This window comes from Sander lucioperca, chromosome 17 (assembly GCF_008315115.2).
Source record: "Sander lucioperca isolate FBNREF2018 chromosome 17, SLUC_FBN_1.2, whole genome shotgun sequence".
Classification (NCBI taxonomy): Eukaryota; Metazoa; Chordata; class Actinopteri; order Perciformes; family Percidae; genus Sander; species Sander lucioperca.
In genome coordinates, this window is record NC_050189.1 from 3,211,320 (window position 1) to 3,271,516 (window position 60,197).

Sequence of the window (60,197 nt, forward strand, 5' to 3'; positions counted from 1 at the left end):
AGTTAGACATTACAGACATTACAGTTAGACATTACAGACATTACAGTTAGACATTACAGACATTACAGTTAGACATTACAGCCATTACAGTTAGACATTACAGACATTGCAGTTAGACATTACAGACATTACAGTTAGACATTACAGCCATTACAGTTAGACATTACAGACATTGCAGTTAGACATTACAGACATTACAGTTGGACATTACAGACATTGCAGTTAGACATTACAGACATTACAGTTAGACATTACAGGCATTACAGTTAGACATTACAGACATTACAGTTAGACATTACAGACATTACAGTTAGACATTACAGACATTACAGTTAGACATTACAGGCATTACAGTTAGACATTACAGACATTACAGTTAGACATTACAGACATTACAGTTAGACATTACAGTTAGACATTACAGACATTACAGTTAGACATTACAGACATTACAGTTAGACATTACAGACATTGCAGTTAGACATTACAGACATTACAGTTAGACATTACAGACATTGCAGTTAGACATTACAGACATTACAGTTAGACATTACAGCATTGCAGTTAGACATTACAGACATTACAGTTAGACATTACAGACATTACAGTTAGACATTACAGACATTACAGTTAGACATTACAGGCATTACAGTTAGACATTACAGACATTGCAGTTAGACATTACAGACATTACAGTTAGACATTACAGACATTACAGTTAGACATTACAGACATTGCAGTTAGACATTACAGGCATTACAGTTAGACATTACAGTTAGACATTACAGACATTACAGTTAGACATTACAGACATTACAGTTAGACATTACAGTTAGACATTACAGACATTACAGTTAGACATTACAGGCATTACAGTTAGACATTACAGACATTACAGTTAGACATTACAGACATTACAGTTAGACATTACAGACATTGCAGTTAGACATTACAGACATTACAGTTAGACATTACAGACATTACAGTTAGACATTACAGACATTGCAGTTAGACATTACAGACATTACAGTTAGACATTACACTTAGACATTACAGACATTGCAGTTAGACATTACAGACATTACAGTTAGACATTACAGACATTACAGTTAGACATTACAGACATTACAGTTAGACATTACAGACATTGCAGTTAGACATTACAGACATTACAGTTAGACATTACAGGCATTACAGTTAGACATTACAGACATTACAGTTAGACATTACAGACATTACAGTTAGACATTACAGACATTACAGTTAGACATTACAGACATTACAGTTAGACATTACAGACATTACAGTTAGACATTACAGACATTACAGTTAGACATTACAGACATTGCAGTTAGACATTACAGACATTACAGTTAGACATTACAGACATTACAGTTAGACATTACAGTTAGACATTACAGACATTACAGTTAGACATTACAGACATTACAGTTAGACATTACAGACATTACAGTTAGACATTACAGCTATTACAGTTAGACATTACAGTTAGACATTACAGACATTGCAGTTAGACATTACAGGCATTACAGTTAGACATTACAGTTAGACATTACAGACATTACAGTTAGACATTACAGACATTACAGTTAGACATTACAGACATTACAGTTAGACATTACAGACATTGCAGTTAGACATTACAGACATTACAGTTAGACATTACAGTCATTACAGTTAGACATTACAGCCATTACAGTTAGACATTACAGCCATTACAGTTAGACATTACAGCATTACAGTTAGACATTACAGACATTGCAGTTAGACATTACAGCATTACAGTTAGACATTACAGTTAGACATTACAGACATTACAGTTAGACATTACAGACATTACAGTTAGACATTACAGACATTACAGTTAGACATTACAGACATTACAGTTAGACATTACAGACATTGCAGTTAGACATTACAGCATTACAGTTAGACATTACAGTTAGACATTACAGACATTACAGTTAGACATTACAGCATTACAGTTAGACATTACAGCCATTACAGTTAGACATTACAGACATTGCAGTTAGACATTACAGACATTACAGTTAGACATTACAGACATTACAGTTAGACATTACAGACATTTCAGTTAGACATTACAGAATTGCAGTTAGACATTACAGACATTACAGTTAGACATTACAGACATTCAGTTAGACATTACAGACATTACAGTTAGACATTACAGGCATTACAGTTAGACATTACAGACATTGCAGTTAGACATTACAGACATTACAGTTAGACATTACAGACATTACAGATAGACATTACAGCCATTACAGTTAGACATTACAAGGATTACAGTTAGACATTACAGACATTGCAGTTAGACATTACAGGCATTACAGTTAGACATTACAGTTAGACATAACAGACATTACAGTTAGACATTACAGACATTGCAGTTAGACATTACAGGCATTACAGTTAGACATTACAGTTAGACATTACAGACATTACAGTTAGACATTACAGCATTACAGTTAGACATTACAGACATTACAGTTAGACATTACAGACATTGCAGTTAGACATTACAGACATTACAGTTAGACATTACAGACATTGCAGTTAGACATTACAGGCATTACAGTTAGACATTACAGTTAGACATTACAGACATTACAGTTAGACATTACAGACATTACAGTTAGACATTACAGACATTACAGTTAGACATTACAGGCATTACAGTTAGACATTACAGACATTGCAGTTAGACATTACAGACATTACAGTTAGACATTACAGTTAGACATTACAGACATTGCAGTTAGACATTACAGACATTACAGTTAGACATTACAGACATTACAGTTAGACATTACAGACATTGCAGTTAGACATTACAGACATTACAGTTAGACATTACAGACATTGCAGTTAGACATTACAGACATTACAGTTAGACATTACAGCCATTGCAGTTAGACATTACAGGCATTACAGTTAGACATTACAGACATTGCAGTTAGACATTACAGACATTACAGTTAGACATTACAGACATTCAGTTAGACATTACAGACATTGCAGTTAGACATTACAGACATTACAGTTAGACATTACAGTTAGACATTACAGCATTACAGTTAGACATTACAGACATTACAGATAGACATTACAGCCATTACAGTTAGACATTACAGACATTACAGTTAGACATTACAGACATTGCAGTTAGACATTACAGGCATTACAGTTAGACATTACAGTTAGACATAACAGACATTACAGTTAGACATTACAGACATTGCAGTTAGACATTACAGACATTACAGTTAGACATTACAGTTAGACATTACAGACATTACAGTTAGACATTACAGACATTACAGTTAGACATTACAGGCATTACAGTTAGACATTACAGACATTGCAGTTAGACATTACAGACATTACAGTTAGACATTACAGACATTGCAGTTAGACATTACAGACATTACAGTTAGACATTACAGTTAGACATTACAGACATTACAGTTAGACATTACAGCCATTACAGTTAGACATTACAGACATTACAGTTAGACATTACAGACATTACAGTTAGACATTACAGACATTGCAGTTAGACATTACAGGCATTACAGTTAGACATTACAGTTAGACATTACAGACATTACAGTTAGACATTACAGACATTACAGTTAGACATTACAGACATTACAGTTAGACATTACAGCATTACAGTTAGACATTACAGACATTACAGTTAGACATTACAGCATTACAGTTAGACATTACAGCATTGCAGTTAGACATTACAGACATTACAGTTAGACATTACAGCCATTACAGTTAGACATTACAGCATTACAGTTAGACATTACAGACATTACAGTTAGACATTACAGACATTGCAGTTAGACATTACAGACATTACAGTTAGACATTACAGACATTACAGTTAGACATTACAGACATTACAGTTAGACATTACAGACATTACAGTTAGACATTACAGACATTACAGTTAGACATTACAGTTAGTCATTACAGTTAGACATTACAGTTAGACATTACAGACATTGCAGTTAGACATTACAGACATTACAGTTAGACATTACAGTTAGACATTACAGACATTGCAGTTAGACATTACAGCATTACAGTTAGACATTACAGCATTGCAGTTAGACATTACAGACATTACAGTTAGACAGCATTACAGTTAGACATTAGAGACATTGCAGTTAGACATTACAGACATTGCAGTTAGACATTACAGACATTACAGTCAGACATTACAGTTAGACATTACAGACATTACAGTTAGACATTACAGCCATTACAGTTAGACATTACAGACATTACAGTTAGACATTACAGACATTACAGTTAGACATTACAGACATTACAGTTAGACATTACAGACATTGCAGTTAGACATTACAGACATTACAGTTAGACATTACAGACATTACAGTTAGACATTACAGCCATTACAGTTAGACATTACAGACATTGCAGTTAGACATTACAGACATTACAGTTAGACATTACAGTTAGACATTACAGACATTACAGTTAGACATTACAGCCATTACAGTTAGACATTACAGCCATTACAGTTAGACATTACAGACATTACAGTTAGACATTACAGACATTGCAGTTAGACATTACAGACATTACAGTTAGACATTACAGTTAGACATTACAGTTAGACATTACAGACATTGCAGTTAGACATTACAGACATTACAGTTAGACATTACAGACATTACAGTTAGACATTACAGACATTACAGTTAGACATTACAGGCATTACAGTTAGACATTACAGACATTGCAGTTAGACATTACAGACATTACAGTTAGACATTACAGTTAGACATTACAGTTAGACATTACAGACATTGCAGTTAGACATTACAGACATTACAGTTAGACATTACAGTTAGACATTACAGACATTGCAGTTAGACATTACAGGCATTACAGTTAGACATTACAGACATTGCAGTTAGACATTACAGACATTACAGTTAGACATTACAGCATTGCAGTTAGACATTACAGACATTACAGTTAGACATTACAGACATTACAGTTAGACATTACAGACATTACAGTTAGACATTACAGACATTACAGTTAGACATTACAGACATTACAGTCAGACATTACAGTTAGACATTACAGACATTACAGTTAGACATTACAGCCATTACAGTTGGACATTACAGACATTACAGTTAGACATTACAGACATTACAGTTAGACATTACAGACATTGCAGTTAGACATTACAGACATTACAGTTAGACATTACAGCATTACAGTTAGACATTACAGACATTACAGTTAGACATTACAGCCATTGCAGTTAGACATTACAGGCATTACAGTTAGACATTACAGACATTGCAGTTAGACATTACAGACATTACAGTTAGACATTACAGACATTGCAGTTAGACATTACAGACATTACAGTTAGACAGCATTGCAGTTAGACATTACAGACATTGCAGTTAGACATTACAGACATTACAGTTAGACATTACAGTTAGACATTACAGACATTACAGTTAGACATTACAGCCATTACAGTTAGACATTACAGCCATTACAGTTAGACATTACAGACATTACAGTTAGACATTACAGACATTACAGTTAGACATTACAGACATTACAGTTAGACATTACAGACATTACAGTTAGACATTACAGACATTACAGTTAGACATTACAGACATTACAGTTAGACATTACAGACATTGCAGTTAGACATTACAGGCATTACAGTTAGACATTACAGTTAGACATTACAGACATTGCAGTTAGACATTACAGACATTACAGTTAGACATTACAGGCATTACAGTTAGACATTACAGACATTACAGTTAGACATTACAGACATTACAGTTAGACATTACAGACATTGCAGTTAGACATTACAGCCATTACAGTTAGACATTACATGCATTACAGTTAGACATTACAGACATTACAGTTAGACATTACAGTTAGACATTACAGCCATTACAGTTAGACATTACAGACATTACAGTTAGACATTACAGACATTACAGTTAGACATTACAGACATTGCAGTTAGACATTACAGACATTACAGTTAGACATTACAGACATTACAGTTAGACATTACAGACATTACAGTTAGACATTACAGACATTACAGTTAGACATTACAGCCATTACAGTTAGACATTACAGACATTACAGTTAGACATTACAGCCATTACAGTTAGACATTACAGACATTACAGTTAGACATTACAGACATTGCAGTTAGACATTACAGCCATTACAGTTAGACATTACAGGCATTACAGTTAGACATTACAGACATTGCAGTTAGACATTACAGACATTACAGTTAGACATTACAGTTAGACATTACAGACATTACAGTTAGACATTACAGACATTACAGTTAGACATTACAGACATTACAGTTAGACATTACAGACATTACAGTTAGACATTACAGCCATTGCAGTTAGACATTACAGACATTACAGTTAGACATTACAGACATTACAGTTAGACATTACAGACATTGCAGTTAGACATTACAGGCATTACAGTTAGACATTACAGTTAGACATAACAGACATTACAGTTAGACATTACAGCCATTACAGTTAGACATTACAGCATTACAGTTAGACATTACAGCCATTACAGTTAGACATTACAGACATTACAGTTAGACATTACAGACATTACAGTTAGACATTACAGCCATTACAGTTAGACATTACAGGCATTACAGTTAGACATTACAGACATTGCAGTTAGACATTACAGACATTACAGTTAGACATTACAGACATTACAGTTAGACATTACAGACATTACAGTTAGACATTACAGACATTGCAGTTAGACATTACAGACATTGCAGTTAGACATTACAGGCATTACAGTTAGACATTACAGACATTACAGTTAGACATTACAGCATTACAGTTAGACATTACGACATTGCAGTTAGACATTACAGACATTGCAGTTAGACATTACAGCCATTACAGTTAGACATTACAGCATNGAAGGAGTTCCTTCTAGAACCAACCTGGTATACAAACTGTGGACCCAAAGACGGACAGCGCCAGGGCTCTCTCTTCTCTGAAATTAAATTTACATCTGGCCACTTGGGGGTGGCAGTGGCTCAGAGGTAGAGTGGGGTCAGCCTTCAACCATAAGGTAGCTCCTCCGGCGACATGTCACTAAACCCCCAAGTTGGCTGTCCACTGATTCTACAGTAATGCCTAGGATGGGTCAAAGGTGCACTATGAATTCCTGCATGGTCACTTCTGTTGACGTTCCAAGTAAATTTCAAACAAAACAGAGCAAGCTCGCCAATCCCCCCCATGTTTCCGTAAAGGCCTTTTTATGCATCTGCGTAGAATCGACGGCGTACCCCCGCAGACCCCTCTGCATCTATGCCGTAGCCTGATGTGCACCTCTAGAAAAATGTAACTACACGTTGCAGCGACACACGTCGCTTGGCCGTGGCTTGGTAGCGTTGCATTTCCCCTGCCTCATTTCCTGGTTCTCCTTCTCCATAAACAACATGAAATCAAGGAGAGGGCTAACTTTTCCTGCTAAAGATTTCCCACCTTGGTCAGAAAACACAGGGGAGACACTTTGTTTCTCTCACTATGACTCTAGAGTCTGTACTCGCTCCGAAGCTAATCGCCGCCACTCTCTCACTTCTCCCTCGCTCTGCTACACACACACACACACACACATACACACACACACACACATGCCGGCACGACGCACACACCAGCGCACGAGTATAAACATTAGGCCATTTATGTAGGCTACGGTGAAAGCTCTGCGTGGAGCCTGCCTGTTAGTCTCTTCTCGGTATACAGGTTTAAGTCTTATGTAGCTGGTGTCGGCTGTATTGTATATTCTGCACACTCCACCGAAGGTAGATGGTTCACCTGTTGAACTGAATAAACTAAATCAAATATATTGCATGCCTACAATCTGTTCTCTATACTCTAGGTCTACGGAGTCCCTTCAAGCCCACTTCAATGCTTCAAACACCAGTGCCCACTACCATACCCACCCCAAGACCTGTTTCAGTGCAACCTGCTAACTGGCCTCCTTGTTATGTACATCAAAGTATCCATCAAAGTAGCTTTCTAAAGAATAAAAAGGTCAGTACTTAATTAAATTTTCAAAAAAATTTGAAATTTAAGATGTCTTTTCCTAAACCTTTTTAATTCTCTTCACAGGAGCCGGAAGAGCTCTACAATCCAAAGTACACACCATATTTTAAGACATGGTGTTTTAATTGTAATCAATAAATTGGTCTTAAAATAATGCATGGCTTGTGTTATTATACTTGAACCAACTCTGCATGAAGGACAAACCCACTTGTTCTACTTTGAGTAGCTGATATCACGTTGGAAGATGAGTGTTTTGGATCTGATACAGCAGCTCTACTTTGATGCAGAGCTAGATCTAAGTAAAGTCTGTTTAAAGAGCCCCTCTTATACTCATTTTCATTGTTATATTTGTACTCTTGGTGTCTACTAGAATAGGTTTACATGCTTTAATGTTACATTGTTTCTAATACCTGCATCCCAGTCTGCTGATTGGTCAGCTGGCCCACTCTGTTGTGATTAGTAAACCAAATTTAAACAAGCCACTGGACGGGCTCTAAATTTGCGCTGTGCGCTAGGTTGTCCTATTCCCAACTATATTTGTTGTGCTTGCTGCCGGGCTCAGCGCAAATTTACGTCATACATGCGCCAATATTTGAATGCACGTCATGTCTGCGTCCGGTGTTTACATCGGACGTGCAGTAGGCTACATGCGACATTGTGGATACACAGTAGTGATTTGGTGGAGACGATGTTTCTGTCTTTGAAACAAAAGAAAGCCTTGGAACTTGCCCTGGTTGTGAGGAGAAGACGAAGGAAGGCAGCAGGGTGTGGGTGCACGAGACCCTCAGGTCCAGAGAGGGGAGCAATTTGACAGTCTGCTGACGAGAGTAGGGCCTACGATTTCCCGGATGCAACAACATTCCGAAAGCCCATTTCTACAACGGAGCGTCTGGCTATTTGTCTGTCCCTGACGTGTGGCTCTTTTTTGTCTCCTCTCCTTATGTACCTGTCCCTTAGGTTCTTCCACCTTTTCTTACACTCTTCCTCTAAATAGATGAAGACGTGTGGATTATTTTCATTTCTAAATAAAATGTTGCATTTCAACACCATGTGTCATTGCATGTTTATATACTTAAGAGGTCTGCAGTCATTTCAGTTGGGTATAATAAAGCTAAGATATGAGCCTACATTCATACATGCATCATTCATTCTCTGGAAAACACTTTGTTTAATGCATATGTGCAATTAATTCCTCCAAAATTGGAGCTTACACACTTGGAAATGGGTAGTTATTCTGTGTAAAGGCCATATACCTACCTATATATCTATATGTGAACTTCAATGAAAATGAACATGACTTGTGTCAATCAGTCCAAACATATTTTACATCATATAAACATACAAATACAATATTATTATTGTGTAATAACAACCGAGTGTAAATTGTAATTTCCCCATTGGGGATCAATAAAGAGTATAAATTATAATTTTTTTTTATAAAAAATACAAATATATCCTACAAATACCTGTATGGAGCTGTATAATCAACTTGGTATTTGGTTTTCGCAGCTCACAACAGTAGGCTACAGTTCTTCGCAGTTGCTTTGGCGTATTTCTCAGATCAGAGATGACAATAATGTGTAACTTTGTCACATAGGGAATAGTGCTCCCTTTCCTGTGCATTGTTCATTAGACTATACTTACAGAGTGAACTGTTAAATATGGACAACAACACAAAGCAGACAGTCAGTTTGATTCATTGTTACTTGCTTTGGACATAAACAAAAGATTTCCAGAAAGATACACGATTTTTCAGGTCAGTCACTATGCGGTGCAGTTTACACCAATTGTTTTAAGAAATGCACTCACTGTTGTGCAAATGCAATTATGATTTGACAAATGCACCAAAGTAACTGAGAAAAAATGTAACATAGGATTGTATTTCAGTGGAAACATATATGTTGATTTCACATAGCTAAAACCAACCTGAATGATTTAAATTAAGAGGCTACAATAACCTACACAGCTGGCATGCTTATTATGGTGAAATATGCTTCCACAGCATAGTTTTGCGTCCGAGGTCTCTGTACGAGCTCAAAGTTGTGTCGTAGCCTATACAGCTCTGGGAGATCGCTGGCGGCCAAAATCAACCTCTCGTCCATGTTCCGTTTGTGGATCCACGTGTGTTCGGTGTTTACTTTTTTTCTTTTTATTCAGACACGTCACAGCGCACCGCGGCCGCTCTTGCGCATGCCGCGGTCAAAGTTGAACCATGTTGAACTTTGACCGCGGCACGCGCAAGAGCGGCCAGCCGCAAAATGCCGCTTGCGCTGCGCTTTGCTCAGCGCAGCGGCAGACCAATTCTTTTGCGCGCATGCCATTGACAATAATGGGTTTCATAGCGCAGCGCTGCCGTTTGTGCGTACAATGTGAATGGCCCTTCAGGCAGCACAAATTAAAAACTGGGCTGGCTTTCTCAATGACATCAATTGAGGAATTTCAAATGGGAATGTAGGTGAGGCATTTTCAGGCAGTTGAAAAAAAGTGCTGGCTGTGGGAGAGAGAGCTCCATTTGCAGTTTTTTTGTTGTTGTTTTTTGATTAAACTATTACATACACAACTCAACACACTTAATGACGGGGACAAAGCATAATAGGGGCTCTTTAACTTGGACAAATGGGAGTTGGAGGAATAAGGACAGTCTGGTGTCATTGAACGATAAAAGAAGCCAGGTCCCTTTTCTCATTACAAACCACCATAACTCCACAATTCTTTTGAAAACTGTCGACTAATAAATCCTAACAAACTGAAGCCTCCACATGTTTTTTTGAGCAATTCCTTTGACATTAAACAGCAGATAGTCATGTAACAACCACACTGCAAATCCTTAGCCTTGCTCAATAAATGTGAGGCCTTACCTGAAGGACATACTTTGACAAACTAAGCCTACATCAAGTCCTTGTTTTTAAGTGTTGGTCCCATCCATCCATCTTCTTCCGCTTATCCGGTAACGGGTCGCGGGGGTAGCAGCTCCAGCAGGGGACCCCAAACTTCCCTTTCCCGAGCCACATTAACCAGCTCCGACTGGGGGATCCCGAGGCGTTCCCAGGCCAGGTTGGAGATATAATCCCTCCACCTAGTCCTGGGTCTTCCCCGAGGCCTCCTCCCAGCTGGACGTGCCTGGAAAACCTCCCTAGGGAGGCGCCCAGGGGGCATCCTTACCAGATGCCCGAACCACCTCAACTGGCTCCTTTCGACGCGAAGGAGCAGCGGCTCTACTCCGAGCTCCTCACGGATGACTGAGCTTCTCACCCTATCTCTAAGGGAGACGCCAGCCACCCTCCTGAGGAAACCCATTTCGGCCGCTTGTACCCTGGATCTCGTTCTTTCGGCCATGACCCAGCCTTCATGACCATAGGTGAGGGTAGGAACGAAAACTGAGCGGTAGATTGAGAGCTTTGCCTTCTGGCTCAGCTCTCTTTTCGTCACAACGGTGCGATAAATTGAGTGTAATACCGCACCCGCTGCGCCGATTCTCCGACCAATCTCCCGCTCCATTGTTCCCTCACTCGCGAACAAGACTCCAAGGTACTTGAACTCCTTCACTTGGGGTAAAGACTCATTCCCTACCTGGAGAAGGCACTCCATCGGTTTCCTGCTGAGAACCATGGCCTCAGATATAGAGGTGCTGATCCTCATCCCAGCCGCTTCACACTCGGCTGCGAACCGATCCAGTGAGTGCTGAAGGTCACAGGCCGACGATGCCATCAGGACCACATCATCTGCAAAAAGCAGCGATGAGATCCCCAGCTCACCAAACTGCAACCCCTCTCAACCCCGACTACGCCTCGATATCCTGTCCATAAATACTACAAACAGGATTGGTGACAAAGCGCAGCCCTGGCGGAGGCCAACTCTCACCTGAAACGAGTCCGACTTACTGCCGAGAACCCGGACACAGCTCTCGCTTTGGTCGTACAGAGATTGGATGGCCCTGAGAAGGGACCCCCTCACCCCATACTCCCGCAGCACCTCCCACAGTGTCTCCCGGGGGACCCGGTCATACGCCTTCTCCAGATCCACAAAGCACATGTAGACCGGTTGGGCATACTCCCAGGCTCCCTCCAGGATCCTTGCGAGAGTAAAGATCTGGTCCGTTGTTCCACGACCAGGACGGAATCCGCATTGTTCCTCTTCAACCTGAGGTTCGACTATCGACCGAACCCTCCTTTCCAGCACCTTGGAGTAGACTTTACCGGGGAGGCTGAGAAGTGTGATACCCCTGTAATTGGCACACACCCTCTGGTCCCCCTTTTTGAAAAGGGGAACCACCACCCCGGTCTGCCGCTCCTTAGGCACCGTCCCCGACTTCCACGCAATGTTGAAGAGGCGTGTCAACCAAGACAACCCCTCCACACCCAGAGCTTTAAGCATTTCTGGACGGATCTCATCAATCCCTGGGGCTTTGCCACTGTGGAGTTGTTTAACTACCTCAGCAACTTCCACCAGGGAAATTGACGACAATCCCCCATCATCCTCCAGCTCTGCCTCTACCATAGAGGGCGTATTAGTCGGATTTAGGAGTTCCTCAAAGTGCTCCTTCCACCGCCCTATTACCTCCTCAGTTGAGGTCAGCAGCGTCCCATCCTTACTGTACACAGCTTGGATGGTTCCCCGCTTCCCCCTCCTGAGGTGGCGAACGGTTTTCCAGAAGCACCTTGGTGCCGACCGAAAGTCCTTCTCCATGTCTTCTCCGAACTTCTCCCACACCCGCTGCTTTGCCTCTTTCACGGCAGAGGCTGCAGCCCTTCGGGCCCTTCGGTACCTTGCAACTGCCTCCGGAGTCCCCTGGGATAACATATCCCAGAAAGACTCCTTCTTCAGTCGGACGGCTTCCCTGACCACCGGTGTCCACCACGGTGTTCGTGGGTTGCCGCCCCTTGAGGCACCTAAGACCCTAAGACCACATCTCCCCGCCGCAGCTTCAGCAATGGAAACTTTGAACATTGTCCACTCGGGTTCAATGCCCCCAGCCTCCACAGGGATGCACGAAAAGCTCCGCCGGAGGTGTGAGTTGAAAGTCTGTCGGACAGGGGCCTCCTCCAGACGTTCCCAGTTCACCCGCACTACCCGTTTGGGTTTACCAGGTCTGTCCAGAGTCTTCCCCCACCCTCTGACCCAACTCACCACCAGATGGTGATCAGTTGACAGCTCTGCCCCTCTCTTCACCCGAGTGTCCAAAACATACGGCCTCAGATCAGATGAAACGATTATAAAATCGATCATTGACCTTTGGCCTAGGGTGCTCTGGTACCAAGTACACTTATGAGCATCCCTATGTTCGAACATGGTGTTCGTTATAGACAATCCATGACTAGCACAGAAGTCCAACAACAAACAACCACTCTGGTTTAGATCAGGGAGGCCGTTCCTCCCAATCACGCCTCTCCATGTGTCTCCATCATTGCCCACGTGCGCGTTGAAGTCCCCCAGCAGAACTATGGAGTCCCCTACTGGAGCCCCATACAGGACTCCATTCAAGGTCTCCAAGAAGGCCGAATACTCCGAGCTCTTGTTTGGTGCATACGCACAAACAACAGTCAGAGTTTTCCCCCCCACAACCCGCAGGCGTAGGGAGGCGACCCTCTCGTCCACCGGGGTAAACTCCAACGTAGCGGCGCTCAGCCGGGGGCTTGTGAGTATCCCCACACCCGCCCGGCGCCTCACACCCTGGGCAACTCCGGAGAAGAAAAGAGTCCAACCCCTATCCAGGAGTATGGTTCCAGAACCGAGACTGTGCGTAGAGGTAAGCCCCACCAGATCCAACTGGTAGCGCTCCACCTCCCGCACAAGTTCCGGTTCCTTCCCCCACAGAGAGGTGACGTTCCACGTCCCCAGAGCCAGCGTCTGCTGCCCGGGTCTGGTCCGTCGAGGCCCCTGACCTTCACTGCCACCCATGTGGCAGCGCACCCGACCCCAGCGGTTCCTCCCACAGGTGGTGGGCCCATGGGTTGGAGAGAGAGGTGCCACGTAGCTTTTTCGGGCTGTGCCCGGCCGGGCTCCGTGGCAAACCCGGCCACCAGGCGCTCGCTGACGGGCCCTCCATCTGGGCCTGGCTCCAGACGGGGGCCCCGGGCTTCCTCCGGGCAGGGTCACATCATCTCTACCTCGTTTTTTCACAGGGTTTTTGAACCATTCTTTGTCTGGCCCCTCAGCTGAGACCACTTTGCCTTGGGAGACCCTACCAGGAGCACAAAGCTCCAGACAACACAGCCCTCAGGTTCATAGGGACACACAAACCTCTCCACCACGATAAGGTGATGGTTCCTGGAGAAGCGATGGTTCCCGGAGAGAGTGTTGGTCCCACTATTTTATATTTTAAATAGCTCTCTGTCCCCTGGCTGTTTCTTTATGCCTGAAGCAAAAAGTAGGGCATCCATTGCTCAGGAAACCTAGCCTTGACCCTCTGGACTTACTAAATTACAAATTTTAGTGAGGGAAGGTTTACAAGTTATTTCTTAATGATCTTTTACTCATAGCTAATGCTTGCAATTGTTCAATTTTAATTATTTATTTGAGCTCTGCATTTGACAGTTGAATTCTATTGGATTGTTTTAAAGTGTGTTGGCATCATGGACACTGTAGTCATTGGCGATGCCTCCTCTTCTGTGCCCCCACTGCCCTGTGGTGTTACCCAAGGCTCCATCCTTGTTCAGTGTATACATGCTGCCATTGGGACATATAAACACAAAATCCAGTACCATTGTTATACAATGCAAAATGCATGCAAATGTCTCCCTTACAGTGAAGTAGGCAACACTCATCAGTTATCTTGTCTGTCAGCAATAAAGTGCTGAATGTCCCAAAAGCTTCTCCAGCTATATGAAAAATTAAAATGATTTTCTTTGGTCCCCCAAAGTCAATCCCTATTGTAAAAAAACATATTGACTCCAGGTCTACAAATGTTAAACCAGCAGTTGAAATATTTCACAGTGGCCATCTATTTGAAAAACATTACTAAAGTAATTCAATCATGTTATCAGATGAGGAGCATCTCAAAAATAGTCATTCATGCTCAGATTATTGCAATTCATTGTATTCAGGCTTAAACCAAAAAATAATCTCAAGCCTTCAGCTTGTACAAAATACAGCTGCTGAGCTTTTAACATACTAAAAGACAAGATCATATCAGCCCTGTTTTAGCCTCTCCTCAATGGTTACCAGTAAATTCGGTTTAAGATTTTACAGATTACTTTTTAAAGCACTTTATGAAGATAACTCGCATTAATTAACATTTGTTAAATGTGCCAGTGTTTGCCAGCTGGCTAATTGTCAACTCTAGTCCGTTGGCAAGAGGTTTTGAGACCACACTTTATGGTTCAGCTCCTAGTTACATTGCAGCTACCCTAAGAGCTGAAGCGCAGCCTCAGATAGGGCTCTGCTGACTGTTCCTGAGGCCTGGCTCAAAACTAAAGATGTGCATGCTTTGCATTCAGGACCCCTTATTTGAGGATCTGAGACGTCCAGAATCTTAAAAAAAACACCTCTCATAACAAAATCTTTATATTATGAAAGCATTTTTCCAACATGTCTTTAATGTTATTACTAATGTTATTACTTTATTTCCATTTTACTTTTATTGCATTGTTGGGATTGTCAGTGTGTCTGAAATGTCTTTTAACCAGGTAAAGCACTTTCTGTAACTTTATACAGCACTCAAGTTCTCATTCATTTCAGTCTCAAACCCTCAGGCTGGGTCCAACCTAGCAGCTCAAGGATCCTGCTCTATATCAAGTTCGCAACACATCGTATGGTTCTTTGAGCTACTTTTAGTTATTTGTCACTTTCATGTTGTCTCAATAACCAGTCAGGAGCATTTAACATACAAGTTTATTGAGCTTTACATTTAAAACCCATGCAATCACAATCCAAATTATGGCGTCACTTTAGTTTCGGATGACCCTCTGGCTCCTGTTGAAAGAGCGAGAGTTAAACAGAATGACAAAAGACAAATTAACCAAATTTCAGATAAGCAAGACACGCACCTCTTGAGGCATCGTTTAGAAAGCATGATGCGGTCGTTGAGACCTCGTTTAGAAAGTCGGACACTTTCTTTGAAAGATCGTTTAGAAAGCTGGATACTTTCTTTGAGACATCGTTTAGAATGCTGGATCCTTCCTTTGAGACATCGTTTGGAAAGCCGGATACATTGATGTACTGAGCAGAAGGCCGGAAAGCAGGTCGCATTGAAAGACATCTTCGGGTGCATCTGGTAGCAGACTCTGGTGTTTGAAGTATTGTAGCGGGCTTAATGGATCCTTTCTTTGAGACACCGTTTGGAAAGCCGGATACTTTGATGTACTGAGCAGAAGGCCAGAAAGCAGGTCGCATTGAAAGACATCTTCGGGTGCATCTGGTAGCGGACTCTGGTGTTTGAAGCACTGTAGTGGGCTTAATGGATACTTTCTCTAAGACATTGTTTGGAAAGCCAGATGCGTTCCCTGGAAATCCAGATATGTTCCCTGGAAATCCAGATACGTTCTTCGTGACATTGTTTGGAAAGCCAGATACGTTCCCTGGAAAGCCAGATATGTTCTTCGTGACATTGTTTGGAAAGCCAGATACGTTCCCTGGAAAGCCAGATACGTTCTTCGTGACATTGTTTGGAAAGCCAGATACGTTCCCTGGAAAGCCGGATATGTTCTTCATGACATTGTTTGGAAAGCCAGATACGTTCCCTGGAAATCCAGATACGTTCTTCGTGACATTGTCTGGAAAGCCAGATACGTTCCCTGGAAAGCTAGATATGTTCCCTGGAAAGCCAGATACATTCTTCGTGACATTGTTTGGAAAGCCGGATACATTCTTCGTGACATTGTTTGGAAAGCCGGATACATTCTTCGTGACATTGTTTGGAAAGACAGATATGTTCCCTGGAAAGCCAGATACGTTCCCTGGAAAGCCAGATACGTTCCCTGGAAATCCAGATACGTTCTTCGTGACATTGTTTGGAAAGCCAGATATGTTCCCTGGAAAGCCAGATATGTTCCCTGGAAAGCCAGATATGTTCCCTGGAAAGCCAGATATGTTCCCTGGAAAGCCAGATATGTTCCCTGGAAAGCCAGATATGTTCTTCGTGACATTGTTTGGAAAGCCGGATACATTCTTCGTGACATTGTTTGGAAAGACCGATACATTCCCTGGAAAGCCAGATACGTTCTTCGTGACATTGTTTGGAACGCTGGATACTTGGATATACTGAGCAGAAGGCCGGTAAGCAGGTTGAACTGAAACACCTCTTTGAGTGGACAATGGTGTTTGAAGCACTGTAGTGGGCTTAATGGTGGGACTCAGTAGACCTAGAGTATAGAGACCAAACAGATGTTGGCATCTGATATATTAAGGATGTGTTTTTTCAGTTCAACAGGTAAACCACCAACCTTGAGTGGAGTGTGCAGAATGCACAATACGACCGACACCAGCTGCGTCGGACTCAAACCTGTATACTGAGAGAAGTCCAGCCAGAGGATATGTACACTGCATTGTCACCCTGCAAGACAAGAGGGATTGGTTTGCATTTATAAGAAGCTGAGGGAATGTAATAGGCAAAATAGTTGGGTTTAAAATATACCTGTCAAAATCATTGCTGGAGTTAGCTGGAGCATGCAACTTCTTGCTGAAGAAAATCTCATTTTCATACGTCACATACTCTTTACCAAGCTGGAGAAACCAAGCATAACATTTGGGTGCTCATACTGCCAGATATGAAAAGTAATTTTGTGAATGAGTTCAACAGTTACATTGGTAAGCAGCCGCAGTACCTTTACTGTGGATCCACAGCTGTTGATTGGAAAAGAGAAGAGAGCCCTGGTGCTGTCCATCTCTTTGGGTCCACAGTTTTTGTCTACCAGGTTGGTTCTAGCAGGAACTCCTTCACTTGTGATGACCGAAGGCAAGTCAGCCACCACAGTTATCCTGCCATCAGCCGAACACACTGTAGAGAAATGCGTTTTAGCGTTTTATATGGAGATCCCACCTGCTCTTACAGTAAAAAAAAAAAAAAAAAAATAAAGTCTTTACCAATGAGTTCAGTAGCAGAGAACTGACAAGTCTTGACAATTGAATTTTGGACCTCTAATGTTTCATGATCCCGCATGAGGAGCTCAAAAGTGCTGAAGAAGCCCTTCAACGTAATGTCCTTAAAACAAAAATAAACATGCAGCGTATTGACCGGTGTCCATGTATAAAATAACGTCGCATTAAAACACAAGTGTTGACGCTTCCAGTTAGAGTCATCTCACCTTGTACTTGTAGCCATGAGTGAAGAGCGGCACCTCGAGCAGCAGTCTCTGGCTATTGTTGCTCATGACGTAGCCGTGCTTAGTTGCCAGCTCTGATGTCAGCAGCTCTGAGCCGATACTGATCTCCCACAGGTAGTAAATAGGCTGGTGGTCCAGTTTAAAGCTGATGCCAGACTCAGAACAGACAGCATCAAAGGGTGGAGGAGCTGTTAATACAACACAATGGGTTACTCTGCTTCATACACAAGTAGGCTTGACCAGGTCTAAAAATAAGGCTAGCGACTTACAGGCATCAGTTAACGCCATCACTGATGCTAGTTGGTAAAAAGGCTCATTTTCAGGCAGAACGGTCAGTGTGTAGTTGATGTCCAGCCTGTGCTGCATCGTTGCATCTTTGATTAACTAAAGGAAACAGAAAAAACATGTTGAGTCAAGCCAGATGAAGTTCCTATGTATAAACCAGCATGACATCTGAAGATCCAACCAGACAAATAATGCAAAAACCTTTTACCTGCTGCATGACAACAGGGTCCTCAAAAGGCACCTTCAGAGTGTAGCCATGAGTGTGGTTGGGAGAAACAACTTTTGTGATGTTGTGGCTGCTTGTATTTGTAAATGGAACTGTAAATTTCTGTCCATTCAAATGAACCGCAGCCAACTCGACGTCTTCAGGGACATCCCCGAGGTAGACCGTGAATGTGCGCTCCTCAGGAACTGTTCCTGAAATGAAAAGCCATTTAGATTACCGTTTCTTCAACTTGGCAAGCGCCTTGTTAGACTTACTGTTTTCAGTGAAAACAGGGCGTGTCAGCAGGGGAGTGGCCAGTGTCCTGTGAATGCGAAGTCTGGTGTCAACATGATCCTCATCCATTGAGATTTGCTCCAAGTAGAGATGAAAGATGTAGAACTCATAGAGGTTCCCAGACACAATGCTCTGTGAAAGAGTACAATTTATCAGGAATTTAAATTTGCAACTAGATCAGAAAAACAATAACCCTGATTTACATTTGAGTGCATCAAGTTGACTCAGACTAATTTGCAACTTGCCCCCCCCCCCCCGACATCGGTGCCTCCTGACCTTCCTGTATCCTCCTTCAGCATTATAGGGGATGCTGATCTCGACTGTGGAGTTGTGCTGCTTCACAATGTAGCCTCTCTCTTCTGCAACTGGCTGCTCCACAAGTTCGCCATTGACTCCAATGTTGACCTGCATCCTTTGTAGACCAGACAACAGATGCAGCACATCAGGAGTCTCCCACATAATGTAGCCAATGTTGTCATATGATCCTTTATCTGTGGGATATTTCACCAGTATTAGTTTCATTTGCTGTACGTCAAGGGACAAAAAGAAAGCCACAGCATAAAAGATAATACTGACGCATGGAACAAGCAGCCACCAGGTCAACCATAATTAAAACCCAGCTATGTCTGGAGAATAGTGTTGCATGGACCACCTCTACTGGAACACCATTCACCTAGAGAGAGACACTCAAAATAAAAAACATGCTTTGTACTAAATGCTTTACTGTACAAAACATAGCATTCTGGAATTTCAAAAACCATGGACTAGATACCCTAAACTCTGCATCAGTGGTTTACCTCAGTGCTGAATGAGTCAGGTTGTCCATACGGAGCACGAAATACAAGCCTTCCATCCGTCAAGTCAAATGCATATCCATGCTTCTTAGCCGTTTTAAGGCTAATGGGCATCAGCTCCTGCTGCACACTCTGAAACATCACCTGCCAATCTGAAGTGGCTGAGGCATAGGCCTGAATAAAGCACATTGTTAAACCGCCATTTAATTGTATATACTAATTTGATGCATGTTATCCAACTGCAGGTGACAAATTCCACACATTTCCCAGAAGACAATGTCAAACATACCGTTTTGAAAAGAGCATCCCAGTCATCCTCCTTTGTCCCAGTTGGACAGGCCACATCACTCCTCACAGACACCTACAGAGAAACCAGTGTTGGTAAACATTTGAAATGCCACATATTTTACATAAGATACAACCAAGCTTACTTCCATGTAGTTGACCTCACAGGTAACCTCTCTGGGAGACCAGGGGAGAGAGGGAGAACAGGTCTTGTTCAAAGCATAGGTGACTTCCTTTCCTTTGTGTGTCACAATCAGGTTGAAGTTGAATGTGAACACTTCATCCTCCTGAAATATCCAGTAAAATAAGATGTATGAAAACAGTGTCCCTGAAAAAAGGCCACACATATTGTTTGCATAAATAACCCAAAACGGTTTTGTACAGACCTTGTTGTCAGTGTGGCAGCTGAAGTAAGAGGCCCGGAGCTCCACATGTTCCAATGGAGGTAAAACACTGACACTGTAGCCACATTTTGCTGCATACTGCTCAGTGATGGGGTACACACCTGTCTCATCTGAAAGACAGTCACTAGTTTTGTCTGCTCAAACTTCAAAATATTTGGGTTTAATTGGTCAGATTTACTAAAAGTAAAAACATGCCAGGTCAGTCCTAAGAAATAACTAAAGAAATAGGGTTGCAGAGCCGCTGTAGCTCAATAATGTGATCCCACATGGTTTCTGACCCCTAGTTTGTAATGAAGCTGTGCATGACTTACCAACAGCCTCAAAGGAAGGTTCATTCCCAGTGAAGAAGAGCTCAACGGCTATCATGAAGTAACGATCACGACACTCCATATGAAGACCTTCTGCATGAACAAATGGGTTCAAATCTAAATATACGTGCTAAGGACTAATGGGCATGTGTTTAAGCAGACGTTTTAATTCTTACCATTGGGAATATTATCACATTTTGCAGTTGTCCACACAGACAGGAGAAATGTCACACTGTTAAGACAAAATCGTGTATTCAAAATGCATATATAAATTGAAACCATAAGGTGCACTAACGGCAACCAACAGCTTGTAAATTGCTATGATCCCGCACCTTACCTAAGGCAAAACCCAAAAGCCATAGCCACTGATGTGTTGGCAGTGTCTAAAGCTAGCCTAGCTGCTAGCAAACTACACCTGCTAACCAACACAAGCTAAAGTGAACCACTTGCTTGCTTGTGTATCCTGGCCAAATTGGCACTATGTGCTGCTGTCTGCTACACACCAGTTTTTATAAGTCAGTTTCTCTACCCATGAGGGGTAAAGGCAAATCTAACCTCATCAGCTGCAACTGATTGAAAGAAACCTTGATTGCTAATGAGCTACACATGTGGCTGTAACACCTGAGGGCCTCTGGTTGGTCGGTGAATAGCCTGACTTGTAAAAACTGGTGTGTAGCAGACAGCAGCACATAGTGTCAGTTTGGCCAGAATATACAAGCAAGCAAGTGGTTCACTTAAGCTTGTGTAGGTTAGCAGGTGTAGTTTGCTAGCAGCTAGGCTAGCTTTAGACATTGCCAACACATCAGTTGCTATGGCTTTTGGGTTTTGCCTTAGGTAAGTTTATTTAGTTGCGACACAACCCATTAAGTTTTAATTGTGCTGAAATTTTAGCATGCAAGACACATGCTTTTGTCTGCCCATGAACCTCTCTGAAGCTCATAAGCATGGATATGAATTTGACCTGACAGATGGAAGGCTGGTATTTTGTACTCCGTATGGACAACCTGACTCATTCAATACAGAGGTAAACATGAAAGAGCATTAATGTGTCATCTTGTCCATCTGTTAGTTATATAGAGATCTCTCTCTCTCTCTCTCTCTCTCTCTCTCTCTCTCTCTCTCTCTCTCTCTCTCTCTCTCTCTCTCAGTGAATGGTGTTCCAGTAGAGGTGGTCCATGCAACACTATTCTCCAGACAAAGCTGGGTTTTAATCATGGTTGACCTGGGGGCTGCTTGCTCCATGCGTCAGTATTACAATCTTTTATGCTGTGGCTTCTTTTCCCCATGACGGTCAACAATTAAAGCTGTAATACTGGTGTAATGTCCACAGATAAAGGATCACGAAAGTGGCTACGGAATGTGAGGTGCTGCATCCGTTGGTGTCTGGTCAACATTGAAGTCAATGGTGAACTTGTGGAGCAGCCAGTTGCAGAAGAGAGAGGCTACATTGTAAAGCAGCACAACTCCACAGTCGAGATCAGCATCCCCTATAATGCTGAAGGAGGATACAGGAAGGTCAGGAGGCACTGATGAAACAAGTTGCAAATAGCTTTTAGTCAACCTGATGCACCCAGGCTCCTCATATGTAAATCAGGGTTATCCTTTTTCACGATGTGGCCTAAAATGTGGAATGACTTCTGATCTAGTAACAAACTGAAATTATTTCCTGACATTGTATTCTTTCACAGAGCCCTGTGTCTGGTAACCTACAAGTTCTACATCTTTCATCTCTACTTGGAGCGCACATTCACGGTCTACCTCGGGGACGTCCCTGAAGACGCTGAGTTGGCTGCGGTTCATTTGAATGGACAGGAATCTACAGTTCCATCTACAAATACAAGCAGCCACACCACAACACTCATGGCTACACTCTGAAGGTGCCTTTTGATGATCTTGTTGTCATATGGCAGGTAAAAGGTCTTTGCATTATTTGTACGGTTGTATCTTCAGATGTCATGCTGGTTTATACATGGAAACCTCATCCTGCCGTTAACTGATGCCTGTAAGTCACTAGCCTTATTTTTAGACCTGGTCAATCCTACTTGTGTATGAAGCAGAGTAACCATTGTGTTGTATTAACAGCTCCTCCAGCATTTGATGCTGTCTGTTCTGAGTCTGGCATCAGCTTTAAACTAGACCACCGGCCTATTTAATACCTGTGGGAGATCAGTATTGGCTCAGAGCTGGCAACTAAGCACGGCTACGTCATGAGCAACAATAGCCAGAGACTGCTGCTTGAGGTGCCGCTCTTCACTCATGGCTACGAGTACAAGGTGAGATGAGACTAACTGAAAGCATCAGCTTTTGTTTGTGCTGAACGTGGACATCAGTGACTAAGCTTCATGTGTTTTTTTAGGACATTACTTTGAAGGGCTTGTCCGTTCTTTACTACTGAACTTATTGGTAAGAACATTCAGGTGGGGTCTCCATATAGTTGCCAGAATTGCTAAAATGCATCTATCTACAGTGTGTTTGACTGACAGCAGGATAACTGTAGTGGCTGACTTGTCTCTGGCCATCACAAGTGGAAGGAGTTCCTTCTAGAACCAACCTGGTATACAAACTGTGGACCCAAAGACGGACAGCGCCAGGGCTCTCTCTTCTCTGAAATTAAATTTACATCTGGCCACTTGGGGGTGGCAGTGGCTCAGAGGTAGAGTGGGGTCAGCCTTCAACCATAAGGTAGCTCCTCCGGCGACATGTCACTAAACCCCCAAGTTGGCTGTCCACTGATTCTACAGTAATGCCTAGGATGGGTCAAAGGTGCACTATGAATTCCTGCATGGTCACTTCTGTTGACGTTCCAAGTAAATTTCAAACAAAACAGAGCAAGCTCGCCAATCCCCCCCATGTTTCCGTAAAGGCCTTTTTATGCATCTGCGTAGAATCGACGGCGTACCCCCGCAGACCCCTCTGCATCTATGCCGTAGCCTGATGTGCACCTCTAGAAAAATGTAACTACACGTTGCAGCGACACACGTCGCTTGGCCGTGGCTTGGTAGCGTTGCATTTCCCCTGCCTCATTTCCTGGTTCTCCTTCTCCATAAACAACATGAAATCAAGGAGAGGGCTAACTTTTCCTGCTAAAGATTTCCCACCTTGGTCAGAAAACACAGGGGAGACACTTTGTTTCTCTCACTATGACTCTAGAGTCTGTACTCGCTCCGAAGCTAATCGCCGCCACTCTCTCACTTCTCCCTCGCTCTGCTACACACACACACACACACACACATACACACACACACACACACATGCCGGCACGACGCACACACCAGCGCACGAGTATAAACATTAGGCCATTTATGTAGGCTACGGTGAAAGCTCTGCGTGGAGCCTGCCTGTTAGTCTCTTCTCGGTATACAGGTTTAAGTCTTATGTAGCTGGTGTCGGCTGTATTGTATATTCTGCACACTCCACCGAAGGTAGATGGTTCACCTGTTGAACTGAATAAACTAAATCAAATATATTGCATGCCTACAATCTGTTCTCTATACTCTAGGTCTACGGAGTCCCTTCAAGCCCACTTCAATGCTTCAAACACCAGTGCCCACTACCATACCCACCCCAAGACCTGTTTCAGTGCAACCTGCTAACTGGCCTCCTTGTTATGTACATCAAAGTATCCATCAAAGTAGCTTTCTAAAGAATAAAAAAGGTCAGTACTTAATTAAATTTTCAAAAAAATTTGAAATTTAAGATGTCTTTTCCTAAACCTTTTTAATTCTCTTCACAGGAGCCGGAAGAGCTCTACAATCCAAAGTACACACCATATTTTAAGACATGGTGTTTTAATTGTAATCAATAAATTGGTCTTAAAATAATGCATGGCTTGTTGTTATTATACTTGAACCAACTCTGCATGAAGGACAAACCCACTTGTTCTACTTTGAGTAGCTGATATCACGTTGGAAGATGAGTGTTTTGGATCTGATACAGCAGCTCTACTTCGATGCAGAGCTAGATCTAAGTAAAGTCTGTTTAAAGAGCCCCTCTTATACTCATTTTCATTGTTATATTTGTACTCTTGGTGTCTACTAGAATAGGTTTACATGCTTTAATGTTAAAAAAAAAAACAAACATTGTTTCTAATACCTGCATCCCAGTCTGCTGATTGGTCAGCTGGCCCACTCTGTTGTGATTAGTAAACCAAATTTAAACAAGCCACTGGACGGGCTCTAAATTTGCGCTGTGCGCTAGGTTGTCCTATTCCCAACTATATTTGTTGTGCTTGCTGCCGGGCTCAGCGCAAATTTACGTCATACATGCGCCAATATTTGAATGCACGTCATGTCTGCGTCCGGTGTTTACATCGGACGTGCAGTAGGCTACATGCGACATTGTGGATACACAGTAGTGATTTGGTGGAGACGATGTTTCTGTCTTTGAAACAAAAGAAAGCCTTGGAACTTGCCCTGGTTGTGAGGAGAAGACGAAGGAAGGCAGCAGGGTGTGGGTGCACGAGACCCTCAGGTCCAGAGAGGGGAGCAATTTGACAGTCTGCTGACGAGAGTAGGGCCTACGATTTCCCGGATGCAACAACATTCCGAAAGCCCATTTCTACAACGGAGCGTCTGGCTATTTGTCTGTCCCTGACGTGTGGCTCTTTTTTGTCTCCTCTCCTTATGTACCTGTCCCTTAGGTTCTTCCACCTTTTCTTACACTCTTCCTCTAAATAGATGAAGACGTGTGGATTATTTTCATTTCTAAATAAAATGTTGCATTTCAACACCATGTGTCATTGCATGTTTATATACTTAAGAGGTCTGCAGTCATTTCAGTTGGGTATAATAAAGCTAAGATATGAGCCTACATTCATACATGCATCATTCATTCTCTGGAAAACACTTTGTTTAATGCATATGTGCAATTAATTCCTCCAAAATTGGAGCTTACACACTTGGAAATGGGTAGTTATTCTGTGTAAAGGCCATATACCTACCTATATATCTATATGTGAACTTCAATGAAAATGAACATGACTTGTGTCAATCAGTCCAAACATATTTTACATCATATAAACATACAAATACAATATTATTATTGTGTAATAACAACCGAGTGTAAATTGTAATTTCCCCATTGGGGATCAATAAAGAGTATAAATTATAATTTTTTTTTTATAAAAAATACAAATATATCCTACAAATACCTGTATGGAGCTGTATAATCAACTTGGTATTTGGTTTTCGCAGCTCACAACAGTAGGCTACAGTTCTTCGCAGTTGCTTTGGCGTATTTCTCAGATCAGAGATGACAATAATGTGTAACTTTGTCACATAGGGAATAGTGCTCCCTTTCCTGTGCATTGTTCATTAGACTATACTTACAGAGTGAACTGTTAAATATGGACAACAACACAAAGCAGACAGTCAGTTTGATTCATTGTTACTTGCTTTGGACATAAACAAAAGATTTCCAGAAAGATACACGATTTTTCAGGTCAGTCACTATGCGGTGCAGTTTACACCAATTGTTTTAAGAAATGCACTCACTGTTGTGCAAATGCAATTATGATTTGACAAATGCACCAAAGTAACTGAGAAAAAATGTAACATAGGATTGTATTTCAGTGGAGACATATATGTTGATTTCACATAGCTAAAACCAACCTGAATGATTTAAATTAAGAGGCTACAATAACCTACACAGCTGGCATGCTTATTATGGTGAAATATGCTTCCACAGCATAGTTTTGCGTCCGAGGTCTCTGTACGAGCTCAAAGTTGTGTCGTAGCCTATACAGCTCTGGGAGATCGCTGGCGGCCAAAATCAACCTCTCGTCCATGTTCCGTTTGTGGATCCACGTGTGTTCGGTGTTTACTTTTTTTCTTTTTATTCAGACACGTCACAGCGCACCGCGGCCGCTCTTGCGCATGCCTCGGTCAAAGTTGAACCATGTTGAACTTTGACCGCGGCACGCGCAAGAGCGGCCAGCCGCAAAATGCCGCTTGCGCTGCGCTTTGCTCAGCGCAGCGGCAGACCAATTCTTTTGCGCGCATGCCATTAACAATAATGGGTTTCATAGCGCAGCGCTGCCGTTTGTGCGTACAATGTGAATGGCCCTTCAGGCAGCACAAATTAAAAACTGGGCTGGCTTTCTCAATGACATCAATTGAGGAATTTCAAATGGGAATGTAGGTGAGGCATTTTCAGGCAGTTGAAAAAAAGTGCTGGCTGTGGGAGAGAGAGCTCCATTTGCAGTTTTTTTGTTGTTGTTTTTTGATTAAACTATTACATACACAACTCAACACACTTAATGACGGGGACAAAGCATAATAGGGGCTCTTTAACTTGGACAAATGGGAGTTGGAGGAATAAGGACAGTCTGGTGTCATTGAACGATAAAAGAAGCCAGGTCCCTTTTCTCATTACAAACCACCATAACTCCACAATTCTTTTGAAAACTGTCGACTAATAAATCCTAACAAACTGAAGCCTCCACATGTTTTTTTGAGCAATTCCTTTGACATTAAACAGCAGATAGTCATGTAACAACCACACTGCAAATCCTTAGCCTTGCTCAATAAATGTGAGGCCTTACCTGAAGGACATACTTTGACAAACTAAGCCTACATCAAGTCCTTGTTTTTAAGTGTTGGTCCCATCCATCCATCTTCTTCCGCTTATCCGGTAACGGGTCGCGGGGGTAGCAGCTCCAGCAGGGGACCCCAAACTTCCCTTTCCCGAGCCACATTAACCAGCTCCGACTGGGGGATCCCGAGGCGTTCCCAGGCCAGGTTGGAGATATAATCCCTCCACCTAGTCCTGGGTCTTCCCCGAGGCCTCCTCCCAGCTGGACGTGCCTGGAAAACCTCCCTAGGGAGGCGCCCAGGGGGCATCCTTACCAGATGCCCGAACCACCTCAACTGGCTCCTTTCGACGCGAAGGAGCAGCGGCTCTACTCTGAGCTCCTCACGGATGACTGAGCTTCTCACCCTATCTCTAAGGGAGACGCCAGCCACCCTCCTGAGGAAACCCATTTCGGCCGCTTGTACCCTGGATCTCGTTCTTTCGGTCATGACCCAGCCTTCATGACCATAGGTGAGGGTAGGAACGAAAACTGAGCGGTAGATTGAGAGCTTTGCCTTCTGGCTCAGCTCTCTTTTCGTCACAACGGTGCGATAAATTGAGTGTAATACCGCACCCGCTGCGCCGATTCTCCGACCAATCTCCCGCTCCATTGTTCCCTCACTCGCGAACAAGACTCCAAGGTACTTGAACTCCTTCACTTGGGGTAAAGACTCATTCCCTACCTGGAGAAGGCACTCCATCGGTTTCCTGCTGAGAACCATGGCCTCAGATATAGAGGTGCTGATCCTCATCCCAGCCGCTTCACACTCGGCTGCGAACCGATCCAGTGAGTGCTGAAGGTCACAGGCCGACGATGCCATCAGGACCACATCATCTGCAAAAAGCAGCGATGAGATCCCCAGCCCACCAAACTGCAACCCCTCTCAACCCCGACTACGCCTCGATATCCTGTCCATAAATACTACAAACAGGATTGGTGACAAAGCGCAGCCCTGGCGGAGGCCAACTCTCACCTGAAACGAGTCCGACTTACTGCCGAGAACCCGGACACAGCTCTCGCTTTGGTCGTACAGAGATTGGATGGCCCTGAGAAGGGACCCCCTCACCCCATACTCCCGCAGCACCTCCCACGGTGTCTCCCGGGGGACCCGGTCATACGCCTTCTCCAGATCCACAAAGCACATGTAGACCGGTTGGGCATACTCCCAGGCTCCCTCCAGGATCCTTGCGAGAGTAAAGATCTGGTCCGTTGTTCCACGACCAGGACGGAATCCGCATTGTTCCTCTTCAACCTGAGGTTCGACTATCGACCGAACCCTCCTTTCCAGCACCTTGGAGTAGACTTTACCGGGGAGGCTGAGAAGTGTGATACCCCTGTAATTGGCACACACCCTCTGGTCCCCCTTTTTGAAAAGGGGAACCACCACCCCGGTCTGCCGCTCCTTAGGCACCGTCCCCGACTTCCACGCAATGTTGAAGAGGCGTGTCAACCAAGACAACCCCTCCACACCCAGAGCTTTAAGCATTTCTGGACGGATCTCATCAATCCCTGGGGCTTTGCCACTGTGGAGTTGTTTAACTACCTCAGCAACTTCCACCAGGGAAATTGACAACAATCCCCCATCATCCTCTAGCTCTGCCTCTACCATAGAGGGCGTATTAGTCGGATTTAGGAGTTCCTCAAAGTGCTCCTTCCACCGCCCTATTACCTCCTCAGTTGAGGTCAGCAGCGTCCCATCCTTACTGTACACAGCTTGGATGGTTCCCCGCTTCCCCCTCCTGAGGTGGCGAACGGTTTTCCAGAAGCACCTTGGTGCCGACCGAAAGTCCTTCTCCATGTCTTCTCCGAACTCCTCCCACACCCGCTGCTTTGCCTCTTTCACGGCAGAGGCTGCAGCCCTTCGGGCCCTTCGGTACCTTGCAACTGCCTCCGGAGTCCCCTGGGATAACATATCCCAGAAAGACTCCTTCTTCAGTCGGACGGCTTCCCTGACCACCGGTGTCCACCACGGTGTTCGTGGGTTGCCGCCCCTTGAGGCACCTAAGACCCTAAGACCACAGCTCCCCGCCGCAGCTTCAGCAATGGAAACTTTGAACATTGTCCACTCGGGTTCAATGCCCCCAGCCTCCACAGGGATGCACGAAAAGCTCCGCCGGAGGTGTGAGTTGAAAGTCTGTCGGACAGGGGCCTCCTCCAGACGTTCCCAGTTCACCCGCACTACCCGTTTGGGTTTACCAGGTCTGTCCAGAGTCTTCCCCCACCCTCTGACCCAACTCACCACCAGATGGTGATCAGTTGACAGCTCTGCCCCTCTCTTCACCCGAGTGTCCAAAACATACGGCCTCAGATCAGATGAAACGATTATAAAATCGATCATTGACCTTTGGCCCAGGGTGCTCTGGTACCAAGTACACTTATGAGCATTCCTATGTTCGAACATGGTGTTCGTTATAGACAATCCATGACTAGCACAGAAGTCCAACAACAAACAACCACTCTGGTTTAGATCAGGGAGGCCGTTCCTCCCAATCACGCCTCTCCATGTGTCTCCATCATTGCCCACGTGCGCGTTGAAGTCCCCCAGCAGAACTATGGAGTCCCCTACTGGAGCCCCATACAGGACTCCATTCAAGGTCTCCAAGAAGGCCGAATACTCCGAGCTCTTGTTTGGTGCATACGCACAAACAACAGTCAGAGTTTTCCCCCCCACAACCCGCAGGCGTAGGGAGGCGACCCTCTCGTCCACCGGGGTAAACTCCAACGTAGCGCCGCTCAGCTGGGGGCTTGTGAGTATCCCCACACCCGCCCGGCGCCTCACACCCTGGGCAACTCCGGAGAGGAAAAGAGTCCAACCAAGTCTATCCAGGAGTATGGTTCCAGAACCGAGACTGTGCGTAGAGGTAAGCCCCACCAGATCCAACTGGTAGCGCTCCACCTCCCGCACAAGTTCCGGTTCCTTCCCCCACAGAGAGGTGACGTTCCACGTCCCCAGAGCCAGCGTCTGCTGCCCGGGTCTGGTCCGTCGAGGCCCCTGACCTTCACTGCCACCCATGTGGCAGCGCACCCGACCCCAGCGGTTCCTCCCACAGGTGGTGGGCCCATGGGTTGGAGAGAGAGGTGCCACGTAGCTTTTTCGGGCTGTGCCCGGCCGGGCTCCGTGGCAAACCCGGCCACCAGGCGCTCGCTGACGGGCCCTCCATCTGGGCCTGGCTCCAGACGGGGGCCCCGGGCTTCCTCCGGGCAGGGTCACATCATCTCTACCTCGTTTTTTCACAGGGTTTTTGAACCATTCTTTGTCTGGCCCCTCACCTGAGACCACTTTGCCTTGGGAGACCCTACCAGGAGCACAAAGCTCCAGACAACACAGCCCTCAGGTTCATAGGGACACACAAACCTCTCCACCACGATAAGGTGATGGTTCCCGGAGAAGATATATATATATATATATATATATATATATATATCCATTTGTATTGGCTCGCTTTCGATATATATATCGAAAGCGAGCCGATACAAATGGCAGGTAAAGGCGGTGTTCCGCAAAGAAATTGAAATATAGCTGTACATATAGCTTTCGGGTCTGAACATGGATGTATTAAGAGAGGGTCTGAACCATAGAATGTAGCCTATATAGTTTATGGTCTGAACCAGAGCCGCAGAGATATTTAATGTAAAGTATGTCTTTCTCTATCATTCTGGTCTGAACATTCCGCGAAGCTTGTGCAGAGACCAACTGCGCAACTGGGTTGAGGTGACAAACCATAGACTGTAGTCTATGTGACAAACGGGTTGAAAATTGTATATGGTGTGTGAATTGTGTGAATAGGATGCGTTTCATACAAGATCTGGCAACTGGTCAACATTAGACAAACATAATGTTCCGATTTATAAAGGAATATGGGCCATGCACATTACGGGAGTTTCCCGGGAGGAATAACAAACCGGGAGGTGGTCTGCCTTATCCACGCTTCAGGCTTGGTTTTGTCTAGCTATCTAGGCATGAATGTAGTTTCTGGTTGGAATCTTTGTGTGGGTAAAGAAAAGGGGTCAACACTCCACTTTGCTGCAAACCTGATATTTTGTTGTTTTTCTGGCAACAGAGGTCGCTTTAGTGATGTCAAAGTGTCTGGTTTATAACTTCACTTGCATCTTGGAGGAAACTGGTGGATTTGTGACTGGATCAATGCACAAAAGTCACAAACGGGCTTTTTCACAAAATCCTTTACTGAAACCTGGTGGTAAAGGAGTAGATCATTTCTATGATCTGTTACAAGTAAAATACTTACATTCATTAACTTGAGAAAAAGTATAAAAGTATAAACCTAATAAAAATATACTTAAAGTGCCAAAAGTATAAAGTTGTATCTTTAATGATGAGATTTGATGAGCTTTTGTAGTATTAATATGAATCTGCAAAGTAACTAGAGGTATTAAATACATGTAGGGTAGTAAAAAGTACAACATCTCCTTCTGAATTCTAGTGGAGAAGTATAAAGTTGCATACAATGGACATGTACATGTAGCCTACTTAAGTACAGTACTGAAACCTCTTTTTTATGAACAGCTAACAAAGACGGAAGTAGCAAAAAGTGAACTCTCTCTTTCTTGTGTACTGCTCTTTGTTGGAGGGGGTACCACTTTAAAATGAGGGCGTATCCCTTTGGAAATCAGGAAATACGTTAATGTTTGTAAGGAGCAGTCCCTCCCTTGGTTTAGTTTCACCCATACGTATATTTATATCTATGAGTTTGACCGTTAAACCGCGGTTAAACAGTTCTACGGCCGCCTCTCCAAAACATCACCAACAGGCCTCCCGGTAACAACTGTCCGTCAATGGCTGATTCAACCGTCAATACGTGTAAGTTTCCAAGCTTTTTCCGTTCTGTGGAAAGTTGTAACGTTAGCTGTGCTGCACAGTCGGAGTCGTTTATATTTTTTCATCTCCTTTAGAAAAAATTGCTCTCATTTTAAAATAGTTGAGTTTATTAAATCATATTGGCCCTGTTGTTGATGCCAATCTTTTTGAAAAACTAACTAGCTAGCTAACGTTACTACACATTAGACATTACATACACATAACACACAAGTTACTGCTTTACAGTCCAAACTTCAAGATATCATGCAGCCCAAGTAACTTTATAGAAGGAAGGAAAAAAAACATATTGAGGGCAAGATACCATAACAGAAACTGACAAACTGCCATACAATGCCACTGTAAACATAGAAACAACAGACACATTATAAAGATGTTTAATGACTTAAACTTTACGGTATGTTTTTGTAGCTTCTTATTATGAAATGTTTCCCAAAGTATCTATGATTCAGTAATATTAAGGGAATTAAGTCCTACATCAAGTGTTCTCTCGAGGTTATGCAGCACTTATGGCTTTATATAAGGTATTTACATCTTTTTCAAGATTTTTGTCTAATGAATTGTCCAATTATCAAAGCGATGTTTGCTGCAGACTTTATTTCACCAGGCACCAGAGCTTACACTCTACGTTTCCTTCCTAAAAAAAACTATTATTTCTCTGTAAACATGTAAAATCGATTTTGAAAAGCTTATTCATGACATCGTCCAGAGGACAAACTTAAACATAAATTAACTTAATTGCCTCTCAAACCAAATTAATTTGTCACTAGTTGCAGTATCCATAAGGCTTATATAAACATATCAGTGAAGTTCAGTGATTTTCAGTGCAGCAGCCAAAACCACAGAATATAACATTTTAAGGTGGAACTGTAATATTTGAGTAACGTCATGTATTTAGTAACTGTAGAGATATGGTATCTGTTTTAATAACATACTCTAAAGTACATACGTGACAGGAACGAACTGCCTCGGTGTAATAATACTGGAGTAGGACAAATGTAAACAGCACACATGTGATCTTTGTCAATTCAGAAGTGTATATTTGAACAGGCTGTTGGGTTAGTAATGAGTCTTTTATTGTCTTGTCAGGATAAAAGCCTCACAAGCGATAGATGTTTTACAATACACAGTTGTTGGAGATTTTATTAAGAGTCTGTGGCTATCTTGAAATACTGCTAGGAGGATTAATTATGTCAGAAGAGTACTGTACGTGTCTCTGCATCAAGAAATACTCAAGCCAGCATTCTTTTTTAGTTCCATGTTACGCTTTGGTTTTCTTCATAACCTTTAAAATTCTGGGCCTGTTTCAATTTTCCACGGAGAGTCTACTGGAATCTGTGGCATGCAAAAAGCCAAGGCTGAATCATCATGCTTATTCAATTAGACCTAGTCATCCAGTACGTTAGTTTGGTATTAATAATACGCTCATGCAATGTGTGTGTATGTGTGTGTTTACAGTACAACCATATTGTATAGCTCTCGGATTGTTTCAGCTGTCTTCCCCGCTTCACGGCTGCAGCATACATACCCTGAACACGCTACCAGTTGAGCCTGACACTCATTGACAGGCTGAGGGACTTATTGTGGTCTCGGTCACTGGTTCACAACATGTGGGTTTTGATAAATAATCATCAATAATGTGGTTATAATGACTAAGTGGGAAAAGGAAAATAATAGAACAGTTACAACAGTCTGGTAAATTCAGAAAATGACACAACTTTACTGTAATGCTGCCTTTAAAACCAGGAAAAGACAATACTTAAGCCATATTACGATATCCAAAATCTAAGACGATATCTAGTCTCATATCACGATGTCGATATAATATCTAATATGCTTTATTTTTAGGGGTCACAAACCGAAAAAGGTTGGGAACCACAGCCCTCCTGGGACTTGTAGGCAGGTAGACTGTTAACTTGACATTTCTTAACATTCACTGTAAGGCGACATTATTATTTTACATCTCCAAACTGGTACTGGTACTTTTTTTACCTTGTGTTTGATCGAAACCACACAGGTATTCAGGTTACATCACCAAGCTGTGCCATTACTTGTATCAAGCTACGTTTTTCAAGTTGCCATCTGTTTCTTCTTGGTAATTAAGGTGCTATTCTCGTCTTACATGGGTGGGGAGCTGAAACAGTTAGATGATTCATTGATTGATTGAATGAATGCTTGATTAGTCGTTCGACAAAAAATGAATAGGCGTCATCAATGCTGATAATCGATTAATCATTCAAGTCATTTTACAACCAGAACTTGTGATGATTTGCTGCTTTTCTTTTTATGGGTGCACGATTCAGAAAATGTCACGATTCGATTCGATTTTCAGGCACAAGATTCGATTCAAAATCAATTTTTGATTCAAAAACGATTCTTGATTAAATAAACGATTCACAGTATGTAAATGTAGTTACTTTTCCCATGGGATTGCAGTAGACATACAATAAAAAAAAAAAATGTAAACAAATTTAAAAAAATGAATTGATTTTTGGAATTCTATGAATCGATTTTGAATCGGTAGAACTTGAATCGCGATTCGAATGTGAATCGATTTTTTTGCACACCCCTATTTCTTTTGTTTATAAACTTAAAAATGTCACCTTGGGCTTTGGAAATAGTTTCAAACGTTCAATCGAATTGTTGAGAAAATAATTGGCTGATTAATCAATCATTTAAAAAGAATGTTAATTGCAGCCTGTAATTTAGACACCACAGCCCTATTTCCGGATTGTATTGCTTCCAAAAATGTCTGCAGTAATTGTCTTTCCTCACGACAAATTAAAATGTTGTGCTCACTGACTGACTTTTCGCACAACAAGTGCACGCTTGCTAGGGCTGAGCTGGGCTGTATAAATGCAGACATTCATGTGAACGTTTATTTTGCAAAATGTAGGCTAGCTGTTTTGTTGTGCCATTACCAGCGAGAACAAGGGGAATATTTGGCATAATGTGCTGCGTGAGACCTTGTCATATCTCACAGTGTCACAGCTGTATCTACACATGAGACAGTGATTGAAAGAGATTTCATCTCCACTCGTGAACGAGCTCGCTTAATGACAAAATGGATAAAGGACCGAGGGTTGGAAAGACACGACTGACTCGTGTAATCTAAAATGAGATGTGGTTAGTTTAGGTCACAGGGTCTTAGATTTGCTTTCCTAGCTGCACATGATTTCCTGAATATGAGGAAATGGGTAAGCCACATATGGGCAGATCCTTTTAACACATTCATATTCCGTGCTAAACTGGAGGCCACAAACTCCTTCTAATGCGTTGTTGTGGTGAAATGAAAACTATTAAGTATATTTACAGCTATTCAGTAACTTTTAATTGACTAATACTCTACGTCTTGGGACTATTATGGTTAGAAAATAAAGATTTACCTCCTGGGGTGAATTCTCAGCAAATGATGGTCAGAAAAGTTGAATGTAGAAATAGATGTTGTAAAACAAGAAGGAGAGGTTATCGACTAGCCAAACGGTGGCCAATGAGCAGACGTCAGAACGGTTTCCATTTCCGCTCTCTCTCCTTCCCGAGATGAATAAATGGAGAGTCATAATGCAGTTACATCTGGTTGAAGATCAGATTACTGACTGGCTGTAGCTGAGAGGTCACGGATCAAAAAAAAGGGCAAAAGTCTTGCAGCCATTTCTTTTTTTCTTCTTTTTTTTTGATATTTTAATTACAAAGAAAACAAATACCAATACAACACACACAAACACACAAGGACAGTACGTCAGAGGTAACAGAAAAAAAGGGCACATATATATACACTGTATATACACACACACACATATATGCATACACATGTACATGTACATACATACACACATTTGCTTGTGCTTATATATATATATATATATATATATATATATATATATATATACACACACAAACACATACACCTATACATACATACATACATACATACATACATACACATATACTTAGGATGACATTGCATCACCTTAGCTTGGTCAGTCAAAACAAACAAAGAACTTAAGCTAAATGACTCTTATTGATATAATATTTAATGAGTGTCCATGGTCCATCTAATCCATCATCCCTGCATAGTGCCTGTAAAGCAGAGGCTGCCCGTTCCATCATCAACAGTTCAGCCATTTCTGATTTCCTAATTTTGCTCAGACTATTATTATTTAATGCAACATTTGCCAAGAAGTGACTTACAAAGTTGGAAATAATCTGAAATAGGGCTGCACAATATATCTTTTTTTCTTTTTTTATCGTCATCGCGATATCAACTGGCGCAATAAACACATCGCGAAAGGCTGCGACATATCACGAAAAACACTGATGTTTTTTTGTGTTAGGTAAAAGAAAAAATCATTGGAAAACTGAGCTTAATAATGTAACTGTCATTCTTTTTTACGTGGTGCCTTTTATATTCAATTCAATGTTCAATTTGTGCTAGAAAAGAACGTTTGTTTTAAATTCAACAAGCAATTTGTTGTATTTTAGCAGAATACTGAAAGCAGCAGAAATGCAGAACTTAATACACTTTAATATCTGTTAATTTATCGCAAGTTATGTTGTTATCGCGATATTCAACAACGTCATCGCATGCCGCTTATTTTCCTCATATCGTGCAACTCTAATCTGAAACCTAAATTGGAACAGTAAATATTATTTAGGGTAGGAAACACACGTCATGTGCTGTCTGGTGTCCCAAGGTCTTTTGCTGATCTCAGGAACATTAACATCCTCTTTGTTTTGCCCTTTGACATTGTGGTATGCTCATTAGCATTATCCACTGACACTGCTGGTCATGGGTGATTTCCATGTTCAAATCTTGGTGGTAGCAAGAGCAGGAGCAATGCAAAGTTTGAGATTTAAATATTCCAGCTCACACAGGCAGTGTTCAAATGGACTTTTCCTTTACTAATAGCTAAAATATTAGTATGTTGAAAAAAAGTCATAGTATAGTATTACAAAATAAAGTGATAGTATAGTACGTCGAAAAATGTCACAAAAAAAGTCATAGTATAGTCTGTCGAAAAAAGTGCTAAAAAAGTAATGTTAAAGTATGTCAAAAAATTCATAGTATAGTATGTTGAAGAAAGTCATAGTATAGTATGTTGAAAAAAAGTCATATATATATATATATATATATATATATATATATATATATATATATATATATATATATATAGTATGTTCAACAGAGAAGAGGCACAGGAAGGGAAAGAACAGCAAAGATAAAGGCGAACAATTCAATCACAAATCTACTTTTGTGTGTTTTTGCAGAGATTGATTTTACATCATTCTGTGAAAGAAGCTTTTGCAGCAGAGACGTCGATAACCTTTAGGCACATAGAAAACTGCAGGAAATTAAAGCAGCAGAACAGTAATGCTGACCTATTCAGCCTGCGCTCAGCTCCTCAGGATGATGTCGACAAAAATACTTTTGCTCCTCAATCTAAAATCAAAATCCGGAGATTCGTTGGATGTTGCAACCTTGTGTGTGTGTAACACAGTATGTTGCTGAGAAAATATTTTTTCTCTCGCCTAGATTCACCTCTCATATTCTCAAAAAGTCGAAATAAACACGGTTGCTTTTCTTCTCCAGTTTATTTTTAGTGGACCTAACATCAACACCAATATATTTTTGATTAGTTGTTATTCAAATCGATTGGTTGATAGAACAGACACTTTTGATAATCGATTGATCGTTTTAAGAAAAATTATCAAGTTAAAATGCTAAAATATTTGGTTTCTGCTACTCAAATGTGAACATTTGCCGCCTTTCTTCGGTTTGATTATATTTTTTTTATTGAATAAGTGTAGATGTCACCTTGGGGGATGGGGATTTTTTTTTTTTTGTATTTTCTGAAATTTGATCGACCATGAAATTTAAAATAAAGTAGTGGACGGATTAATCGATAAAAATATAAGTTAGTTGCAGCCTTAGATTTGATTTTAACTTCTGGTTTTAGATCCATATATGAGGTTCAGTACCCAGCCCTATTTATATTCTTACTGAACAGTGGCACAAAGTATCTAATTAAAGCTTACCAAAGCCCAAAATTTGCTTATAAATATCAGAATGTACTGTATGAATCCACATGATTACTATATAAATCCACACCGGTGATGTGCATGTGTCTCAGATGTCTCTTTATTTTCTGGCTGTCCCTCTGATGATATTCACCATGGTAGCAGCTGTGGTTGCTAAGAGATTTTTATGACTCAAATCTAAATCCTCCTCAAGGACCCACAAATGGGTTGATTGTATTCAACCCATTTGCCAGTCTCCAGTCTTTTTCTCCCAATGCTTTTTAATACAATCCTCTAAATGGCCCGTGATTACTCGTGAGTCATCTGGAGAGGCATGGGCCAGGCCAGCCTACTAGTGTACGTATAAGCACACGGCCACAGGATGGTCAGTGAGCAGACAATTGGTCTTAATCAGTGTGTTCAGTCTGATGCACTTGACTAGGGAACTGGGACAATGGGAGAGCACAAATGTCTGTATGCATCAGGAGGCACATGGTTAGGTATGCAGATACACGCCTACAACATACGCACTGTGCTGTGGTACATTTCAAAATGGCATCAACATCTCATTTGATTCTGATATGATTTGAGATTCAGTTCAAACTGTGACCTACCATTTCTGTCTTTGGGTGTCTCTCTCTCTCTGACTCTATGTGTGTCCCTCTCTCTCTTCCTGTTGACTGCTCCCTGAGCTTTTCCTCACTTCTGATAAACATAATACTCTTCCATAAGACGTACAGCAAATAATGGGAGTCTTCTTGTGTGTCATGGCTGATTTTAAACCTGCCCACTGTAAAGGAAGCTGCTTATAAAATGTCAGTGAAAAAGACAAAAGGCCGAAAGAAAAGAGGAAACCTGATGATTGCAAGAGAACTCTGGATTAAGAGCAATGTTTTTCTTTTCTCCTACTCTTTTGTGTCGACGTATGACAGAGAAAGGGTTGGGCACTTTGCAGAAAGACACGGACACGGACACACACATACACACACACACACACACACACACACACACACACACTGATGCGAACAGGAAAACAAAAGGCCTCTTGTGTGTTGTGCTGGAATTCCTCACGTGGTGCGCCGACTGCAGGGGCCAGGAGATCCTTCGCCTTTAGCTGACCACAGGTCACTGTCTACCCCTTGACCTAAAACCTCATCAGTTTCCCATTTGTTATATTAAAGAAAAGCTATGAGCTGCAACAATTACATTTCATTTGAAAGAAAACTAATTAGCAAGTATTTTGATAATTGAACAATCATTTAATGGATTATTTTAAGCAAAACAAGTAAAATATTTGCTGTTAAGTGATTATTTTCTGCATTTGTAAACTAAATATTTTTGAACTGTGGACTGTTGGTCGGACAAAACAATATGAAGACGTTACTTTTGACTCTGAAGGTGGGATTGGCGTTTTCACCACTTTGTCACATATTATAGACAAATAATGAATCAGCTAAGCTCAGCACTCTTCTCAGTCATGTTGCACCCTGATGGGTCTAAAGTCCTGTGTGTAGGTGGGTGGACAGATGGGAGTGGGAGAGGGAAGCTAGAGCTATATATAGTGGTAAAGTTTATGGTCCTTGTGCTCTTTTTGCTGCTATAAGTTACTATAAAAACACTAAGCTATGACCAACATGTAGAATGGGTGTTTATAGTTTTTGGTTTAGCCTTTTCACTCACTCTGCCTCACAAGCTGTGAAATGGGGGACATCTTGCACCAGATCAAGCAGTTAGAGGGCAGAGAGAGCAGCAGACTCGATTGATCCAGGAAGGGAACATGAAATCTCTGTCATGTTGCAGCTGATAGCATTTAAATCCCCTCAGCTGCTCGGCCCCAAATGCACCCTCAGACTCACTGTGGATATCAGGTTGCCATCAAAGGGCGTTATAATGACAATCCATTATTTTGTTCTTCTGTGTGTTCTGTTGCAACAATATTTAGAATCATTTCGTTTTTTTTTTTTTTTTTATCTCTCTTCATCTTCCAGCTGATCAGCCTACAGATACTGAAGAAGGTGGTGGAGGTGCAGCAGCAGCAAGCAACCCAGAGTACATCGCTTTCGTCCTGGTGCCTGTTTTCTTCCTTCTGGGCCTGTTGGGGGTGGTCATCTGCCACGTGTTGAAGAGGAAGGGCTACCGGTGCACCACTGAGGCCCATGATGGGGAGGAGGGGGAGTGTAAGGAGGAAGAAAAGGATCCTGAGCTGGGCGGAGGTGAGGCAATCTGAATTAAAGAGGGAGGGAGTTGAGGCAAACTCCAAAAATACACATGTTTAAATAAATTGTGACATTGCAGACTCGTAGAAATGTGTCACTGTCTGACACCATTATGATTAGCTTTATGTGTTTATCACATTAATATGCTCATTGTTTGAAGGCATCCATATACAGTGCACACCCAAGATTATTGCTCAACCAGGTTTATGTTAATCTAAGTAGATGGACAAGAAGTTAGAGAGGCGGTAAGGGAGGGAAGTGAAAATTGTTTGACAGAAAAGATGCTATAAATTGGAAGCATGCAGAATTTTAAGATGCAATACCAGGTCATATACAGGTCAATATATTGATGTGTTTAAAGATATATTTTGGTTTTTGCAAAAATGTGTTATGTTTATTTGTTTCACACACATACATACAAATCATATTGAAGAATTATGAAATGTAAGTGTGTGGAAGAAACCTGTCATGGCTTGTATAAATAACCACACCCGAAAGACATATCAAAGGTAAAATGTAGACATACAAAATGACCAATACATTTTAAGTATTAGTGTTCAAAAATTTCATATACAATAAGTGTAGAATTCTATTTAAGAAAAAGAAAACAAATGTAAGGCTGCTTGTTGAAGCATTTTCTCTTATCATGCCCAGTTGATCATCAAGCACTCCTAGTGACCAATCAAAACGCAACATTAAAGATTTAAGTCCTGCTTCATATGGCGATACCACAGGTTACCATGGTAACATCAAGTGCATTTTAATACTACAGGTCCCAGAATTCTAGAGGCAGCGAACGCTTCTCTGTCAGAAATGCAACAGAAGAACAGCACAAACTCAGGTTTGAAAAAAAAAAAAGGTCAATCAATAATTATCGCAACCGCAATCTGATTCCTTTCTAGAGTTGGAAGTTTGCCACTCACTGGGGCTGCTCTGACTTGTTTCGTTATTCCCTGCGATATTTAAAATTGATCCAGGAAAACAGCAGAAAATGACACCTTTTCTTTTCTACAGAACAATCGCGGTTTACTCAAATGATGGCTTCCGGTGGCTTCCTCCCAATAAAAGCCACCTGTATGTCACCAGATGACAGTAGGATGTTGAGTTTGCATTAGCAGTAACCTAGCTCTGATACAGCTGTGGAAGAGTACACAGTGAGACAGATGAAATTAAAAACAATACGCGAGATTACACGCTGCCTCGTTTCTTCTTTCCCCCTCGTGCTTGTGAAGGCAATTTGAATCCACTGGAGGAATGGCAGCTGCTGCCACTAACAATGAAGACTGCTATATAGAGACTGGGGAATTGCAGTATGTAAATGCATCAAATGGCTAATGGAGAAAAAAATGCTGACCATAAATCCATCAAAGATGGGATTTGATTCAATGAACATTTTAAGGATTACAACATTTTCACCTTGTCTCCCTCTTCGCTTCACAACTGCAGCACATGAACTTAAAAATTCCAATCAAGTTAAACATGAATTGATAATCCATATCGGTCCAAATTCTCTCGCAATCAGTCAGACTGCGATGCTGTCGCATCTTAGCCAATGGAAAACTAAATGCAGAAGAAGCATAGATTTTTTTTTTTTTTTTCCAAATGAGTCAGTGGTCTGCTGGAAGCTTTTCATTTTCCTGTCATGTGATGGTGAAATGAAGGTCAGCCATCATGCAGTACAATCACTCGATGCTCCCACCTGCCCTCTAGTACTTACAGGCTTGTACTACATTTCGGAATCTAATGAGTTTGCTGTGTGCCACGTAGTGTAGGTTATGGCCGCTCGATTATGGAAAAAATCATAATCACGATTATTTTGGTCAATATTGATATCAGGATTATTTAACACGATTACTCATAGACTTTTGGAAAGTTGTTGCATTTATTGAACTTTAAAAGCAGTGAAACATATCAACAGTGAAAACACCTAGAACTGTGAAATTTCCCCTAATACTTTTCCCATTTGAAATGTTTTTTTTTTTTTTTCATTCCGAACACAAGACAGAATAAGAGTTTACTTGCTAAACGTAATGTGCAAAATAATCGTTTTTCTCGATTATTTTGTTTTTGTGATCATTAGGAGCCAAAATCCTAATCGCGATTGAAATTTCGATTCATTGCACAGCCCTAGTGTAGGTGCAGACAGATGTTGATAAGAATATACTTGTGTGATCATGTGAATGGCTCCTTTCTTTGCGAAAAAAAAGGTAACAAATTAGATATTGAATACACATTAAAACATGCTAAAAACCAATGTTTGTCAGAGTTCATTTCAAGAATAGATATTTATTTTATAGCACCCTCATTTAAGAGGTGTTTTTTTTTTTAAATGTTTGCAACGTTTGCGCTGATGAACGAATCTTCAGAAAACCTTCTGTGATAGGGGTGCACGATTCAGAAAATGTCACGATTCGATTCAATATCGATTTTTAGGCTCAAGATTTGATTCAAAAACGATTCCTGATTCAAAAAAACCATTCACAGTATGTAAATGTTGTTACTTTTTCCATGTGATTGCAGTAGACATACAATTTAAAAAAATAAATACATTTAAAAAAAAAAAAATGTATCTCCGTGAGATCACAAACATAATCTCAGAAATCCTATTAACGGTGTATTTACAGGAAGTCATCATGTGGTGGTGGCTCGTAATAATAACTGCAGATAATGCTTAATTGCCATGAGCATTGTGTTCGTGAGGAGGAGGTTTCTGGCCTCTCACAGAATGTAGTTGACTTTCTGAACTTCAGCATACTGAAAAGAAAGGTTTCCTCGCTTGGTTTCCCCTCCGTTTGCATGTGTCTTGTCTTTACTTTTTTACAAAGTCCAGTACATGGCATGACCACACAGAGAGAGGGGATGTTAGTGCTTCTTTGCCTTTCCTTCTAGTAATTGTCGTGTGCAGACGGGAAACCTCTGGCATCACTGGGTTGCCCTGGGGTACATCGCAGGCGTGAGAAATGTTATGGAAAGAATGAACTGCTTACACCATGCTGCTAAAATGGAAGTGAGTCTGTGCCGACCGCCTTTCTCATCTATCTGTTATCATACAACAGATCTCTGCACAGTTTTCCTCCTGACACATCGCATCTCCACTATTTCCCATGTTTGCTGAAGCCCTGAACCCCTCCATTGAATCATGTTAATTATTACCTTATTTCTTTAGTGGAGTTAGGTATTGGAAAAGGACAGGCGTAAAGCTGTTTTTTCTTGTGGAGTGAATGTGATCTCCGTACCAGCAGCACAATAGTTAGAAGTGCCTCAGCTATTTTCCCTACTCTTTCTCTGTCATACAGTACGTCAACACAAAAGAGTAGGAGAAAAGAAAAACATTGCTCTCACTCATTCAGTTGATCCAGAGTTCTCTTGCAATGATCAGGTTTCCTCTTTTCTTTCGGCTTTTGTCTCTTTCACTGGCTTTTTATAAGCAGCTTCCTTTACAGTGGACAGGTTTAACATCAGCCATGACACACCAGAAGACTCCCATTATTTGCTGTAAGATTCTTATGGAAGAGTATTACTGTATGTTTATCAGAAGTGAGGAAAAGCTCAGGAAGCTGTAGGAAGTGCCTCACAGGGGTGTGTGTGCCTGGTGGAAGGGGGCTCATGCATACGTTTTCTGTTTCTATTTAGTCAGAAGGAAAACAGTTAATGGTTGCACATTTATAGAGATATGATGATCACATGAGGGCAGAGGGGAGATATGTTATCTAAATAAAATATCACAATACTTGCCATCTATCGATATAATACACAGATTGATAAGAATATCACAATTCTTTATATGGAAATTGTTGTGTTTACAGCTTGTTGCGCTGCCCCCAAGTGGCAAAAACATGCCATGAATGCAAGTTTAAGACTTCAAAAAACAATTTCATTTTTTTTTTTTTTCATTTTCTTTTTTTTTTACAGCCAACAGACAATATCTACTCTCATATCAATATATTGCCAAGCTTGTGCACCACGTGTCTATGTGTGGGTTTCCATTCTTAATAATGAATTGCATTCCTGCTTCAGTAAAAACCTATGGGAGTATTATCAAGTTGTAATATTAACAAGTGCTCTTGAATTATGATTTCTGGGTATCATGTTTAGCGTTTACGATGTTAAAGGGGGCCCTTAGCTAATGCCTGATGAGTGTTTTTCCTCTTAAAACATATTTAGTCACAATAGACTTTAGGCTACTGAGTTTGTTTTACTGCACTCCCAAATATACAGTCTACATATTTGTGACTTTCTTTTAACATGTTGCAATACTTATGATACACTTAGTAAGTATTTCTAATTGTGTGTATATTTTTCTGCTTATCTTCCAGACATGAATGACACCCTCAGTGAAAACAATGACACAGTCGGGCAGATTGTCCACTACATCATGAAAAATGAAGGTATGTGTCCAGATGTACTCAACGACAAACACTAAATCAATTTCTTTTGCCACCTTTTAGAAACCTACGTGTCGATTACACAATGCACTTGAGGTTCCCTTTTTGTTTTTCTGTCTCTTCCATGAAGTCATTATTACAGTCGCACTCCATGAATGTTTTGGCAAGTTCATTGTCACACACTATTCAGGAAAGGGGTTGTGTGTGTGTGTGTGTGTGTGTGTGTGTGTGTGTGTGTGTGTCTTTCTTTCTGCAATGTGCCCAACCCTTTCTCTGTCATACGTCGACACAAAAGAGTAGAAAAACATTGCTCTCACTCATTCAGTTAATCCAGAGTTCTCTTGCAATCATCAGGTTTCCTCTTTTCTTTCGGCTTTTGTCTCTTTCTCTTTTTATAAGCAGCTTCCTTTACAGTGGGCAGGTTTAAAATCAGCCATGACACACCAGAAGACTCCCATTATTTTCTATAAGAGTGTTATGGAAGAGTATTATGTTTATCAGAAGTGAGGAAAAGTTCAGGAAGCTGTAGGAAGTACATACGTTTTCTGTTTCTATTTAATCAGTCAGAAGGAAAACTGTGTGTGTGTGTGTGTGTGTGTGTGTGTGTGTGTGTGTGTGTGTGTGTGTGTGTGTGTGTGTGTGTGTGTGTGTGTGTGTGAGTTTCTGTGCAGTGGTGTGAGTGTGGGACTGTGGAATGAGGATCTTTGCGGCTGTTCAACACCGAGACAATCTAGCTACTGCAGGAAATTAGTAATGAAGAATGTGGTTTAAACAACATGGTTGGTTACATCACTGTTTCCCAGTGAAGTCCCAGCAGTGTCATAGCTGTTATTAAAATTCAAATTGCTTTATTCCTGTGAATTGAAATGATTTCACTGAGCTGGAACATGAAGTTAAATTCATAATAAATCACAGCGCTCTCCTTACTCCAAGGAATTGCAGTTCTTTGTTCAGCTGAGTTTATAAGTGGCAACAGGAGAGATAAGGATCGGTGCTCGTATTGCGTTAGTTTGATTAGTACGAAAACACGCGCCTTTCCTGACAGTGTAGATTACAGCATTTCCCTCAGTGCTAATAAACCTCCCGCAGCAGTGGAGTTCTGCTGAAATCAGGTTAATAGCGGTTCATACTATTTGTAGGTATGTAACTGGTTTAACATGTGCTTTGATATTTAAGTGAAATAGAGGAAGGCCGTTTCACTTGAACAGTGTATTTGTTGCATTTTGCTTGGCGCTTGGATAGCGTGCTGGTTCCGTGTTGAGTTCTATTTTAGGTCCTCTCAACAATAGTTCTGATTGGGAAATGTCCATAATAACTATAGTTTTTCTCATGACACAACAGGCCAGTTGAACACTTAATTGACTGACCTTCCATGTTCGAGATGAAGTGTTAAAACAAGCTAGTGGAAAGAATTGTCTGAAGTGAAAGAGGGGGAGAGAGGAGTTAGAGTCTGAATGTGTTATGGCAGAAAAGAGCTTGGACTGGCCGTGGGTTTTTATGGCTGTGTGCACATTAAGAGCAATAATTAGTTTTCAACAACATTCAATTTCTTCTAACATAACATAAATCGTAAAGCGGCAGGGAAAGAGACAGAAGTGTAAGGTGGGAAAAAGAAGGAGTATGAAGGAAAAGAAAAGGAGAGGGAGACAATTACACAGTAGAAGATTAGACTAGTCATTTTTATTGGCTGCCACACCAACTGTTTAGGATACAGTGTAATGCAACACCTGAAAATGTAGCTCTACATCTTCATTTTAGGAGGTACAAGGCCAGAAAAAACATGGCTCAACTGCCTCAGTTTTAAACCAAACATGCAGACATGCTGTATATCTCTGCAGTAACACATATACCCCTACACTCTCTCTAGGATCTATTCACCTAATATATAAACAGCCAATAAATAGTCTAAATACACTGATGTAGTGGGACTTTTTAAGTGTTTATTGATGTGGTTGTCAAGCAGTTTAGCTCCTCTTGGTATATAAACAGAAAATAAATGACAATATATTATAACACAGTTTAATTATATAAAATATGTCTTCAAAGAAAGATTGTTAAGTGTTGACAGATACTGCACATAGTAAAGTAAACAGCTTATAACTACATTATTATTTATAGATAATGGATGAAGTACAGTGCTAACACTATCAATTCATTAATTAAGATTTCACCCTTCCAAAAACAAAAAAAATTAGAATTACTGCGGCTTCAGTTTACCATTTTAATGTCTTCTTACGTATTTCATTTATTTGAAATATTAATCATAGGGATCAATTTACTTTAAAAATTAGACATGTCAAGGTAATAGTGTTGGGCTAAAATGTTTTGAAATACAAGAACTAAGCAGACACAGCTTATCTGTGAGTATTGATCCCTAAAGCTGCCGTCTAAACCCTCCTTCATATCTTCTCCAGATGACTAACCGACTGTATGACACACGAAGGCAGCATTGTCCTGTTTTGGTGTCTGGCCGTCATTGTCCTGTGTTGATTTTTCTTCCCACCACCAAGAGCCAAACTTTGAGCGGACTTATCACTGTTTTCCTCATAACAATGTTTGCAGAGTTGGAGTCAGTTAACTGTGACTCATCCTCAATGTCACTCTGGAGATATGATGTGGTTCTGTATCCCTACTATAAAAAATAGTCCATATTATTAGACAGTAAATGTCTGTTTAACCATTCAACTTTAATAATGTATGAATGCGTCTCTACTGGCTACTCTAAAAACCTACGTTGTTATTTTTCATGGAAATAATTATCTGGAACACAGGAAGGGATTTCAACAAGCAGCAGTTTGTCTATAAATAGACAAGTCACTATGAGGAGCAGTAGTCAGCTTTGTGGCTGAGCAAAAACTGCCATCTACAGATAATCTCAAAATAAAAGCATCACAGTGCTGGCACAGTTATATTGTTCTTATTAGATGTCCATGTAGCATCACTACACTACGAACTTAAAAATAAAATCCACCTGAAGAATAAGTTACCCGTCGCTTTTCTGTTGTTGTGTGCTTGTAATTTACTCAATAATTCAAAATTTCTGAATGATAAAAAGGAAGATATATTCTGAGTTATTACTTAAAATGCTGTGTACTGGGGCTTTTGACCCGCATTGTGTTTTAAAGGCTAAAGTAGCCCATTACTACTGAGAAACTGACACCACAACCCATTGGATTGAAAATGGTTTACATTTGCCTGCAGTCAAGCTTTATTGTAGCTGCATTGGTAACGTTTATCTACATTTGGCCAGGTATGTGTAGGAATGAAAGAAATAACTAAATGGGTCCAGAAATATACAGCACATTACAAACAGTTGTTCCTTTTTAAAAGATGTGTTTAAAGTGGCCATGAAACAGCCTCATTTTGACGAGTTGTGTATAGAAGGAAATGTGTTGGCATATATTTTTGAAAAACGAATGAAAAAATGAGATACAAAACGATTACATGTTAAATTACAATAAATTTAAAGGCAACCTTTTTTCCCTTTTAAAACACCTCTCTATAACATTATATAACAATATGTATGACCAAATAAACAAAAATAAAAGTTTTAAAAGGCATTACTTTTTAGTGGAACACTCAAATATTTTGGCTAATCCTCTTTATCAGAAACTGTGGGGGTGTGGTTTGATTTGATTTAAATATTTCTTAACTCTGATTGGTGCAGCAACACCTTTTTTCAAGTGATCCTTGCCTACTTCAAACCAGTGAGAAAATCAAGGACAAAAAAACAACAACACAAACACAAAAAATCTGTCATGAAATAACCAAAATCCCAGTGCCACAGTCCTCAAAGGGTAGCCTTTTACAAATAAAACGACCATCAACGCAGTTACAAGTTCATAATACTCATGGACTGAATTGAATATGTTTAGCTGTTATCCAGGATGTTGTTGTAAAAACCCTGCGGTGCCTGATGATGTGAGGATGATACGGGGAGACGAGGAGGACAGCGGTTTGAGTCAGACGTCTGCGCGCGTTCAGATGAAATCATAACATGAAACCCCCACGTCCACCTACGTGATTCATCCCTGTCTCAGTACCGCACTCAATACATCTCCCACCATTATCTGTGCATGCAGTGTGCTTATGGGGAAGTCCGTGAATACATCAGGGCCAGGCCTTAGGGAAATCTGTGTCTGGGAACAAATTATGCAAATCGATGCCTGAACTGTGTTGATGCGACTTTGTCTGGGAGGAGAAGTTGGTGGAGTTGTTGTTCATGTTTAAGAAAACCAAAACAACTGTACACCCCTAGGCCAAAATCCTGACCATTATACAGAAATCTGGGTTTTCAGAGCCATATTCTGGAGTTTGTTTGCTCCAACTTTTTTCTGGTCTGGTACATTCTTTTGAGGTTGTTGTCTACAGTAATTGTGCTCAGTGAGTTCATGTGTGCCATTTTAATTTTGTTAAGGAATTAATCAGTTGTAACCATCTTTCAATAAGCGCTCTGCTTTTGAAGTCACTGGAGTGTTCTTCTCGCTAATTCCAACACTCCCTTTATCTCCCCCTCTCTCTGTTCCTTTCTTCTATCTGTATAAGTGTGTAACCTTCTCTCTTTCTCTCTCCCTCAGCAAACTCGGATGCCCTAAAAGCCATGGTTCGTGAAAACAGCATTGACTCTGATGGGTAAGCGTTCTCTCGTGTTGTTTTTACTAGCTGTGAAGTATTAACTATCTCAACCACCAGATGGCCCCATAGGCCTCTTTGGAAGCCTATTGGTGTCACTGCTGAAGGGACTGAAATGAGAGTAGCCAGAGCAGGACATGAACACACAAGGCAATCAGGCCACATTTCTCTTCTGATACCTTTCCAGATTGGCAAGGTTTGATTGAGGGCGAGCAGCTGGGGACTCTTCATGAAATGCCACCATGCCCCATATTACTGTATTGTGGGATTATTTAAGCATATTGTGCACGGTTGTTGGCATGTTTTCTTTTTGGATTCTTAGCCAGAACACAGTGAGTGTGACTCCACATAAAAAGGGAGTATTGGGCAAAGAAACTGTAGGTATCTTTATAGTAGAGGCCTTTCGAATACGGCAGCCTCAGAGGATTTATAATGCAAAAATCCCAAATGTGTGCCGGTTCCAGCTTCTCAAATGTAATGATTTGATGCTTTCCCCTGTTTTATATCACTGTAAATGAATAATCTTTGGGGTTTGGACTGTTGGTCAGACAAAACAAGCAATTTGGATATATCTGCTCTGGGACATTGGGATTTTTTTTAGACCAAAACATTAATTTAATATTTAAAAAAGTAATCAAAAGATGAATCGATAATTAAAATAGTTTGACAGGCCTTTCAAGATTTTAATTTCTCAGCATGTTGAGGCTAACATCTGTCCTGCTTTTTGGCATGCATTTGGATTGGAGTGGATTTGGGGAAGTTTACACTCAAGCAACCCTAGCCAATTTGTTACCCGAGATGGCGTTACATTTGCCAAACACAATGGTTAGTCCTCACTCTAAAATACTTTTTTATCTTATAACATTAAAAGTAAAACGTTCTTTTTAAAACTACGAAGAATATATCCTACATCTAACCTCTGTATGTAAGCTAAGCAGTCAAACAGAACAAACAGTCTGGTCTTACATACATATATTACATATATTATAAACTATGACTACCTAGTTCCACCCTGCAAAATCAAAATGCTGGTTGTTTATTTCCATGTCTTGGAAATATGGATCACATGGATCATGGTGAAAATGCGGACTTTTATCCTGGGACCTGTTGGCTTCAGCCTCAGTCTTACAGCGCAGTGTTTTGTATATAGCTGACAAGTGCATATTTAAGACCTTTTTATGGGGTTTCTGATTTAACACAACTCATGGATACACCAATAACTTAGCTAGCTACAGCTGATTACAACTGCTAGTTACAGTTTCAGACTTTTCAAATTGTAACTAGCCACGATGATTGGCTAGAAATGATTAGCTCGTCTTGTCTACCTCTTTGTGAAATTAAGGACCCATTGTTTAAAAAATGACCATGAATTTCAATGGTAAATCTGCCCGTCATCATTTTTAAACTACCATGCGAGAACCGAAAGCTTGACGGGCATAGCAACAATGATTGAGCTGAACGGTCAGTAGCAAAGTTTTACTTGTTAGTTGCAGCCCTAGCCTGCATCTTTTTAATAGCATAAACATGGAATAGGTCTCAACATTGATTTCATTTCATTCACATTTTGACGGTCACATCTCAAATCAAAGGCCGCCTGCTTGTCACTTTGAAACAACCCTGCATCATAAGAACAGAACTGATGGTACGAGCAGAGATTAGACATCTTTGCTTTGCTTTGCCGCTGAGATAAGAAGAGACAGAGTTAGGCTGATAGACAGATTGGAGGAGGAGAAGCCTGTGACAGAAGAGCAATGTGAGTAAATTGAGTTAGTGGAGTATGTTTTCCCCCTCGCTCTCTCCTCCTGTCATCTTCCTCACCCTACTACATATTGTTCTGGGGGGAAAGGAGAGAGATGAAGAGAGGAGGGATGTTCTCCTTTGTCAGGAAGAATCAGTGTGGATAAATGGGAGGAGCGTTGCCTCTGCCAAGGATTAGCTATTGAGGTATTCTGCTTAGTCACACGGAGTGTCCTGGAAAAATCAGCAGAAATCTGCAATCGCACACATTTTGCCTGGCATCACTTTCATGTGTTTCACTTCTTCATTCTCTCTCCAAATCTCTATCTACATACCCCACCCCCCCGTTTTCTCCCCCGTTTCCCTGCACTTTTATGTTCACAATTGCTCTATGTAGTACTCCCTCTTTCTCTTGCTGTTACTCTTCATATCTTTCTTTCTTTCCCTGAGCCAAGTTGGGCAGTCTGCCAGTGGATCACTTAGAGATGGTGGAATAGGGCGGGGGTAATTTATTTGACACTTAATGGGGGGAGAGAGACAGGCAGAAAGAGGGGGAGGAAAAAGGAGAGAGGGATGGAGAGAGACTACAAGAAGGAGATTGACCAGGCGTCGCTATCTGCCTCTCCAGATTTGGTACTTAACTTCCCCTCGCAGCAGTGCTGCTTCCCCCCCCCAGCCCATCAGTACTCCGGCCTCCACCTGCGCACCTTCCCTCAGACCCCTTTCCTCTCTGTTCACATCAGTTGATCTCTCCTTTTGCCATATTTTTCATTTTCCTCCTGTGGATCAAACTCCTGATTCATACCTCTGCTCATCAGGACTCCTCACACTGTACATGAGCATAATACACATTGCATTTCACATGCATGTACTCGCACATTGTTTACACCAGTGGTTCCCAACCTGTGTGGCTTGTGAAACCTTAAAGCAGAGTGATGTCTGCTTGTGTATCCCCATCGCACAGGTTGCACATGTCTGCCAGTTGTTTCCAGTTCATCAGAAGACAGATTTTTCCTCCCTTTTTTGTTTAACACTTTTTTTTAAAAGGCCTGAAACAGCTACATATATTCAGTAATTAATAAGGGGGAAAAAAGCAAAGATTAGAGAGAATAAAATAAAATAAAACATAATTTTGTGTTGCACAAATATGTTTTATTCTGCTTTCCTATCCTGTTTATAATCCAATTCAAACAGACCCCAAGGATTTATTTTATATTAGATATGGAGGCACTTTATATCTGACCTCTGGTGACATGAGAGTTCATTGACCTCAGCATTGCATTTTTCCAGTTTTTGCCCCATGACTCTTCATTATAATGATGAATATCTTTGCCAAAATTGTATTTTTATTCTAATTAAGATGCAATATGCTGCCAGGTACCTCAGCCATTGCCCTGTAATATATGATTCCCCTCAAAATCCTTGAAAGTTTGCGAATTTGAGGGGAAAGTCAAGGCCTATTTGGAAAAGGCCTGTACCAGGTGGCAAATAAAAGCCCCTGCTTTCCAATGTTTTCAGGAACTGTCGAGTGGTGTTTGCAGGGCTGAGCTTCGCTGATTAGTCAAGTGCAGACACCACAGCAACTACATTAAGGAAGTACTGCGTGCATGTGACCAGGATTGATATTAGGATGTGGCGTTGTTTTTGCTCCGGTAGCCCTCTATGTTGGCACCCCTGCTGCAAGTGGCCTCCTTCAAATGAATTAAGGGGCTGCCGCTGACTTTGACGCAGTGCTAAAGCCAGTCTGAACGTGGCCTCATACTTGTGTGGCTGAATGAGAGCGAATCCCCACATTCAGCATCCAAAGTGTCACGAAAAACCTTCCCAGAAGAGTGGAGGCTGTTATAGCAGAACGTTAGGTGTTCAATAATCACATATGGGTGCAATGTTCAGCTATCCACATACTTGTGGCTATATACTGTAACTTAGCATCCCTCTTTTCCCTGTCCAGTGTCTTACAGTAAGTGTTCATTGCTTGGGTGCCTTCTGAGACACATCAAAGAGACCTAACTCATTATGCTGTCTGTCCCTTGACACACATGCATCGTTCTACATACTGTATATTATATGAGCATGTCAGTGAGTAGAAACACTGTTTATTCTGCCTTTTGTGTGTAAACAATGTGAAGACCTGCTCTCCAGGGTCATAACACACAAAACAGACGCCTAAGCTGGCCTCAATAAGTCGCTGTTAGCACACTTCTTAGATAACTACTGTGTGAAAGTGGAGAAGTATGTGTTGTATCAGTTTGACTTCTTTTTACAGCTGATTCCCTACTGATCACCTGATGCCTGCGCGTCCAGGAAATTGCCTCCATTACTACTATTAATACTTTAAACAAAATCCTCATTCGGAGTGACCGAGCTTGTCAGTATTTGTTTAAAGATGAGATGTTAATGTGTCATTTCTGCAGGAAGCGCTGATGAGTTCAGTGAGCTTGAATTATTTTCTGTAAAAATGAAAATGTTTTGGACTGAATGTAGGTCAGATTTTAGTATGTGAAAGGTCTCACTTCTCAAAGGCACACTTTTGACAGCTGACCTATAAAAAGCAAACATTACTGTGTGTTTTATTTCATCTTTAAATGGTGAATGGTGCTGCAACATTCTGCGGACCTGTAAAATATTTCTTGGTTGATTTCTCTCTTTGTTGCATAATTATTGTTCAGGGGCTGATTTACATTATTTTGCTTGTGCTCTGCTAGTAATAGTAGGCCATAGTCATCAGCAGCAACCTTGATTACACACTCATATATTGTGCAGTTGAATACTGTAATGTATAATGTATTTAATAATAAGTGTCATTACTGGAGCAAAATGTCCTACAATCCTCCAACTTAAACACAAATTTCTGGTTCTCCGACTTTAGTCCTCCGGTCACCCCCACCTCTCCCGGCACCCCGACCCCTCCTATGACTCCCATATCGCCGGGTGCACCCCCAGGAGCCGCCAAGCACACCTGCAACCACCTGCACACCATCGGCGGCCTGGGCGGCCAGAAGAACATCTGCAACCGCTGCAGCCAGAAGAAATGGCCGCTGATGAGGAAGCCGTTGGCCCGTAAGGCGGAGCAGCGACGCAGCCTATTCGGAGAGGTCACGGTCCTGGCTGTGGGCAGGTGGGCAGGTGTGTGTGTGTGTGTGTGTGTGTGTGTGTGTGTGTGTGTGTGTGTGTGTGTGTGTGTGTGTGTGTCTGAAACAAAACGAGGTTTTTTTTTTTGCTGCTTTACGATGATTATTTAATATTTCTTAGAATCATACCACACAAGGTGCTTTAATAAGCAGGTATACATGAAAACCCCAGAGGCATATTAGATATTAGTTCACACACACAACATTAACAATCAAACATTAACCCTAAAAACATCCATACTTAATTACACCGACTAAGACTGCTGTGCACTTTGACACCAGAGCAGTGACCTGGAAAATGCACATGTGGACGGTCAAGGTGAACACTGGGAAAAAAGATGCTGCAGGGTTCAGACTGTTGTTGTTTATGTGAAGATTCAGCAGATAAAATATGTTGTGGCGGCGCTGCTTCTTGGCAACAATGCCTGTTTAAAAAAAGGCTCAACAGGAGAAGTCCACGCTTTTAATGTGAAGCAGCAGGAATAGGATGTTCTGTTTGCATTAGCAGTAACTTAACACAGCTCTGACACGGTGTAAAGAGAGTGAACCGTACACAGTGAGGCGGATATCAATGAGATAAAACTGCTGGATTACATACAGTACATGCATTTTCTCCCTGTGATTACCTCATACTCGTAAATGCAGTCTGAATCTGGCACTAAAAAGACAATTACTGAACATACATTGAATGGCTATTGCTTAAAAAATGGGTTTGATTCCATGAAAATCTTAAGGATTATAACTTTAAGAAAGCCTTCTTTTTTGTGATGTGTAACTGGACGCTGAAGATGGACTTGGACCCTTTTCCAATGCTCTCCAGTGTCTGAAAGGTGGTTTAAGACACCACATTTTGATTTACACCCCGGCAGTATGCTACCATAATAACACTGTGTCTGAGATGTTTAAAGTAAAGAGAACATTTCTCAGTGCACTAGTGAACCCAGGAAAGTGTTCAGCCTCGTCCCCTCCGGGCAGCGAGCGCTCTCTTCATCCGTAATGTCCCGCTGCGAGCTGATTGGGATGCAGAGCGGTTGCTTTTCATTTGTGCACCCAGATGAATGGCGGCGTACGCACAGGGTCAGCACGACCGGGATACGCATATTCCTTTACTGATTTAATTAAAGCTTGTGTGTGTGTGTGTGTGTGTGTGTGTGTGTGTGTGTGTGTGTGTGTGTGTGTGTGTGTGTGTGTGTGTGTGTGTGTTCGCTTACAGGTGCCTTTGAGTGGGTGGGTGGGTGAGGTGTAAAGTTTAGGTCACATGGAGTGTTTGTATGTAATATCCGTGAGAAGCAGATGCCAGCTGTGGCACAAATTAGAATAGCTGATACCCACTGAGTATTTATTAAAGGACCGTTTTCTGTGGGTTATTTATATTGTTTTTGATATAACCATACTATTTACAAAGTGAACAAATCAACAGCAATGATGGTCCGCTAAGTTCTATTTTATTTTGACCTAGAAAAATTCACTCTGGGTTCTTTTTTTCCCCATATAAGAGCAGGAGTTTGTTTTAATGAGCCAACCCTGCAGACCTTGTTCCTCATTTGCCAGACTGCAAAACATTTCAAAACCTTTTCGTTTGTTTCATTTGTCGTCTCTCAGGTTCCGGGTGACTAAGTGTGAAAAGCCAACCAGGGACAGGCGGACCCTGCTAATAACCGACTCCAACGGGAGCGTTCCTGCATCTCCTACAGAGGCGGGGCCTAAGAGTCGGACGACGTCCGAGTCCCAGCAGGTCTGTATCCTGGAAACTTCATCTGTGTCCTGCTCTCTCTTTGTATCCCATCGGGAGCTTCCTAGTTACCACCCTGTGTATAAATAAGTGTTGCATATACAGCTCGTGGTGACATTTTGCCTTTTTATGCATTGGTTGACAAATTGTTAAAAATCAGCTTTGATAATTAATAGCGCACAACATTTAGCAATGTTTTTGATATATATTATAACTGGGTTAGAGCTGCAACTAATAACTATTTTAATTATCTCTTAATCTCTGGATGGTCTATATAATGTCAGAAATTAGTGAAAAATTACTATTACAATATTCTAAAGCCCAATGTGACTTCTTTAAATGTCTTGTTTTGTCCGACACACACACACACACACACTCCAAAACCTAAAATATTCAGTTCACTATCACCTAAGCAGCTGAAACTATGACATGTTTAGTTTATTTTCCTGAAAAATGGCTTAAACGGATAATGGAGTAATAAAAAATAATCACAATAGTAGCCCATTCGCTTTCTGTCGATCGATTAATTAAGTCATCACAAACTCACTAAAATGTCATCAGTGGTGACAGTGATGGAGTACATTCACACACCTGTTTAGAAAGCAGAAGTTAAGTCAACTTTATTGCATAGACTCCTAATATCACAATCATAAAACAAAAAGAAAAACTAATTTACAATTAAGAGATATGAACACAACAAGCTCTTTATTGTATTGGGTAAAGTTAATGTGATTCTAGCAAAATTAGCATTGTAAAGAGCCACTGAAAAATCCAGCTGTTTTCTGTTTACATCACAGGAACTCTGGTTATCAAATTGCAACGCTCCAGGTGAACCGCCTCCGCTCGTCTCTCCTCAGTGTTCAATTTACTGTTTGCAAGAGTGTGCAGAACTGCACAATTTTTTCAAAAAAAACATTTTTAGACATTTTCTTAACATTTTCTTTTTTTTATGACATGTTTAAGCTCTGAAAACATGGTTACATTTAGCAGTTAAGGAAACATTAAACTGTGGAGCTTTGTTGTTTGTTTAGCAGTCAGTTTTGGTTTGTAAGAAAAAAGACTGAGATGGCAGCTTAGTCGTTTGGTAAGTTCTGCATCTTCTGTACACAACACCAGTAATCCTGCAGCAGGAACTGTGTGTCACATGTTAGACACGTTTAACGTGATGGTCGTGATGCATTGCAATGACACAATTTCATAAACCTTCTCAACACATAAGTCTGAAAAGGATGTTGGTGTATGGGCTTACACTCATACGTACTTACTGTAAGACATGATGTGTGGTAGTAGAAATCACCCTGTGTTCTATCATAGTTTGTTTTCTACGGATTCTGAAATTCAGGCTTGGTAATAAAAGAGATTAGAGTCTGTTTAGATTCACCAGTCTTGACTTAATCCATGTCATAACCAAATTTGTTTTAGGGTGGAGAAACATTACAGTCATGGTTCATAGATAATACAGATGCACAAAGAAGCACATTTAACATCCGTGTTTGTTTGGTTTCATACGTTTAGCTCTCATATCGACTTTCACTTTTCCCGTATTGACTGTGTGAGAAAGAAAAAATGCCTTCAGCCCAAGAAAGTAAACAAACCTGATGGCAGAACACGCCTAATCTGAAGATTATGAATGATTATTTTCCGTATTAAATCAAGATTATTTCCTTGTACAGGAGCAGACAGACAACTTGGACAAAGAGAAACGATAGAAATCCAGGTAACGTGTCACGTTTTCATCAGCTACATGTGTGCGTTCCATTTCTGCATCCTAACGGTTCTTTCCCCCGTTTTACAGCTTTTCCAAAGAGAGGAGGAACTCAACATCTGGCCACTTTCCAAAAAAACCCAAACAAGTACATTAAAACATCAGCACTGGAGGAGCGAAGTGGGCCAGGGAGTCATCCCCTCCTCATTCCTGCTCCACGGGGAGCCAAAGTGCTGCTGATGAGGACGACGGTGGTGAGAGTGACATACAGAGTCATGCCAGCTAGTTATTTTACAAGCAGAAAGGGGAAATTTGTGTCTATTTCTGACACACTCCATTTCCTCTGAAAATGTCACAATTGTGCCTTGCTTAAGGACCTTTAAGCAAAGCGGCTGCTTAATGCCAAGGAAGCCTGAACCACGGCTTTCCCAATGAACTATGGTCTAGTTACTCAATATGCCGACGATGTGTGTACATATGTTTTTGTATGTGGAGGCTAGGAAAAGTCATCAGTCAGTTAATTGATAAAACTACACCACAGAAACAGATACAGCCAGTCTGAGATTAAGTTGTGGGGTTGTCATTCTCAAACAGGAATGAGGAACAAGCTGATAATAGTGGTCAAAGAACCAGGAAGTAGATTGGAGCATTAGCAGATGTGATAAGAGAAGCCATATCCTGTAATGACGTGAATGTGATGTCAGAGGGTGCCTTTTTATTCTCTTCCAATCTGACCTCTAATAAAGAAGAGAGTGCAGTATTTTGGGTCAAACTACAAATTGCCTTTAGCATTTAAACATGGTTCTCACTCAGTGTTTTTTCTTAAAGTGACAGTTTTATTTTGACAATAACAGAAAACAATAAGCCCGCATCCGCCTGAGGATGGAACTGCCTGAAGTTCCATCTGCTCCAGCCCTTCAAGATGCCAGATTTTCCATTCGTAATTTCCCATGTGTTAGATAGGCATTACTAAATTGTTAAAACTTATTGTTTTTTGACATATTATCAGCTTATAAGGTTTTGGCAAAAGGTTGCCTGTTTAAATATCCAGCAGACATTGAGCAACATTAGCAGTTATGTGGAGTTTCTGTCCACCTGATGAACTCTTCTTTTACCTTTGTTTTGTTCTCCCTTTTAAAGCAAGATCACTCTTTTTTTCCCCAAATGTGTCTCCTGTAAGTCCTTCAGCTTTATGGAGGCGCGGTACTAAATCACTGCAGACGCCCTCATGAAGTAAGACATAATTATCCAAATATGTATTTTCCCCAGTCTTTGTGATCAAAACGTATCATTTTAGGCAGGTTTCTTCCAACTTTGTGAATGTCATTTCATTGTTTAATCATTGTTTCATTTAAAAAAAAAAAAAAAAAGGCATACATATACCTGTTATTCATATTTTGCGACAGTTTGCTGTGTTTGTATCGTTTTGTAATGAAAGAAATAAAGACGACTAATGCATATCAAACCATAAATAATTCACTGTATCGTTGTCATTTAATCATACACTGTATAGCAGTTGAGACATTGGTGCATGAGAGTCCACTGTCCTGCAGGCTAACTTCCCTCATCGGAGCGAACCATCCGTCTTCGTATTCTATTCTTTCTCATTTCCATTCCTCATCTCTGCACCCTCCTCACTCCTTCTCTCCCTTTCCGCGCTGTAATGAAAAGATAATTTGTCTTATTCATCTCGAGTATGTAGTCCGACGACATTGGGCACTCTATCATATTATTTCCAGATAAAGGAGGCGAGATGGAGAGGTGTTTTAAACATTAACAATCCTTGACTCCTTTTTTCTCCTCTTGACCTTCTGAGTCTTATCAGGTTCACTCATTCAGGACACACACGCGTCTGACCTTAAAGACACCATAGAACACACCAGAAGAAAAGATAAAAATCTGCTAATTTCTGTAATTACTTACACTAATTATTAACAGGTGCCTAACTACTCTGACCAACAGCAAAGGACGTGATTAAAAGAATTTTCTGAGTGACACATGTCTGCCGCTGGTGTCACTTGACAGCGCTGCAGGGAGGATTGACTTTCAGTGTTGACTGGGAGGAAGAAACATTTACACGCAGTGGAAAAGAAACCCTGATAGCACACAACGCGCAGTCAACCCACCCATGACTTTAGGCTCAAAGCAAACCTGCCTTTTTTTTTTTTTTTTTTTTTAAACACACACACACTGACACACACACA

At 41.3% G+C, this 60,197-nt stretch overlaps 2 protein-coding genes, 1 long non-coding RNA gene and 1 pseudogene across 4 annotated transcripts; 3 read left to right on the top strand and 1 right to left on the bottom strand.

The window, feature by feature from the left end:
• Window positions 1–16,009: 16,009 nt before the first annotated feature.
• LOC116043301 lies at window positions 16,010–21,554 on the bottom strand. The gene is made up of 20 exons (XM_035994061.1): window positions 21,370–21,554; window positions 21,209–21,264; window positions 21,036–21,125; window positions 20,707–20,834; window positions 20,467–20,607; window positions 20,325–20,396; window positions 20,039–20,209; window positions 19,818–19,914; window positions 19,518–19,732; window positions 19,223–19,373; window positions 18,951–19,159; window positions 18,727–18,841; window positions 18,440–18,645; window positions 18,219–18,336; window positions 17,960–18,132; window positions 17,770–17,858; window positions 17,579–17,688; window positions 17,268–17,497; window positions 16,184–16,634; window positions 16,010–16,109 (listed from the first exon to the last, which is right to left on the bottom strand). The coding sequence occupies exons 1-20, from the start codon at window positions 21,390–21,392 to the stop codon at window positions 16,072–16,074; spliced, it is 2,883 nt and encodes a 960-aa protein (XP_035849954.1). The 5' UTR covers window positions 21,393–21,554; the 3' UTR covers window positions 16,010–16,071.
• Window positions 21,555–21,823: 269 nt separating this feature from the next.
• Window positions 21,824–23,625, top strand: LOC116043300 (annotated as a pseudogene).
• A 734-nt stretch (window positions 23,626–24,359) lies between these two features.
• On the top strand, window positions 24,360–24,850 carry LOC116043342. Its single transcript, XR_004103444.1, has 3 exons — window positions 24,360–24,454; window positions 24,532–24,687; window positions 24,766–24,850. It is a non-coding gene; the product is annotated as an uncharacterized LOC116043342 (long non-coding RNA).
• Window positions 24,851–32,178: 7,328 nt separating this feature from the next.
• On the top strand, window positions 32,179–59,465 carry rell1 (RELT like 1). 2 transcript variants are annotated; one of them, XM_031289927.2, is made up of 8 exons: window positions 32,179–32,422; window positions 40,444–40,668; window positions 44,988–45,059; window positions 49,634–49,688; window positions 54,295–54,543; window positions 56,159–56,291; window positions 57,962–58,005; window positions 58,084–59,465. In XM_031289927.2, exons 1-7 carry the CDS (start codon window positions 32,398–32,400, stop codon window positions 57,995–57,997), a joined length of 795 nt encoding a protein of 264 aa, XP_031145787.1. In that variant the 5' UTR covers window positions 32,179–32,397; the 3' UTR covers window positions 57,998–58,005; window positions 58,084–59,465. The 2 variants fall into 2 exon arrangements, with proteins under 2 accessions (XP_031145787.1, XP_035849955.1); XM_035994062.1 differs by having other exon boundaries at window positions 58,095–59,465.
• Window positions 59,466–60,197: the final 732 nt, after the last annotated feature.

Coding starts and splice junctions, on each gene's coding strand:
- LOC116043301 (XM_035994061.1), bottom strand. CDS start 21,392: ATGGCTTTTGGGTTTTGCCTTAG. Junction 18,842..18,950: donor ACCCTGTTGTCATGCAGCAG/GTAAAAGGTTTT, acceptor TGTTTCCTTTAG/TTAATCAAAGATGCAACGAT. Junction 16,110..16,183: donor TCTAAACGATGCCTCAAGAG/GTGCGTGTCTTG, acceptor CTCTTTCAACAG/GAGCCAGAGGGTCATCCGAA.
- rell1 (XM_031289927.2), top strand. CDS start 32,398: ATGGCTGATTCAACCGTCAATACGT. Junction 40,669..44,987: donor GGATCCTGAGCTGGGCGGAG/GTGAGGCAATCT, acceptor CTTATCTTCCAG/ACATGAATGACACCCTCAGT. Junction 56,292..57,961: donor CGACGTCCGAGTCCCAGCAG/GTCTGTATCCTG, acceptor TTCCTTGTACAG/GAGCAGACAGACAACTTGGA.